The 70,127-nt window shown below is 47.7% G+C and overlaps 4 protein-coding genes and 1 pseudogene across 7 annotated transcripts; 2 read left to right on the forward strand and 3 right to left on the reverse strand.

Moving 5' to 3' along the window:
- Window positions 1-3,979: 3,979 nt before the first annotated feature.
- Window positions 3,980-6,108, reverse strand: LOC100273725 (Protein POLLENLESS 3-LIKE 2). Of its 2 annotated transcripts, NM_001148135.1 has the most exons (4): window positions 5,813-6,086; window positions 5,514-5,726; window positions 5,265-5,420; window positions 3,981-5,170 (listed from the first exon to the last, which is right to left on the reverse strand). In NM_001148135.1, exons 1-4 carry the CDS (start codon window positions 5,987-5,989, stop codon window positions 4,259-4,261), a joined length of 1,458 nt encoding a protein of 485 aa, NP_001141607.1. In that variant the 5' UTR covers window positions 5,990-6,086; the 3' UTR covers window positions 3,981-4,258. The 2 variants fall into 2 exon arrangements, with proteins under 2 accessions (XP_008651103.1, NP_001141607.1); XM_008652881.4 differs by having other exon boundaries at window positions 3,980-5,170; window positions 5,265-5,726; window positions 5,813-6,108.
- Window positions 6,109-6,256: 148 nt separating this feature from the next.
- LOC541744 (myb-related protein Hv1) lies at window positions 6,257-14,091 on the forward strand. Of its 2 annotated transcripts, XM_035961213.1 has the most exons (5): window positions 6,257-6,487; window positions 9,275-9,391; window positions 12,904-12,988; window positions 13,061-13,409; window positions 13,498-14,091. In XM_035961213.1, exons 3-5 carry the CDS (start codon window positions 12,940-12,942, stop codon window positions 13,889-13,891), a joined length of 792 nt encoding a protein of 263 aa, XP_035817106.1. In that variant the 5' UTR covers window positions 6,257-6,487; window positions 9,275-9,391; window positions 12,904-12,939; the 3' UTR covers window positions 13,892-14,091. The 2 variants fall into 2 exon arrangements, with proteins under 2 accessions (XP_035817106.1, XP_008653574.1); XM_008655352.4 differs by having other exon boundaries at window positions 6,261-6,487; window positions 12,904-13,409.
- A 6,735-nt stretch (window positions 14,092-20,826) lies between these two features.
- On the forward strand, window positions 20,827-23,443 carry LOC103651683 (protein FAR1-RELATED SEQUENCE 4-like). The gene is made up of 7 exons (XM_020541774.1): window positions 20,827-20,865; window positions 20,960-21,423; window positions 21,506-21,773; window positions 21,865-22,205; window positions 22,281-22,346; window positions 22,429-22,563; window positions 23,369-23,443. The coding sequence occupies exons 1-7, from the start codon at window positions 20,832-20,834 to the stop codon at window positions 23,441-23,443; spliced, it is 1,383 nt and encodes a 460-aa protein (XP_020397363.1). The 5' UTR covers window positions 20,827-20,831.
- A 115-nt stretch (window positions 23,444-23,558) lies between these two features.
- On the reverse strand, window positions 23,559-29,395 carry LOC109940773 (uncharacterized; annotated as a pseudogene). The gene is made up of 14 exons (NR_163246.2): window positions 28,660-29,395; window positions 27,740-27,996; window positions 26,981-27,604; window positions 26,707-26,862; window positions 26,583-26,642; window positions 26,129-26,486; window positions 25,928-26,013; window positions 25,799-25,822; window positions 25,596-25,709; window positions 25,430-25,510; window positions 24,916-25,040; window positions 24,651-24,831; window positions 23,950-24,562; window positions 23,559-23,859 (listed from the first exon to the last, which is right to left on the reverse strand). The product of NR_163246.2 is annotated as an uncharacterized protein (transcript).
- Window positions 29,396-29,995: 600 nt separating this feature from the next.
- LOC100191224 (proteasome subunit alpha type) lies at window positions 29,996-32,047 on the reverse strand. Its single transcript, NM_001136658.1, has 3 exons — window positions 31,777-32,047; window positions 31,265-31,679; window positions 29,996-30,366 (listed from the first exon to the last, which is right to left on the reverse strand). The coding sequence occupies exons 1-3, from the start codon at window positions 31,947-31,949 to the stop codon at window positions 30,205-30,207; spliced, it is 750 nt and encodes a 249-aa protein (NP_001130130.1). The 5' UTR covers window positions 31,950-32,047; the 3' UTR covers window positions 29,996-30,204.
- Between the last annotated feature and the right edge of the window lie 38,080 nt (window positions 32,048-70,127).

Genomic DNA, 70,127 nt, shown 5'->3' on the forward strand with positions numbered 1-70,127 from the left:
GCACGAAGAAAGACGAGATCGGCAGCGCCAACCCGCAGGGGAGGTTGGAGACGAAGAGCACGAACTCCCCGGCGGCGAGATCGCCGAGGGGAGAGGCACCGACACGGATTCTTCCGGCGAACGCCAGCGCTAGGGCTGGAAACGAGCCGAGCCGAGCCGGGCTCGGCTCGGCTCGGTCTGGCTCGTCGTGACAGCGAGCCGGGCTCGGCTCGGCTCGACCTTTTAGCGAGCTCGGCAACAAGGCTCGGCTCGACTCGTTACAGGCTCGCGAGCCAGCTCGAGCTGGCTCGCGAGCCAACCTATCTGCCCAGTCCTACTGTCTGCTGCTGCTGGTAAGTCCTGCTACCTGAGCGGGCGTAAGGCCTGCTCGGTTGCTCCTAAGCCTTACTTCAAATAAAATTTGAAAGTTCATGACTATAATCTGAAATTTACACAGTTCATGACTATAATCTGAAATTTACACAGCCATAGACCATAATATAATACCAAAAGTGTAGCTCATAATTACAAAAAAAATCCAACTGGTGTATGCTCCTTGCTGGCTTCTATCGACAGCAGTCCAAAACACTCCAGGAATCCAATACACAGCCATTACTGCTTGCTCCTTGCTGGCTTGCTGCAAACTTCTATCAACCCAAAACACTAAGCAGCTTACCGCTTCCCTTATCCTCTGGCTTTGGGCTGAGCTGACGGCTACCCGCCGATGAAGACGTTCCGGCGTTGTAGTGACAGCAGACCGCAGACAGGGGTGAACAGCAGACCGCAGATAGGGGTGACCGGGGTGAGGGGGCTTCGCTTCGCTCCTCGCCTCCTCGGGATGGCGCCTCGGCGGACGGCAGCAACACTGTGTGCGGCGGCGGCTTGCCTGGACACCTGGTGGTGGTGGCTGGTACCCTGACCTAGTGACCTTGAGTCCTCGACGGCACTTCACTGCTGCGGGCCTGCGGCTGCAATTCGTTCTGTTGCTGACTTGCTGTTGACGTTGGGGTTGGGCCATAGCCCACAAGCGCACGCTGGGCCGCTGGCTGCTACTCTGGCTGGGCCGGCTCGCGAGCGGCTCGCGAGCTCGCGCGAGCTGGCTCGGCTCGGCTCGGAGAATTTTCGAGCTCACAAAATCGGCTCGGCTCGGCTCGTTACGAGCTCGCGAGCCTCACCGAGCCGAGCCGAGCTTCACCGAGCCCGAGCCGGCTCGCCGAGCCCGAGCCATTTTTCCAGCCCTAGCCAGCGCACCCCATTCGAGCAGGTTGCGCACCAAGTTGCGTGCCACCTTGGACTGGAAGCACTCGGGAGGGTCTAGCAAGGCCATGGCGGCTACGGCGGCAGAAGAGCGCGGAGAGCTCGAAGGTGAAAGGGCGCAGCGAGTGAAAAGAGTGACTATCGCACTCGGGGGAATCCCTTTTTAAGGAGGACTCTCCCGTTCACGCCCCAAGACACCGTAGAAAATCTCGCCCAACGCGCACCAAGGCGACCCAGCCTCTAACACGGGGGCCCGAGCCCATGAGTCATACTCCTTGGGCGTCGGTCTCCATGTGTGAAGAAGGCGAACCGCCACGCGAGGAGTAAACCGCCGCGCCTCTTCAGCTCTGCCAAAAGCAGCGGACCAGCCTCTGGCACGGGGGCCTGGGCCCACGAGTCATACTCCTTAGGCGTCGGTCTCTGAGTGCGGAGAAGGCGAACCGCCACACGAGGAACGAACCGTCGTGCCTCTTCATCTCCGCCGAAAGCAGCAGACCAGCCTCTAACACGGGGGCTCGGGCCCACGAGTCATACTCCTTGGGCGTCGGTCTCCGAGTGCGAAGAAGGCGAACTACCGCGTGAGGAGCGAGCCGCCGCCCGCGGTAGTACGCCTCTTCACCTACGCCGAAACCAATAGCCCAGAGTCTGACACGGGGGCCCGGGCCCACGAGTCATCCTCCTTGGGCGCTGGTTCCTGGGTGCAGAGAAGTCGAACCGCCGCTCGCGCCAGTACCGCACCTCCTCGGGGCCGCCACAGAAGACAGAGAAGGTGAATTTTCAAAACCAATGCAGCGGTATCGAGGTACCCCGCGCGTGGCCCGGCAAAACCATCAAGTGCGGAGGCCACATGTCAGCCAGCCACGGGGACAGACGTGGCAGTTGGCGTGACCGAAGGCGGACTGGCAGGGATTACGTCAGTGAGCGCACGGAAGCAGCGCGCCAATCGCCAATCAAGCTTTGGCCCCACCTACAGGCTCGTATCCTCCCCTGAGGTGGGCCCGGGGGCCACTGTCGGTACCCAGGAACAGGGGTACCCCTTACTACAGTGTGAAGGCACTGTGCCCATGCGGCTACCTCTAGTCGCGTGGTAAACAGCGCCCGACCCCACCACATGGGCGGCTCCCGGGTCGCCACGTGGCCAGAGAAGATGAAATACTCCAGGATATCAACAGTGGGTCCGGACCCCCATGGGAAAGTGTCGGACCCCTGTACGTACGGACCTGACCTCCGGGTAAGGTCCAGAACCTCCACGAGCGTGCCCGGACCCCTGGGATGGGTCCTGGACCCCCCTGTGTAGGGTCCGGGCCAGTCACAGCAAGGTCCTGGGATTCCGGAACAAAGAATACCCAGGCCTTGATCAAGATCAGGCGGCGGTCCAGAGCCGACACGTGTCCGAACCATACCGCGTACGCTTCCGCTCCCCGCTCAGGCGGAGACCCGATGCTGCCGCGTGGCCGACTGCCCGTGACATAAGCCAACGAGCGGAGCCTGACGTAAGGCTTCTGGTCCGCGCGTCCTCTGCATTTATTGCGGATAGGACCTGCCGCCTGACAGGCGATGTGCCGCCTCGGCATTTAATGAGCCCTGTCCATTCCACTGACATGCGATGTGCCGCCTCAGCATTTAATGTGCCCTGTCCACTCCGCTGACGGGTGGCGACCAGGCCATCCTGCAGGCGGCGTGCCTGTCTATTCCGTTGGCAGATAGTACGCTTGTACTGCGGCGTACACTGTGCTCATCGTGGCTCGCGCGTTACCGAGGAAGCAGCGCAGGATATCAATACAATATGCATTATGGACATTATGGCGCTCGGAGATCTTCTGGGCGACACCAGCATTAGTTGCTCCAAGTATTACATCCGTTATGTTTCTAGGCTCGCATGTCGGGGCTCAGCACCCTTGTACGTGCCCCCTTGAGCTATAAAAGGGGAGGCACGCAGCGTTACAAGGTGGACACACTTAGACGCAACTTAGGCTCAAGCTCACTTAGACTCTCAAGCTCTTAAGCTCCATCACATAGTGGAGTAGGGTATTACGCTCCGGCGGCCCGAACCACTCTAAATCCTTGTGTGTTCTTGTGTTCTTCTCGTTTCCACATAACAGGCAAAACGCTTAAGCCCCTTCTCATCTTAGGGTTTAGGGCGGGTGCATTCCGCCACCCGGCCGGAGAATTCCTCTCCGACAATGTCCAATTAAGATAATGTGATGGATCGTTACACACATCATAAGAACACATCGATATTTTGGAAGTAGTTATACATCAACGTATTAGCACCGATGTGCTTCTCACGTTTGTTGCGATACCAATATGTTAGGACCATAGGTGTAACAAGAGTAAGAGCTCGTTTGTTTTCGACGCTGAAGTTTTTTTAGACCTATTTATTCTATAATACTCGTAATAGACATTCAAATATCCGATATGACACCTCGTAAGAGTGACGGTTGGAGAGGCTAGTTTACAGGATCTGTCCTAGTGAATAATGATTATCCATTAGTTTAAGTGTTAACCTTTTTATATGAATTTGCCCAAATTTAGACTGCACAAAGTAAGAGTGCACAAAGTAATAGACATTCAAACATCCGATATGATACCTCGTAAGAGTGACGGTTGGAGAGGCTAGTTTACAGGATCTGTCCTAGTAAATAATGATTATCTCCTGCGTGCCTTCTAGAAGAACACCTTTTTGGCCACTTTAGATTTTTTTTATCAAACGATTGCACTGAAAGTCAAAATGAGTCGCCGATACACAAATGAACTTTGTTATTTCAAAAGAAATGAAATTAGAACAAGATGCAACTTCTATTACGAGGAGAATCTTGCGGTAAAGGAAGCACGCGCTTCTAAAGTGTCAAGCTGAAGAAGCGAATCAGCTGTTATTTTTGTGTGTTAATAAATTAAATTAAAATCAGCATCAAATTAAAAATCGAATCGAATCCCTGATTAATTTAGGTCCCAGGAGAACAAGTCCTTTCTCCTTCCCTGATTAATTTGTGAGTAGGAAATTGAAGAAAACCAAAACGAATCAGAAACTGTTCACTGTCTGTGTGATGTCCTGGAAGATCCTCAGCCTCTTGCCGATCTTTTCCTTCACCGCTGGGCTCGTGTCGCAGCTCGCCGGCAGCTTGACTTCAGTAGCTGTTGGTTCGTCGTCGAGCACTGGAGCCAGGACGACGGCGACGAGGGCCTCATCGAACGCGCTGTGGTCGGGTAGCTCTGGCCACCTGTCCTCAGCTGACAGCGACTTCCTCCTGCCGCTGTTCTCGTCGATGCTCTGCTCCTTGAACACCACTGCTCCTGCCTTGTCCATGCAATTGCCGGACCGTGTTCTCTTCAGGTTGCCCAGGGGATCATGGACAGGAGCTGGCTTCTGCTGCTGTTGCCGCTGAGGCAGCGTGTTATGTGACTTGGCTGCAAGCGACGGCACCCGCAAAGAGTAGAAGGGCTGCGCGTCCACATTAAGCATGTTCTCCTGGAGCACCGCCAGCTTCTTGCTCACACCGGCGTTTTCATCGGCGAAGTGGCCGCGCGGCGCCGTGGCTGGAGCCGGAACAGGAGGTGGCAGCAAGTGATCGGTGCACGGCTGCGGCTGCCAGATGCTTGAGGACGATCCCAGCAGCAGCGCATCGAAGAGCCAGTTCGTGTCGAGCTGGTCAGCGGGCGGGCGGCCGATGAGCTTGGTCTCGAGGTCCCGCAGCATCTCCTGCGCTCGCTCGTAGGCCTTGAGGTGAGAGTCGGCGCCGCGCAGACCATCAACCGCCGCGGGGCGTACCTGCTTGAGCACATCCTTGGCCTCGAGCACGCGGGCCTGCTTCATAAGGCAGATGCCCAGATTGCACATCTTGTTGTTGTCCGGCCCGATGAGCAGCGCCCGACGGTACGCTCCCTCCGCTTCCGTGTAGTTCTCCTTCTGCATCAGCGCCCACCCCAGGTTACCCTGCACAACAGCAGTGGCAAGATTGAGCACTTGGAGTTGAAGGTATGAATTCGAAGCTGGAGGCCATGTATGACTGAGAAATGCGTGCACTTACAAGGAGCCTGGTGGCTTCTTGCTCCAGGGTGACCTGGAACTTGCGGCCCTGAGAGCGAGCCGTTTTGGTCCGCTTGCCGTTGAAGGCGTGGCCCTGGTTGATCAGCTGCAGCTTGTGCTTGAGCAGCGAGATTTGGTCGTCCAGCCGCCCGCATCTCTGCGCATTTAAATTTAATACCGTCTCAGAGCCAGAGGCATGAATCGAGCGCACGTGCAGAGAAATTAAGGTAGACGAAGTACGAGCACGAACCTTGTAGAGATCGAGGAGGATGTTGTCGAGGGACTCCTGCGCCTGGTCGGAGCATCGGCTGCGCAGCGACTTGATGGCCTCGATGGCCTCCTCGGCGCGGTTCTGCTGCTTCATCACGATGGCCATGTCCTTGAGCGCGCTGTCAACGCGGTCTCCGGCGTTGATCGCACTCCAGAACAGCGCGATCGCCTTCTCCGGATCCTTGTCCACCAGCTGCAGCGGCGCAAAGGAACTCCAAATCAGATTGAGTCGAACCCATCCGCGGGGAGAAACGCACGCACGCACTACACTACACGTACCTGGACGCGCTTGGCTCGCACGTAGGGCGTGTCGCCGACCGGCACCTTGTGCGCGACGTGGAAGTGAGTCCGCAGCATGGTCGCCGGCGGCGGCTTGATGGGCGAGCAGGGCGCCGACTTGGTCGGGCGGAGGAGCCCCATGGCGGCGGCGGCGTTCCAGGGCTCCTGCTGCATCATCTTCCTCCTGACTTCCCTGCCCTGTATGAAACGAGACGATTGCTGTGCAGCAGAGCAACAGGGAGACGACGGGAAAGCGGAGCGGTGGCAGTGGCAGTACGCTGGCTGGTAGCAGGGTTTTGGTCTTGGATATATGAATCTGTTTGGGGCTCCGACCGTTGGAGAGAGCTAGCCGTTTGGGCAAAGTAGCCGTTGGGAGTTCCTGGGCCTCTCCTGCCCGGCCCGGCCGGCACATAATGGGCTGGCTAAGCTTTTATCGACTCTTGGCGCTAGGCCGCATTCCTTGCCGAGCGCCGCCGCGGCTGGAGCTGGGTTCAGTCGGCGCGGCCCCGTTCTGCGGCGAACTTTTTCTTAATGGTAGGGGCGGTGAACGTTGTGGACTTGCATCTGTCTCCTCTCTCCTGTGAGCGAGCGCATCCGTGGCGGTGGCCGGCGTGGTGTTCGACGAAATGCAAATCTCGGCGATGTTTGCATCTCTCGTTACATTAGAGGCAACAGGTAAGTAGTCTTTGGAGGTGCACATTATTTTCGTCATTTTACTCTCCTAATTGATCATATATGTTAGTGTTATAATACTTCGCCACTATAGTATGGTTTCCACATGATGCTCTGATGTAGCTATTTATAAGATGGGTTTGTCACTGTTCTGTACACACGTTTATGATACAGTGGTAGTTCAGAGGCATATATGAGCCAAAATTCTGAGCAAGTTTCATTGTATTGTGGTTGTCTTGCAGTTGTATGCCGACATGACTCATTTAATATAGATGACAACTCCATACAATGCTAAATAACCTAGATACCTTAGAGCAACTCCAATAGTTCTCTAAAAGACTTCCTAAATCAATAATTTAGGTAGTTAATATGAAAACTATTCTACAACAGTTCTCTAAATGAACTTTCTAAATTTAACAACTTGTCATCTAACCTCATTTTCTCTCTACATTTGGCAACCATTTAACAACTCCCTAAACAAAAATGTTGACTGCATTATATAGTTTTTGTGACTTATTTTTTATGTGGATAAATACAAAACAAAATTGCAACCTATATTTAGAGAACTATTGGAGAACTCACATTTTTTTACTCCAAAAGTCATTTAGCAACTTCTTAAATCTGTGATTTAGAGAGCTAAAATTTACATAACTATTGGAGTTGCTCTTATGGCTATGACCTACATTTCTTTTTTGAAATAGGGTCATTAACATTCAGCCCGTAAGTATAGCATGATACACTTTTCTAATACCATTGTACCTTCATTGAACGTTGTGCCAAATAATAGAAACATATCAATGTTTTTTGTGTTTTCTATATTGCCAATCTCCTTGCATTTTTAGAGAACTTGTTTACTTTATTTCTGGATTGTTATCTGACAGAAAAGCTCATGTGAGACTCAATGGTAAACACTTCTGACCCCATAGGACACAATTGCTGCCCCTTAGAGAAATTTGAGATGCCTTAGACCAAAATTTGAAGGATATGCCTGGCGGAGTTGTGAGAAGGTTCAACGTAGCTTCTTTGTAAAATGCAGAGGTAATGCTTGCCTCATTTATTTCTTAGCGAGACCCCACTCATGGGAGCCATCAGCACTGAGATTATATGGGCATGGGCGCCAGATCAAATGGATTAATCACTTGTTCCTGTGTGAATCATAACATGACGTTGTTCAGTTCACACCATTGCTAGTGGTTCAAAGTCTAACCTTAGTGATGCTTGATTCCATTAGAGATATAGATGTAGGTGTACTTTCCTGTATGCGGTGATATTATGGGTTGAATAGTGTTTTGGATCAAGACTCCACATCCATTATTCCCCCTCAAGTACTGCTTATGCAGAGTTGCAGACGTTATGTTCTCATAAATATTTGGGTCAACTCAAGCTGCCACCTTTGACCTCCCATTAACATGGTGGGGATATTAGGGAAGCCCAAGCGTATAGAAAGAATTATACTTGCTTCTGCTTGAATTTAGATATAAAGGTTTCCATTGTTCAACTGCTAATCATATATGCATCTGAAGTAAATAATGTGCGTTTAATTTTATTTGAACACCCATTTGTAAACTAACGAGGAGCTGGTCTAGTGGTAACTAAAAGAAGGCCAATTACATGCAATGAATGGTATATGTGATTGGTATTAGCTTGCCAAGGGATCATCTGACCAAACATCCATACGTAGATAAGTTTGTATGTTGGGTCATTTTTTTTTGGTTGTGATAATCTATCGAGGTACTGGAGTTGTAAAACTATCCTCTTCAACTGACCAAACAACACATCCCATCAATTAGTCAGTAACTCAGTATCAGCCAAGGGTGTTGTATTTACAGAAATTACATCCTCTGGTAAAACTAGATGCGTCTGTTAGGTTATATTTCAGTTTCGGTTGATAATCTATTAAGTTGACGGAATTGAACAACTTGATCCTCTTCAGCAGACCAAATTACACCAGATCCAAATATCCAACGAGTCAGTAAGACAATGACTGCGAAAGGGCCTCTAGCTGAATTGGTTAGGTGGTCTGACTAGCACTCCTCGGGTCCTGGGTTCGACTACCCATGGGAGCTAATTTCAGGCTGTGGTTAAAAAATCTTCTCGTTTGTCCCACGCCAAAGCACAGGTCTAAGGCTCGGCCCCGGTTGCGGTCGTCCTCACATGGGCTACGATGCCGCTGTGTATGGGTGGGGTAGGGGTTCGGGGATTTTCTCGACCTGTGTGAGAAGGTCTTCTTCTTACAATACTCGGGGGCTGTCTTACCCCCCGCAGGTCGAGTAAGACAATAACTCAGTATCAGCCGAAAGTGATGTATTTACAGAAACTGCATCCCTTTGTAAACTAAATGTTAATGTTTTGTTTTATTTCAATTTTGGTGATAACCTATCAAATTGATGGAGTTGTACAGTTTGATCCTCTTCAGCAGACCAAATAACACCACATACAAATATCCAATTAGTCAGTAATACAATAACTTGTTATCAGCCGAAAGGGATGTATTTACAGAAATTGCATCCCTTTGTAAACTAAATGTGTATGTTGTGTTACATTTCAATTTTGGTGATAACCTATCAAGTTTATGGTGTTGTACAACTTGATCCTCTTCTGCAAACCAAATAACACAACAGCCAATTAGCCATTAACTCAGTATTAGCCGAAGGTGCTGTCTTACAGAAATTATATCTCCTGGTAAACAAAATATATCAATTTTTTTTGTTTTAATGTGAAGGTAATTCTTTGAGAAAAAATGATGTATGATACATAGTGGAATCTTGATTTTTTCCCCTTTCTTTGCAGAAAATCACTGGTTCACAGATTCAGACAGAGTCAAAGGAGCATATGGATGGTCATTATAATTTTATGTCATCTTTTGGTGGATGTGGATGCACTAAGAAAAAGGAGCTTATGGGACAGGTAAGCACTATATTGTGTTGAATGTAAGCACTACTTCAAAACTTGAGTGTTGAATCTTTTATGGTAGCTATGTGCCTATGTAGTAGACCCACAAAGTGCTTCTACTACAGCAAACAAGAAACTTGATTGTTGAGTCTTAGAACAGCGTATTTTCTTTAATGGGTCCAAGTTCACGCAGTTCTTTTATCTCTTTATGTCTTCATTCCGAATTTTCAATGATGAAGGATTGTGTGTAGATTGAACGAAACTATATGAATAGGTGTAGGACATAAGTTTCTATTTGACCTCATGTTCAGTTTTTTTTTAAGACAACTCAAAGTCTCTGGTTGTCAGGCAGCGTACTAGTGCTGAAGGTTTTCTAACCATCCTAGAATCCCAATGAAAGACTACAACAGTGAATGTTGAAGATGTCATCACTAATTTGATGATTCTGAGAGCAAGCATTAACTTTGGCGATAAGTTTATAAATTGAAACTCTTAGACTTGGTTCTTGCACTTCGGTATGCTTATTATTTACATTACTTGGGAAGTAACAGTAGGACTTGGCATGAAATTTGGATCCATGGCTAGAAAACGGAAACTGTTAGCTGATGAATTTGGATTGAGGCTAACACCGCACCTAACCCAATAATAAGCAATTGCACTGAACACTGTGAGGACTGGTAGGTAGAGAGAAGATTAAGGGCGAAAAGGATGATGCCTGCAGGGAATTGGGGGCATGTAGGCAGGCAAAACAAAGAGCGAGTTGGGACAAATAGAGTAGTTATGCAGGCCTGTGCCGTGTCGTGGGGTTTGGGGTTTAGACCTACCTCTCTCCTTACCTTGTTTCTCCTCCCTAACCAGAAACAGCCCAGCTTGCACCACAATCAAGTGTAGTGGAAGGTAGAACTAATGCACATAACCGACGCCACCTCTCAACTACAGACTTTCATGCTTTCTAGAACTCGTGCCTACCATTTAACCACCAAAAAGGTTACGATGTGATTGCACCCCTTTTTGCTGGACAGGATGGTGATTAAGGTACAACCAAAGTGGTTTGCGAGCACGTTTGGTTTTCACCTGCAAATTGCCACCATATGTCACACTTAGGGCAGCTTCAATAGCGACGTATGAGCTAGCCCAAACTAGCTCTTGATTAAGATCTAGGCTCATACTCATATTCCAAGATGACGTGAGAGTGTCATACGTAGCGATGGTAATGCTATAAAATTTAAGGATCGAATCAGATTAAGATCCGGCTCTATTTTCTATTCATTCGTGAACTACAATTATTTAAGGGCCCTAACTTATTGTGAAGAAACATTTGAATCGTAATCCATTACCACCCCTATTATTCATATGGGATTATCCATGTTATGAGTTGTGCTAAAAGTTAGCACTGTTGAAGAAGTCGTTTTCGAGCTAGTTGTTAGGAACGATGACGTCTTAAAAAAGGAGTAAATTAGGCAATCTAATTTTCCTTTAGACTAAGACCTCTATTTTTTCTCTAGTCAAAGCATATGGATTATCTTATGTATGACTGCGGTTGTGACTTAATCGTTGTCATATCTACTCCAAAAATTATCCACTAGCCTAACAACTAAAGGTAAAGCACATAACCATGATACATAATACAAGTGCATATGGTTTATCGTGATAGTGATACAAACTCATGTCAACAATTTCGATATATTTACCAAGGTATCAAGAAGCCCATAAGTTTTTCTTTAATCTTTACTGGAGCCTCTACACAGGGAAAGCTCACACGAGAGCCAAGCTTCTGATCGGGTAATTCCATGGAATCCCCAAGCGCAAGTGGGTCTCCATTGTGACCTCTCACGGATGTTCTCCATCGTATTCATAATCGAGTTTCCAACCGAAACATCGTGAATTTCGTTTCCTCCAGTACACGATTGACGGCTACACCACAAATATAGTTCGGTGTGATCTCATATGACTACAAGTCCTTACTATAAAAATATTACAATAGGTGCGCACAAGCATCAAGTGTCTAATCCTTACATCTAACACTAGAGAGAAAAAACTAGCGGAAGCGTTATATAAAGCGACCTAACTAACTTAAGCACTTCATAAAGCACCTATGCTAATCACTAATTGATTTTTGAGCACTTGAGTATCTAGACCTACTAGTAATGAGTCTCAGCTCACTCGCAATACTTCATAGCTCCCATACATCATAAATGGACAATTGAGGTGGTATGTATAGCTCCCAAGCCCAAATCTAGTTGTTGAAAGTGATGCAAACTTTTTGTACACTCACCGAATACTTCGGTGCGAGTATCGGACACGTCGGTGCATATCAATGTGAGCTAGCTTTTGGAACTAGCCATTGCCATTTTTCTGAGTATGGGCATCCGATGTTTTGACCGATGTTACAGCGGACACGTCCGGTGCATTATAGCCCCTCTTGAGTTGATGTGCAATTTATCTAAGTACCATGTACAATAGGGTATCTGGTGGTACATCGTCTAGTGCATTATGGATCTTCTCAAACATGATACATGTCTCTCTGAGTATCGTAGCGGATGCCCCGTCTGTTGTGACGGCCGGTGCACACTTGCGTGTCCGATGTCGTGTAACATGTACACTGTTTTTTTTTTTTTTTGAAATGCACTGTTCATATAATATATCTGTTATGAAATGCTAAAAATTGTCATTGACTTTTACCTGAATAAACACATGTCCTTATGTCTCAAATCAGCTAGAAATCCAGGTACAAAATCAAACTACCCTTCCCATCCACAAGAAAGGAGCAAAACTCGGAGTTGGATCCGGAGCTACGATCAGTCAACGACAACGGGACACACCAGAAACATAGAGATTGGATTACGGAGGAGTGTGGAGTCCCAATCATATATTGTGGCCCCAACCAAAAACTCTTGGTTGAGTATATTTCCTCCCCTTGCGGGCAACCAACTATGGTCCATAATTTGGTAACCATTACCATCCCTAAACGAATATGTTAGGTAGGCAGATAGTATAATGTAACCCCAGCTCACGGACATGCAAGTTTCTCCTAACAAGCAACAGATAATGGCCCATGCTGATTGGCCCTATATAAATACCATATATATCAACTAATTTGCCACAATCGCTGTGAAAAAAGAGAAACGACGATGGAGATGCTGGAGTAATGTGTTTGGTGACAAAACAGATGAACTAAAAAACAAATGGTCCACATGGAGGTAGGTTAGGTTCATCAGAACGTGACAATATACCTATGAAAACAGCATTCATTATTCTATTGTTTGTACTCAGGAATAATAGACAAGCAGAGAAGTCCATGATTTGGTTTCCCTTAGTTTAGGACCCTGTCCTGTTTTTTTTTTTTAGTGCAGCCGTGCAGGTATCAGCATATGGGTTTAATGTAGGTACACCAGAAACATTTGCCCTGTTAAATTAAACAAAGAGGGCGAGGGTGGCAAGATGAGTAGAGCTGGTGGACTTGATCTGAGCAGACTGCAATGAATCATATCCTCAAGAGGATAAAAAAACTATTACCTCCTGTGCAGGGCATCTGTGCATCAGCGACAGGAAAAGAGAGATGAATGAACGAACCTAATCCATCCATCAGCAGCGTAACCAAATCAGGCACAGGTTTGGGTATTAATTTAAAGCAGTGGAAGTGATGAGCTGGGAGCAGGCCTAACCCTTTTCCACCAACTCTAGAAGAGCTCCCGCGATCCAGTCAAGTGCCCTATAAAATCCAGCCCCGCTTGGCTTCACCCACCCTTGGGCTCGCAGTCGCAGCAACGATGGGGAGGTCGCCGTGCTGCGAGAAGGCGCACACGAACAAGGGCGCGTGGACCAAGGAGGAGGACGACCGTCTGGTGGCGTACATCAAGGCGCACGGCGAGGGGTGCTGGCGCTCCCTTCCCAAGGCCGCCGGACTTGTGCGCTGCGGCAAGAGCTGCCGCCTCCGGTGGATCAACTACCTGCGGCCCGACCTCAAGCGCGGCAACTTCACGGAGGAGGAGGACGAGCTCATCATCAAGCTCCACAGCCTACTCGGCAACAAGTAGGCAGCCCGACCGACCTCAAGCACTAAGGCACCCACTAAGGCACTAACTGTGTTGTCTGTGTATGATCTGTTTGTTGGGTCACAGATGGTCCCTGATCGCTGGAAGGCTGCCGGGCAGGACCGACAACGAGATCAAGAACTACTGGAACACGCACATCCGGCGGAAGCTGCTGAGCAGGGGGATCGACCCGGTGACACACCGCCCCATCAACGAGCACACGTCCAACATAACCATATCGTTCGAGGACTGGGGCCAGGGGAAGGCGCTCAAGTGCCCCGACCTGAACCTGGACCTCTGCATCAGCCCGCCGTGCCAGGAGGAGGAGGAGGCCATGCTGCTGAGGCCGGTGAAGCGGGAGGAGGCCGGGCTCTGCTTCAGCTGCAGCCTGGGGCTCCCCAAGAGCGCGGACTGCAAGTGCAGCAACTTCCTCGGGCTCAGGACCGCCATGCTCGACTTCAGAAGACTCGAGATGAAATGAGAGCTTCCATCCATCTCTGTCTGTCTCTCTCTGTAACTTCACCCCTGATAACACGCAGTAGTAGTAGTCACCAACTGATTTGTCGCTCCATTAATTCTGTCTCTCTCTCTCTCTCTCTCGCTATGTAAATTAGCATCACCAACTGATTGATTGATCATGGGCAATTAATAATACTTGTTGCTGCTGCAAATTGACATTAATCACGGTTGCCATGTGCAGCTGAGACAGATCTTACGACGTTTACCAAACCACTAGTAGAGCAGCAGCAGCAAGCATCCAAATGGCTTCCTGCTGTGGGCTGTCCCCCGGCGATGCGGTAGGGGCGCCGCCCCCTGCTGTGGGCTGTGGGCTGTGTGGCCTGCGGAAAAAAGGCAGCTGGTTTTGGAAGGATCTCGCGCAGCAACTTGCCTGATCGATTGGATTAGTTGCGGATGTAGCGTCTGGCGGCAAAAGCTGTGCTAGCGTACTCCTTGTGCGTGTTTTTCCCTATATTTCTCTCCATATCTCTGTACTTTCTATTATATTTTAGGACATCACTTGAAAATAGTTGTTTCGAACCACCGTGGGACGACGGTGATCGCCATATATATGTTGAATTGAATGCACATGCACGGGCGTGATGGTAGGTGGGCCAATCCCCATTATATTTAATAACTGTCCTACTAGTAGCTAGAGCCGGCAGCATCATCCGATCCGCCGCTTTTAAACAAATGAATCATTATTATCCTGATCGAACCTGCTAGGCTGGGGACACTAGTGTTAGATTCAATTCGTCTAATTCCCCAATAAACAATGACTTGTGCGAGTTCATTAGTGCTGATAGATATATACCTCTTCATTCCAACACAAGCACCGCGCGCTATAATTTTCGTACGTATAGTACGCATCAAACTTATAATTTGACTAGATTTATAACAAAAAAAAAATTGTATTAATAATATCTATATATATATATATATATATCGCTAAACAAGTTTGTCATACCAATTATATATTGCTGTGAATGAATATTAATGTATTGTTTAAATATGTGTAGGTCACTAGAGCTAGCAATAATTGTTCCATAGTTTATTTTGGAAGTCTTAAAATTATTTAACGATGATGAGGCCGACGACCAACGATCGTGTGTTAGGGTAATAAAAAAAATCTACAAGATGGCCTAAAAAGTTACAACAAGCCAAAGAATTAAACAACAGAAGCTAGCTATTGGAGAACAATACAAAAATAAAACTACAAGCAACAAGTCGTTTTCCGGCGGCTACCTACCAATACGTCGATCATCCCAGATCGAAGCAATTAAACCCCCGCACATACGTTGTCCTGCCTTTTCAATTCCATCTCTTGGTTGGTTGCTTTTCTTTTATTAATTATTATTATCAGCAGTACTGGCAACTGAGCGAGTATAAAATACGCTACGCGTCATGGTGTCTACGGTAGCTGATCAAGTATTAAATACAGAGAAAGATATAAAGATATATATATATATATATATATATATATATATATATATATATATATATATATATATATATATATATATATGCATAGCCGTCGTCAGAATCGCGCGCTGTCATGACGACATATATATATATAACGGTGCGTCATAGCTAGCTAGTGTGATGCGTACGTGCACTGTATTTTGGTAGTTGCTGAAATTGAATGGGAGCAAATAATAACAATGACCAAGTGCGTGGACGGTGACATTCGATCGGTTTTATTGATGTGCACTGTGCTTGCTGTTTGGTGTCCGTTGCTGGAGTTATCTCCTCCGCCGCCCGGACTTCTCTTACATCAACTGAACATGTTTTGTCGCATGTACAAGAAGCGACGGCCGATATTAGAATCGAGGACTCCGACCGGAGCTGCCGGGCTCTTCATAGAGCGAAGAAGGTTGTCGCGAGCGGGCGAAGGCCGTGCCGCGTCCCGTTGTCGTTTGGGTCCATTTGTAAGCCTCTCTATGGCGTAGGATCAATAGTACGTTTAGTCAAACTTTACTTAACATCGATGTAATATTCTAGAGCTGTAAGGTGGGATATTCTAGGACTGTAGCAGGTAACCGTGGACGTAACAGGGCGTATCTACCTACTCGGTTACTTATAAATAACCCCGCAGTGTACATTGATAGGACACGCTACAGTTAAATGCTTACTATTACGTTGAGCAACTGTGTTCCTTCTTTCTCGAGTGATTAGGCGCACCAGGTGTCCCAACACTCAGCTCGATTGCAAGTGACGAGACAAGCACGGAGGTAGGTGTTGCAATTGCAGGGTGGAACGGATAGGGAGGTCTAGTCGGATGCATGGTGGTGGTGGTGGTGGTGGTGGTCGAGGATCGATGCGGCTGCTGTGTTTTTGTGTTCCTGTCAGTGAGCCAGCCACGACAGTGTCAGTGTGGATCGGAGGAGAAACCAACCAAACGATGGACCTGGATACATGCTCTCCCACCAAGAAGAAGAAGAAGAAAAAGCGCAGCGCGCACTACGCGGCGGCAGCGACGTGTGCTGGGCACCAGTTGCATCGTGCACTCACAAATATCTCGCGCTGGATCTAGCATCTAGCAGCACCATCATCCATCACGGACGACGGACCTTTTGTTTAATTTGCTCGTTTACATGGTACGATCAGATGAACCTACCTTGCTATGCATGTGATGTTTCAGATCAGTTCTGCTGTGCATGTCGACGCGATCTGCTCGGTCAAGCATGTCGATGTCCTCTCCAGGTAGGCGATAGCGAAGCGCCATTATGGTAGTGTTTGGTTACTAGGGACTAATTTTTAGTCCCTCCATTTTATTCTACTTTAGTCTATAAATTACAAAATATGGAAACTATAACTCTATTTTAGTTTCCATATTTGACAATTTAGTGACTAAAGTGGAATAAATTGGAGGGACTAAAAATTAGTCTCTAAAACCAAACACCCCCTATATATATATATAGGGTAGGTATAACGGGAGCCCCGGGCTTCCAATAGTTAAAGGAAGCCCAGACCGACCACCCCTTCAAACTGGTTCAACCAGCGCGCCCAAACAGGCTGTCGGGTGCGCCACCTGTCCCACGTCTGTTAGCGCAAAAAAAGAATGCATGCATGAGTCAAACACGATCCAATGCATGCGCATAAATTTAGGAAAGATATGTGCGGCAGTTTCTGTTTTTAAAATCCTTTATTTCCTCCATAAATTTAGGATCGCTGCAACAGCCATGCAGCTAGACGCGTAAGGACCATTTTATGATATATACTGAGACTAAATATGTTACACTGTGTTAATAATTATGCAATTCGATATACTGCGTAAAAATCTGTTACCAGCTGCATGCACACGAATTTATGATAAAAAATAATGTGCAATGAAAGGAAATGAATTACACGCATAGAAACAAAAAATCGTATTTAATGTTTTATTTCCTTCATAAATATAAGATCCCTCCAACAGCCATGCAGCTAAAACACATTAAATCTAGTTTATGATATATACTGATACAAATTATACTACATGGTGTAGGTATTTATGCAATTCGTTACACTGCGTAAAAAATCTGGCATGTTATTCACTGGTGGACGCACCTTCGGGTTGGAGCGTAATAACCTTAAGTTTTGAGTATAAAATCCCTCAATTATAAGCGTATATACCGAGCCAATGTGAGAGGTTGATAGCTCTAGTAGGTTGTTATTACGATCCTATTTTTATGGCAGATCCGAAAAACATGGCAGTCGCATGCATGCGGTTATACAGATCCTAAAATTATGGCAAAATGCATGCATGAGTCAATCACGTTCCCTTGCATGCGCGTAAATTTAGGAAAGATATGTGTGGCGGTTTCTATTTTAAATGCTTTATTACCTCCATAAATTTAGGATCGCTGAAATAGACATGCAACTAAAACTCGTAATGACCATTTTATGCTATATACTGATACTAAATATGCTACACTGTGTAGATAATTATGCAATTCGGTATACTGCGTAAAAATCTGCTACAGGCTGCATGCACACGAATTTATGATGGAAAGAATATGCAATGAAATGAAATGAATTGCATGCATAGAAACAAAAAGTCACATTTAATGTTTTATTTCCTTCATAAATATAGGATCCCTCCAACAGCCATGCAACTAAACGCATTAGAACTAGTTTATGATGTATACTGAAACAAATTATACTACACGGTGTAGGTATTTATGCAATTCCTTACACTGCGTAAAAATCTGGCATGTTGTTCACTGGTGGACGCATCTCCGGGTGGAGCGTAAAAACCTTAAGTTTTGAGCATAAAATCCCTCAATTATAAGCGTAAATACCGAGTCAATTAGAGGTTGATAGCTTTAGTAGGTTGTTATTACGATCCTATTTTTATGACAGATCCGAAAAACATGGCAGCCGCATGCATGCGGTTTCTATTTTTATACAGATCCAAAAATTATGGCAAAATCGTGGGAGTTTCCATTGCATGCGCGCAAATTAAGAACAGCATAAATCAAGGAATTGTCTTTCAAATGTGCATGCAGAAAACTGATATACGAACTCTGTGTTAAAGCATAAAAACATACAGTTTTTAGCGTAAATAATACATGTGGTAGGCATAAAACACAATAAACGAAAAGAAAAATGCGCCGGATCAGAGGATGTCACGCGCGATCATCGCTGCGCGCATCTCGCCTCTTCCGTGACATCGCTCGCTCGAACATCGCGCCTCATGCGTCGCCGTCGCTACTCGCACGTCGACGGGCGTCGCTTGCTCGCCGGCCTTGGAAGTGCCGCCTCCTCGGGGCTTCGGGGACGCCGCCGCTTGCCTGCACAAGGGCCTCGCTGCGGATCGAGGAACCTCCGCCACCGCGCGTCGAGGTAATGGAGTTGCGGCCACCGGCCTGGGAATCGCCGCCACCGCACAAGAGCGCCGCCGCCGCTCGCCCTCTGGATCGAGGGCCGCCACCGCCGGCCTGGAAACCGCCGCCGCTCGCCCTCTGGATCGGGGGCCGCCACCGTCGGCCTGGCAACCGTCGCTAATGAATCGAGATGGGGCGTAAAAACTGATCCCTAGCACTACGGATTTTCTTTTATAGACGTCTGGACCTGTTCCGGCTCGACCGGATTGCACTGTCTTGCCTGGGCTTCCAATAACTAAAGGAAGCCCAGGGCTGCTAATATACAATCTATATATATATAGGGAAGAGGTAATGGAAGCCCTGGGCTTCCATTAGTGGGCGAAGCCCCAGCCAGGGAGACCGAACGGGTCGCTTTAGGCCCACTGGACGCCAGCCTGCGCCATTTATGCAAAGGATAACCACGTATCCCGCCGTACACGCAACATGCGATTACGCAAGCATAAATTTGTGTACAAATGTGCGTAACTCATGCATAAATGGAATCTTTGCATGCCAGGAATCGCGCGCACGAATATCTGCATGTGATAGACGTTTACGACTGCATAACGTTGTGAGACATAATAGCGTAAACCATGCAAGACGTTCACGGCAGGTTTTGGAATAAGGCAAGACGCGATTTTCGTGCGCGAAAATAAAGGCGCAGTTACGGCAGGAAACTAAAACAACTTTACAGCCGCGTCCACGTTCGCTCGTCCATCTGAATTATTGGCGGCGGTTACCGGCGGCGGAAGTGAGAGGTCTGGCCGGCGAATAATATGTCCACCACCGGCGCTGGCGATGGCATCCTCCCTGTAACATCTGCGCATGAGGCAGTAGGTACGTCTGTTTCAATGGACATGCAACCTGTTTTGTCTGCAATCGCCCCATACACAGAGGGTGTATCTGTGACTCCTCCGGCGGCATTGAGGGCACCTGGACATATCGAAGAGCACACAAAAACAGCAGACGTGGTCGGCGCAGAGAAGCACATCCCCATGAGACATATTGGGCCACATGAACAGGACACACCTCATATTCTTCAAAGCCACGTAAGTACTCCCGTATTACGTTAAATTTATTCGATATTGAATCGTAAATGTTAAATTTCTGTGCGCAGCCGGACAATATTGATATAAGATTGATACCTAAAGTCGGTATGACATTTAGTAACGTGGATGAGGCGTATAATTTTTATAGTCAATATGCATACGAGGTAGGATTTCCATTGAAGAAATATAGGGAGCGGAAGAATTGTAAATGGTTGAACTGTTCAATGGAAGGAAAGAATGCTGAAAGGGTAGCTGGAAATCCAAGGATACGTAACACATGTTCGAAACGAACACAGTGCAAGGCTGGGATGAAACTCAAAAAAATCTACGATGATGCTAAGGAGAATGTTATTTCTGTTCGGATTGATCTGGTAAACTATGAGCATAATCATGAATTTTTGAAGAAGGATACAGAAAAAGGGCAATTGCAATGCAACAAAACACATGATCGTGAATATATGGAGTTCCTTAGTGCGATGCAAGAAAGCAGGATTCCACCACATTGCATTATGGATTTTGTTACTGAAATGCATGGTGGCCCAGAAAACGTTCCAATAACCGTGCAGGACATGAGTAACCTGTAAGTGTATTATGCATTGACAATAATTGTATTTTATATTACATAAACAATCGTAATGTGTTGAGTTAGATATAGTGCATAATCATTACATTTTTTGACAGGAAAAAAGCATGGCAAAGGGAGAGAAATGCAAATGATGTGTCAAAACTGTTATCTTTTTTTTCATTATGCAAGAAAGATAATCCACAGTTTTTTTCAGACTTTCAACTGGACAAAGAAGGGAAAATTTTAAGCATATTTTGGTCCCATGCTAGCCAGCAAGCCGAGTACATTGATTTTGGTGATGCAGTTACTTTTGATACTACACATAAGACTAATATGTATGATAAGCCATTAGGCATGTTTGTTGGTTCGAACCACCACCTACAATGCACAATATTTGGGTTTGCTTTACTAGGAGACGAGACAGTTGATACATTCGAGTGGGTATTCAATACGTTCAAAACATGCATGGGATGTGACGGACCACGAGTGATGCTGACAGGTATGTTGTAATAAAATGGCTCGTAATTATTATGTCATGTACTATATGATATCATATTGTCTTGCATGATGTTATGTAAATTTATAAATTTCAGATCAAGACCCTGCCATGCCAATTGCACTTGGCAGAGTATTCCCAAACACAATACATCGATTGTGTTTGTGGCATGTGCAAAACAGGTATATGCCCCACTTGAATGAATTATATGCAAGATTTGAGGACATGGATTTCAAAACAAGGTTCCAATCTATAATACATCATCCATTGAATGAAATGGAGTTCGAGGCAGCCTGGCAAATGATGCTTGATGATTTCCATCTACACGAGAACAACACCCTTGCCAGATTATATGACATACGCAAAGATTGGGTACCTGCATTTTTCAAAGGAGATTATTGTGGTCTTATGGTCTCTACACAACGAAGCGAGAGCATGAACAAGTTGGTGAAGAGTGCCCACGTGGATGCAAACACACCGCTTCATCAATTTGCAAAGCAAATGATGAAGCTACTGCATAGTAGGAAGATGAAAGAGGCCAAAGAGGCACTAGGATGCATGGTAAGTGAAAAAAATTAATAAAACATATGTTTTATGCTATTAAAACCAAAACAGTATTAATACTATATTGTGTAATTTGCAGGGTCAAAAGGATACAACTACATTGTATATGTTTGAAATAAGAGTAGCAAGGGCATACACTAGAGCTGTGATGACAAGGTTTCAGGAGACAGTAAAATATGCAACTGCATACCGAATAGACCGTGATACAGAGGGTGAGGAACATGATTGGGTGGTGAAACATACTACAAGATCAAATAAAATTGTTTGGGGTCAACACCAATTCAAGATAAGGGCTGATGTGGATGCCGGAAAGTATTCATGTGAGTGCAAGCATTGGGAGCATACAGGTATGTTATACTATAAAAAATTATAAATTATTACGAATGCATAGCTGTTTACGATTAATATATGACATAATGTATGTTTAATCAATTATAGGTCTATTTTGTGTTCATCTTGTACGCGCTTTCATGCATCTACAAATTGAAAGGATCCCAAGTGAGTATATTTTGCAACGATACACATACTCCGCGCATCAAGATGTGGCTTTTTCAAGAGACGATAGGAATTTGAAAGGAAAAGATGGAGAAACTAGATCATATAGACAGAAGATGTTGCTTAAAAAAGCAATGAAAGTAGTACACCATGCGAGTATGTCTAAAGCTGGGAATGATAAAGCCCTAGAGATGATGGACGAATTATTAGGGTTATTGATGCGTGTGGAGCCTGATATAGGTACTGGTGAGAGTTGTGGCACAAGTGTTTGCGATGACATCCAGGTACGCACCTCGTGATGTTATGAATTTTGCATAATTACTTGTCGAATATGATCCATGATTGTAATGATGATATAGGTCGAAGCGTATGAAACAGAAGAAATGGCTATAGACAACTTACGCAAATTAGATGATGGGAACGAGGTATGGAACAGATATTTATAATGTATTACATATACTGCACTATAAAATTTGTGTCCTCACTGGACTTTGTTTTATTTCACAGGAAATTTTAATGGGCTCTAATACAAATGAATGCAATACTAAGGATGATCAATGTAATATGCAGATATTAACATTGGAACATAACACTGACATTCGGTTGGTTGAGAGTAGTTCTATGGATGTGGAAGCTAGAAAGGTGAAAACATTGCTACAATATATGATGACATACGAGAAAGTAAAATCTGACTTGATATCTTTGTTTTGTAGAAACTGGAATTTCATATGGAAGGTGTAAACTTGACGAGACCAGATAAGGCCAAGCCTAAGGGAAGAACAATCAAAAGTAGTGAGCAACAAGTTTTAAAATTGGGTGCGAAAGGAGCTAAGAAGATGAGCAGGAAATGCCAGAAATGTGGCATAGCTGATGGTCACAACAGCCGTACGTGTTTAACTGTCGAGGATAATAGGGTTCGATTGGCTAACCTATCTGGACGTAAGCGAGGACGGCCTCCTGGTTCAAGGAACAAACTCATAGCTGCAGCCCCGCAATGGAATGAGACATCAACGTCGAAAAAACGAACGGTGGATGTCGGAGATGATGATTCATCTGGTAGAGAGTAAAAGACCATAAGATACAAATATTTCCTTGTGTAAATGTGATTCCTGTGTTCGTTTGTCTACTTCCAGAAAGAATCATAAATATACTTGCAAACTGGTATAAATGGATGTGTAGTTTGTCATAAGCTTCAACATAATGCAGTAGTCTGACTGTATATGTACTTAGCATAAATGTATGTGAAAACCTGCGTAACTATGCGTTGTGTAATGCATAAGAGGGTAAGCCTGTGAACCATGACTGTACAAAAATGACTCTGCGTAATTTGTAATACAAACTGGCATAAATGTCTGTGTAATTTGTCATAAGCTTTAACAGTTATGCAGCAAACTGACTGAACATATACTACGGTCAATAATTATATCGTGAACATGCATACGTCCAGATAGGTTATGCAGTTATGCAGCAATCTGACTGTACATTTATGCAGCAATCTGACTGTACATATGCAGCAATCTGACTGTACAAACATGCATAAGCCTTTCAATAATTATATCGTAAAGTCCGGTCAAAAAAGATGCATACTTCGAGGTTATTGACATAACAATATTGTACAGAAACCTGGAAGAATCAAATGCAAGAAACAGACATTACATTTCAAACAGGTTGGAACAACATGCCAGTTTAGAAAAAAGCTGATCCCAAAGTTGTCAATGACATAACTAAGAAACGTCTACGGACTTTGGCCATAATATACACACATGACTGATCTGGAGTTTAGGGAACCATTGTATACAAAATATATTACATGACCAAACTAAACTACATCCTTTAGACCTTGAATCTTTGGATGTCTTGGAGCAGCGATAATGCTTTGTTCTTCGGGTGGAATGTGATGTAATGCAGCGCAAGAGACCGTATCTCACTGGTGTTGCCCTGCAATACAAAAACACTGAGTTAGTTATACCTCTGTTCCATGTGTTGCCATGGGCCAACTGTAGAATTAAATGGTAAATTTGTACATACTGCTTCTATGTCTGACCGCAAAGATCCTTCGTCGCATTGATAAAATAGAATGTAACCCATGACATAAAAACCACAGTCATTTGATCCAGCTACCATGTTAGGACAATTTTGGCACAAGTCAATTGTGAAGTTACCAAACTTGGGAAAACATGAACTGGGCCGCACATGTTGTATTGCTTTGTTTAATCTGCTCATAATAACCTTAGCCCAGGGTAACTTTCTGCCACCTGAGCCCAAATGTGCAAAATGATAGTCCTTCCATGTAGTTCCACCAAGTGTTGGTCCATATGGGTTGGAATCTAAAATATGAATGCACTTCTTGACCTTGTTGACAACATACAATGACCAATGCCCCCTGCTTACCATGGGGACCATGATCTGACCGTGTAAAAAAAGCATAAAATTAACAGGGTAACTTACAAAAGCATAACAATGTGATATGTTACATTTAAAAGGAATTGTGTTTGGATTATGAAATAGGATTGTTGCCGCTTTGTATTGGTCCAACTCATCTGTCTCAGGCAATGAATTGTCTAGAAGTGTGTGGAGTACAGATTCATCAAAAGGTTGAGGATTGCGACTGTCGTTCCTGTTCCTCAAAGTTGAGTATTGACTGCAATAAACAATATAAATGGAGTGAGTGTACTTGGGTTGATCTAATTTGTATATGAAAATGGTGTATGTAAGTTACAATAGTTTACCCCAACATTAACATCAAGAACCAAACTGTTTGAACTCATGGAAGTCTGCTGATTTTTTGCATCATGAATAACACATTGGATGAAACACTGCATGAATCCATTGTCGAGACACTTCCCATCGGCAAAAGATTCATATATGTCAGAACATGTCGCTGAATATTCACCATAATCTATTATGGTCCTGGTGAATTTTTTAAATCAATTAGAAAGGTGGCGTAAATCTACAAGCATATAAACAAATTTAGATTAAGTATGAACTTCGTACCTGCCGGTGTCAGATTGCAGACCACACAAATATTCGCGTAGAGCTAACACAGTTTGCATCTCCGAATCAAGAGAAGCCTGGCCAACCTGTGGAGTGTTTGTAGCTGGATCGGTTTCAACATAAACCTAAAAATATATATGAAAATATACATAAAACTCTGTGAACAATTTTGACAACTATAAAGAAAATGAAAATAACTGAGCTGACATAAAGTGGAATATACGTATGTGGAATGAAGTGTCATAAACTGGCATAAAATTAATGAGCTGCCATTACTGATACATATCAAGAGAAAGAAATATTCTTGCAAACTGCATAAATGAATGTATAATTTATCATAGTCAGCTAGCAGTTATGTAAAAACTGCATGTACATCTACACAGCATATATGTATATGTAAATGGGCATAACACTGATTTGTAAGATGCATAACCAATTTAGACTGTGAAGCATGGCTGTAAAAAATCTGTGATAAGTTGAACACTACAAAGAAAATGTAAATTACTGAGCTGACATGTTCAGATGGAGTCTGATCAAAGCATGGACCACTGTCAGGCAAGTCTGTTTCTGCCACTTGTTGTACGCCGCCAGTAGACTAACAAATGATGGTATAAATGGATTACAAATTTAGTAAACTGCTAATGAGAATATAGAAAAAACACGAGGGGGTTTAGACATACCTTGATTTGCGGTGTCGCATCAAATATCGGCGCGTCAGGATCCATGTGTGGTGTTGCTTTAGGAGTGACGTTTGTATTGGTCGGCATGTTCTTGCCACCGTCACCATGTTTACCCTGAAAGAATTGTAATGGTTATATGCTATTTACATAAAACGATTAATACAACCCTAGAATGAAAAATACAATGATTGTAAAAACATTACCACTGAGGTTGTAGGTGTTTTGTTCTGTTTCGTTATATTTGTATGAACCAGTAGATCAATATCAGCTTCATCGGGACAACTTTCTAATAGTACACGAATATGATGTTGCCTTAACAGTAATTCATGTACCTGTGTGTCTGTAAACTGCGTATCCAGCTGAGAAACTGGAGTAGACATATCGGGTACAGTTGGGGGGGGCGGACACGTACATCCTTCTGTACGTGTCATGTAAACAAATAAAACATTGTTAAAAATAATGGCATCAAAACCATATGGATAAATGATTGCATAACTTTTTTATATTGACGTAAATACATTAAACAGACTAACCAGCTGTCTGGGGAAGAATATCATCTGATTTTGATGTGGTTTTCTGCACATCATAAGCATCTTCGTTGTCACCCGCCTCGGCACGGAGGACCTCATCAATTAACTCGCCAAAAACATCAGATAGATTGAATTGTTTCTCAACAATCTGCTGAAGATTCTGTTTAATAACTGAACACGCCTTACCAACCTCCGCATCAAAATGTGACAGCTTCTCTATGAAACCCATGCGGTGGCGGGATGGAAGCTAATTAAGCTTGCTTGATATCAAATCCCTGATGAGCGGGAGTTCGATGTGAATTGAGTGCTGTCCAGATGGGTCAGGACGAGGAACATCAAAAGCGTTGGTCCTGGTCTTATGCTGTTGTAAATTGAAAATTATTAAGTAAATGTATAGCATATAACTGGATATTGTGTTGAAATTCTATGACAAACAAATATATAAATAGAATCATGCCTTGAATTGTGCATGAACGGGTGGTACATCTGTGTAGCAGGTCTCTGAGGAGCTTCGGAACTAAAAAAAATGTGTGAGATATGGAGTAAAACTAAAAAAATGATTGACACATAAGAAAAAATACCGAGCAATGTCCAAATGCTTCTTCTCCTTTGCGTATCTTGCCCTTGTCAGCTCTTGTCAGGGCTTGAATAATATTCCTATCAAAGTATTTGATTCGTGGTGTTCCACGTTTGTTCAGGGGTGCCGCTGAGTCATGCAAATGATCCAAATAATACAGCTGCAAAAGGCATAACATGAGTCATTATAAGACATAACAAAAGCATAAACTACGTGTATATGGATTTTGCATACAAGATTATGGGTACATGTAACAGACAAAAAAAGGATATGCTTACAAGAATAACGATGGAACATCCATAGATGGTTGTAGAAACGTTCGTAACACTCCTGTTATGCCACTTCTTGGCAGCTTGGCATAAATCATTGAAAATAAGCTGACACCAGTCAATCTGGTGGAAACGATCCATCTGCTCGGTTAAAAGAACCTCATGGTTCGTTATTCCCCAGCTGGCAGTAGGGAACAACAACCTATTGAACAATATCAAGAAAAAGCATCTGATGCTTAAATCATCGTCAGAACCTTTCCTCAAACGATCTTGTTGAGCTGTAACCCCAAAATCTTCTTTCGATAGCCCAAGTTCAGCTCTCAAATTGTTGGCAACAACAGCTTCATCGATGCCCAATGCAGTTCCTCCCCCAGCATTCGGTAAACCCAAAATTAGGTGCACCGTATCCTTTGTTATTTTCAGCTCCTTTCCAGGGCCAGCTCGAATTGTCATGTCATTGGGGTCGAGCTTTTCCATCAGCCAAGCTAAGTGTGATCTGCTGCCGAGTGCATCCAGTCTCATATCAAGAATACTAGAAAATCCCCTACGTGCAATTGCTTGTTGTTGTCTGTCATTTAATATCTGTATGCTTACTAACACATCTTGGGGGTTGCATCTGACGTTCAGCTTCTGCTGGGGAAAATATATAAAATGAATATTGTAAACATTTACATGTGCATAATCGCAACACAATGTTTAACTCAGACATCAAGACAACATGATTTCACGCATAAAAAGGATATATTGCCATAGACATAAATATCTAACCTGTCGGGGTGGGGGCACTGCTTTCCGCCGCTTAGTGACTACCTTCTTCAAAACTTTACCAGGGCTGTCGTCCAAGTTACGCTTCTTGGATGATGGCATAAAGTCATCATCCTCATCAGCAGCACGCCTTGTCTCGGGTCTAACAGTCCCCGCCGGAGCACGGGGTATGTCAACGCTGAAGCACTCCTGAGTAGACTGGATTATGATGCGTTTTGGATTGGAAGGTGGTCGGTCTACGTTCTTCATCACTGATGTTCCTACCAAAATGAAACAACACATATACATAAAATACGTAAAGGATAAAAAAAAGATAAGCACAAAGTCAATTCAGATCAGTTCATGACCATACATTGCATAAATGTATCAACAAAGCAGCATAACACAATATTGTAAAATTGCATAGACTTATGAGACTAACTTGATAAAAAAAATCTGCTCATATGCGACATCAAATTAATGTAAAACCTGGTTATTTCGTTTGAGCTGGCCCAATTTGAACAGCATTAGGTTTTATGGCATAATGTATTGATGTATGAATCATACTTCTGTCAACAAATCAGCATAACACAATATTGTAAATTGCATAAACTTGTGAGACTAACTTGATCAAAAAAATTATGCTCATATGCGACATCTAATTAATGTATAACCTGGTTATTTCGTGTGAGCTAGCCCAAATTGAACAGCAATAGGTTTTATGGCATAATGTATTGATGTATGGATCATACTTCTGTCAACAAATCAGCATAAACAAAATATTGTAAACTGCATAAAGGTGTGATAGATTGCATAGTATACATTTGTGTCTCCAATTAACTATAAATTTATAATGAATTGGTATTTGATAAATCAAGCAATTGGCAAAATAATAATGTGAACTCTATCTACGATTCAGATTGGAAGAGTTGTTGATGGCTTACCGGAATGTGGATGGGCCTGGAGGGCGGCTGAATCCGATACAGCTGTGCAGGGGACAACCCAACGCGACGCGGGGCAGTGCCAAATGCGTCGGGGACTCGACGTTGAGGACGGACCTCGCGACGGGGTAGGGGACTCGCCGTTAGGCCGACGCGGTGGAGAAGATCGAGGTCTCGGTCTCTGACGAGTAGGAGAACGCAGGGGCGGCACAACCGCCTCCTCGAATCCGGGACCCTTGCCGGAGACGAAAAACAAGGCCACGGCCTGTTTGCGGCGGAGAAGGCGAGGGCGTGCGGCGGAGAAGGCGGGTCTCTGCGGGGGTGAAGGAGAATGCGACGGCGGGGGAACTGCGGGGGAGAATCTTAATGCGACGGCGGCGGTTAGTCTAGGGTTCGCCGGGCGCCGAGGAGAAGCAGCATACGGCGGCGGATTTGGCTAGGGTTCGGCGGGAGCGATAGTTACGGGAGAGCTGAGCTGAGAAAACGACGGCTCAGTTCCTTGATTCGTGGGCCCGGATTACGTAAACTGCCTAGAATGCGGGAACACGATCTTTTCGTGGGCCCGGATGCCGCGAGACGTGCGCACACCAAAAGAGTGTAAACGGTAACAAAAAGGAGCATAACTCGTATTTATAATTGACGTAACGGTGTATTACAGTAAACCAGTAAAGCGTGCGCGCCGGTCAGAGCACCTGGTCGGTGTCTGGTCGGGGCTTCCTGTAGTTAGAGAGAGCCCAGGGCTCTAAATACTATATATATATATATATATATATATATATATATATATATATATATATATATATATATATATATATATATATATATATATATATATATATATATATATATATATATATATATATATATATATATATATATATATATATATATATATACTGGGACGGAGCAGCTTTCCCTCGTCCTCGCTCTTATCCGAAACCACTGCTTTTCCTGATTTGGCAAAACTGCCAATCGCCATGGTCAACTCTCTACTAGTCGGTTCGGTTGGAGATCAGTGGGTCTCCTTTCAGACTGCTTTACCGCCTAAGAATGTTGCGTGCGTGATGTCACGCACGGCGGCAAAAAAAAAAAAAAGGTACCTTTGCGCTTCTAGAAAAGCATGTAGTGGTGGGCGCATGGTCATCGCGCAAGAGGAGACGCTCGTGTTGTAATGAAGGGTGGGACGGAGTGCCCAGCGGATGGATAGCTACGGCCCAACAGCCTCCTCCAGTCCCAGATTCCGTAATGAGAGACGCAGGCAGGTGGTGGACTGCATGATGAGGAACGGAGCCCAGGTTCGTTGCTTCCTGCATCAGAACGACTAGAGAAACCATGGTGTGGTGTCATCCCTCTTCTCTCAACCTCAACAATAATTAATAAATAAACACTCGGGGCTGCAGAGCTTTAGAACTACCCCGCAGCCCACAGACCCACACAAGTCACAAGGCAGCCACAGCCATATAAGCATCCTTCTTCTAAAACAATTAAGATGGTGCTATGGAACATAAAAACAAGACACACAAAGGGAGGAATACCACAATACAGGGACTAGGTGTCCCTAGGACCACCCTTCTTTGCAGCCTCAGCTGCAGCCTTCTCTGCCTCTATCTCAGCAACATATTCATCAATCTCAGCCTCCTCAAGTTCCCGGAGACCATCCTTCTTTGTCATCACTGCAACCTCGATGTTCTTCCCACCACTTTCAACAACCTATCAGTAACAGCTTTGTCAATATTCTGGAATAGGGGGCTGAATTGCTCCCAGGGGCCAGGAAGATATCGGGGAGAGGCTAAATCACCTTTTAAGTACACATCCAATGCTATAATAATCGAACATCATGCTATCTAATTTGCAAATGATGGTGAGTAGGACAAACACAAGCTGACACGAAGGTAATCCATAACTCCGCAGTTGCTGTGAACATTTATCAAACATCTTGGACAGATATAAAATATACTATGCACATCAGCAGATATGAGAAATCTGGTGCAAAATTATTCAGTTCCTTCGTATTTTTACCTAGTTTTTCAAAGAAGGTACTAATGGATATGATTGCAGTTTTGCATTAGTTTGCTTTTGTATTATTCAATGAAAACATCATCTGCAGGAAAGACTGCCCCATTTGTTAAAAAAGGAAACCTGGCATCACTAAGGCTAATATCTTATTGGATGTGTATAAAACACATGAAGCGAAGTCAATGACTAGAATGACAAATCTGGGAGATCCCTCAAGCAATTCATGCTTGAAAAAACAACGCAAGTCAGGAACAGATTCGTCAGTATTGCTCCAAGAGCTTCCTATGATTGCCAGCGCCAAATGTAATTAAAGTGGAAACTACATGATCTGATAGGCGGTGAACAAAGATGCATATTCAGATTATAGTTGCCATGGAAACTTGTTTGGTTTGCTCTAGGCTTAGGCAGAAAAGTAACACCTTTGATTTCCCTGATCATGTTAACCGTGCTCTGCAACTGTTATATTGTGTTCTTTAAACTGAAAGAATAGAAACATTTGAAGCGAACCAAAACATCGGCAAAACCTTCATTATGTTTATAGCCTGTTGCTTAAATTGCAGGAAATTTAAAACTGAATTTATTTATGATATACCTCTAGAAGTGCACGAATAGCAAGCTTGATGGTCTCCTTGCCGGAGGTCTCCTTGTAGTTCTTCTCCAGAAACTCACGCATAGAGTTGGAGTTCCTTCCCGTGGCGTTCGCCTTCCAAGCAGAGAAGGTACCAGAAGGATCGGTCTGGTACAGCGCTGGCTTGTCGGTGTAGGGGTCGAAGCCGACAATGAGTGTGGAGAGGCCGAAAGGGCGGACTCCACCACTCTGTGTATACTTCTGCTGCAGCCCAGCGATGTAGCGGGTGATGTACTCGACGGTGACGGGGTCCTCGACGGTGAGTCGGTGGCTCTGGCACTCGACCCGCGCGCGGTTGATGAGCACGCGTGCGTCCGCCTTCAGCCCCGCGCATGCCAGAGCGATGTGGGTGTCCAGGCACGCGATCTTGCGCACGGACCTGGGGAGACATGAATTCGGGGTCAGAGATATTAGTTTGAGTCGGGAATCGCGAGATCTGGTCGGAGGATCGATGGGAGGGACGGAGGGTTTGCTACCTGGAGTCCTGGAGCTTGGGGGTTGACTTCTTCTCCACACCGAGGACGACGGTGTCCGTGCCGCGGACGCCGACGGCGGCGTTGCCCTTGCGGACGGCCTCCAGGGCGTACTCGACCTGGAAGAGGTGGCCGTCGGGGGAGAAGACGGTGATCGCGCGGTCGTAGCGGGCCATCGTGCTGGCGTCGCCGGCGGTTAGGGTTTGAGCTTGCTTCCTGGCCGGTGGTGGTGGCCGTACCTTTGCTTGTTTGCTGAATTTTTTCTGGGCCTTGTCTTGTTCAGGGGCGTTTGGGAAAAAGGGGTGCAGTCTGTTTCTACTTGGGCTTCGTGTTTGTGTCCGTCTTGCCTGCAGTTTGGTGGGCTGGGCTAGTAAAGCAGCAGTGAAAGCCCGAGTGGGTCATTGTGTGTATATGTTAAAAAAAAAACAATTCATCTCCGAGTCAGTCTCCATGCCATGACGGGTGACATCCTCGTTCTGACACGCATGTTCCTGTATTGTCATTCCGGTTCTGCGCCATGTTAGAGTTTAACTTGCATGTCCCACGTTCATAGCAGTTGAGACAGTATGGGCACGAGAATCCTGTTGAGAACTACGTTACCACGGATCACCAGATCCGCACCCTTCTCTCCCGTCAGCAGATTAGGCGCGAGAAGTCGTGGAAGACCCGTATCCCTTCCCAGAAGCACGATAGAGGAAACACACGAGACACGATGTAGGGTTGGGCCTCTGACCTCTTTCTCTTCTCTGTATTATGAGGGGGTTTACATGTTCTTTATATAGAGATTTGAGACCCATCAGGGGCAAAGCAGGTATTTGCCCACATAACCCTAACTAGGGTTACTTAACACTCCCCCTTGGGCGAATACCGCGACCAACACATGCTTCGTTAAAACTCCGAAAAACTCAGTGGAAAAAATGTGGAGAAAGAGTGCATGGTGATACAAATTACATTTGCACTTTGTTGCCTCGTTAAAAACTTCATGTGAGAAACTTCAAGAAAACTCACCAAGGGAAAAAGAGTACAACAGCTGTCATCGGGACATATTTCAATCCTCTCGGATCTAGATTCTATCGAATCTTCTACAAGGGCTAACTTTAGAAATGTGCTCCCCCTGATCCTTGCAAAACCGTATCAATAAGGCAAAACATCTTCTTCTGGAAGTATATGCACATAAAGATTTAGCAAACGGATTGCATATCCTTGCAAGGACTATTTCAGGAACTTTACCTCTACTCACTTCTAGGATATACGAGGTAAGTGCATGTATCAATATAAATAAGCCACTTTGACTAATGGTGTTTGATCGACTAGATCTATATATTTGATAGAAAGTTCCATAAAGGTTCACATATTGATCATCAAACTCACGCCTTCAGGTCATAGGATATGACATTTATTGTCTCGCGGTTGTGATCAATATAAGCATTCGCTCCCCCTGACGATGGCATCTGTCAAAGTCGTTATCCCTCATAACTCAAGCATATTCTTCAAGATATATATCTCATTGTTCATCTGGAATAACGATAATGGATGAGGTTGGGGTGCTATCATTTTCTATCTTACACCACAATTTATACATAATTGTGCAAAGCAAATAACATGTCCTTCAATAGGACTTAGGGGATAATATAGTTGCAATAGTACATATTCTAAATATGACACATCGCTCCAGGCGTTCATCCTTTGCAACATATATGATGGTGTAACAAAAGTCCATCAAAGATCATAATCCATCAGGGATTTTTCATCGATCAGATATATTGTTATAGTCTGTCATTCTGGCACAACGGGGATATTTTACCAGTAACACCTAAACCTTATAGGTTTCTGCCATCGTGGCTTTAGAGGATACCGTAATTCCACATCTAGTGAAAAATACCATGAGTAAAGATCGTGGAATGCACATGTGCTTATTCTGTGAACTTCAAATCCTTTGGTACCTCATCTTATTCCTTTTCGGGTCTGTATGGGTCTTTATCCATTTATAGGGATTATCAAACTTTGGTGTTTAACACAGACTTTATTTCTTCTGGAAAGGTTCCATCAAGGAACTATAATCTCATCTAGGAGATATTCTCTCTATATACGAGAGTGCTCATTCGTCAGGAATGTATTATTCGGTACGAGATTTATATGTTGCATATTTATAATTCAAAGATATGAATCATCCTAGGATATCACGATGGATCTTCAGAATCCTATTAACTACATATTTTAATTCACGTAAAGTCATGCATGTTTGGTACCGGTACTCCATGCATGAATTTTATTAACTGAATTTTATTAACTGCATATCCAAGCATATCCAAGCATATCCTATTAACTGCATATCCAAGCAGCAAGCCTGAACCATGTCGTTGACCAGGGACCAATACCTACAGGTAAAGTCATGCATGTTTGGTACCAGTACTCCATGCATGAATTTTATTTTATCTTCTGATATGCACTTTATGTGTTTACTTTGTAGGTGATTCCACATTGGTGCGCCGCACATCCTCTGTGCTGGGAGCAGATGGTGGATAGGTGGTGTTCGGCTGAGTGGGACGAGGCGCACAACGCTAGCCGGGAACGGCGTATGATGATGCAAGGTCCCTCCCACCACCAAGGCAGCCGGAGCCTAGGCCAATATGTCGAAGCATGGGTACGCCCTCTTTTTTATTTAGGTATATAGCACTGGATTAGATATTATTTCTAACTATCTCGTTGGTTTTCTTGCAGTCGGCGTCACATGGTGGCCGGCCTTGCTCCACCTTCTCGGCTTATGCTATGGCCCATAAGGGCAAGGCGACGTCCGACGTCACCTACAACCCGGATGATGGGCCTGAGGCCTACACCAACTCCACCGTCTACAGCCGCCATCATGACTACACCGCCATGGCGCAGGAGGTCCATGGCCCAGAATATGATCTAAGCACCGAGCCGATCGACCCCGATGTGCTCATGAGGGTCGGAGGAGGCAAGAGACATGGGCGGTACTGGATTGCCGATGGGGCAATCGACTCGTCCTCCACTCCCACTCTGTCTCAGGTGAGAGCAAGGAGCACGGGCTCGAGTCCACCATACGACCTCGGCACGACAGCTCACAACTTCGCATACAACAACTCGAGGTTAGTGCTTCTGTAACTCGTCCTTCCTTGAGTTATATACCTTCTCTTTTAGTTACTATAACGTTGGCTTGTAATATTATAGACCCAACTAGAAGAAGAGAGGAGGGAACGTCACGAGATGGAGGCGAGGATGATGGCGGAGCGGGAGGCGGAGCGGGTGGAGCGGGAGGCTCGCCTGGCAGATCATCAGAGGATGGCGGAGATGTTCCAGTACATGCAGAGCCTTGGCGCCGCACAGGACTTCGCTCCGCCACCTCCATTGTTCCCTGCAGTTGACCCTGCTATCTTCCATACTCCTGTGAGTATCAAAATTGTAGTTAGATGTTGATAATGCATCTGGTATAACACATGCAATCTCTTCTCTGTGCAGGGCAAATCTGGGGCGGCATCCAACAACCCTCATGAAGGGTTCAGCCCAACGCAGCACCGGTCGAACCGTCTACCTCCATGAGAGTTATGTTTTTAGTGTTTAGACTTCAGAACTTGTGTTGAATACTTATGTTTGTGTTGGATACTTATGTCAGAGATTGAGACTTATGAGACTTATGTTCTTGATACTTATGTTTGTGTTGAGAACTTGGATATTTATATTTGTGTTGGATATTTATGTTTGTAATGATATATGTGATGTATATATGTGATACATGTGATGTATATGTGGTATCTTTTGTTTGTTTGGATGGAATATAAAAAACAAATAAAAAGGTGTATACTAGTCACTTTGCGGAGTGTGACACTCGGCAAAGAGGTGCTTTGCCGAGTGTCAGGGTCATAACACTCGGCAAAGAACCAAGACCTGGGCACCGGTATAGGTTCTTTGCCGAGTGTAATGTCTATGGCACTCGGCAAAGAAGCACGCTTTGCCGAGTGCCATACTAAGCACTCGGCAAAGTACCTGACATGGGACCCCCTCTTTGCCACTAGTATAGATAAGCTCTATAGTGGCAGTCGTAAACCTATTTACAGTGGCGTTTTTTGTAACCGCCAGTGCTAGGGGTCAGTAGAAATCACCATTTTTACAGGCGGGTAACTGAGAACCGCCAGTGGAAATCGATTTTCACTGGCGGTCGGCGTAATAAAACCGCTAGTGAAAATCGTTTCCAGGAAACATAAAACAGATTTTAAAATAGTAAAAAATATATTTTTATTAGGGAGACCTCGCGGCCCGCCCACCCACCTGTTCGTCTCCGTCGAAGTCGCAGGTCGCAGAATTTTCCGTGCACTACACAGTTGCTAGGAATCGAACCCCTGACCTCAGCCTCACGCGTACCCTCCTCTATCACTCCGGCTATGGCATGCTTTGTGTTTAGTGTGTAGTTTTGTTGCCCACATATTACAACTAACTGAGTGTAAATTGCTTGTTTGAGACCATAAAAGAATTCAAATAAAACAGTTGTCAACTACAAAGTTGAATAATTTTTGAAGTTCTAAAACTTTCATTTTGACACTTTTTTTCATCCGAGGTCGTTTGAAAAATTTGAATTCTAAATTTGACAAATTTAGATACAATTTTTGAGAGCCGAAATGATTTCAAATAAAAAAGTTATCAACTATAAAGTTTTATAATTTTTAGAGATCTATAACTTTTATTTTGATAGTTTCATTATACGAGGTCGTTTGAAAAACTCGAAAAATTAAGGATAAAAATGATTTCTAGTGGCGGTTCCTTAAGAAATCCGCCACTAGAAATCGATTTCTACATGCGGTTCCTTAAGAAAACCGCCACTAGAAACCATAGATTTCTACATGCGGTTTTCATAAGGAACCGCCTCTAGAAATACGATTTCTAGTGGCGGTTTTCTTAAGAAACCGCCACTAAAAATAGCATAGACGGTTGATAACCGAATCCGCCTATAAAAATATAACGCACCGCAGGCTTTGAGTCTTTTTTCTACTAGTGTGCCGAGTGTCGCCTGGAACACTCGGCAAAGACTCCGTCTCCATCACCCGATACTGTCGGCGTTTCGAGACCGGGGGGTCCCTGGGCCGATGAGTGAATGTCGCCGCGTGCCCCAGCCCAGATGGGTCGAGCGCGAGGGCGAGCGCGAAGGGGGGAGAGCGAGGCGGCCGGAGACCGGCGTGAGAGAGGTGGGAATCCCGCGGCCTTCGTGTTCGTCCCGCGCCCAGGTCGGGTGCGCTTGCAGTAGGGGGTTACAAGCGTCCACGCGGGAGAGGGAGCGAGCGGCCCCAAGCGAGCGCTTGTCTCGTCCTCGTCCCCGCGCGGCCAACCCTCTCTAAGAGGGCCCTGGTCCTTCCTTTTATAGGCGTAAGGAGAGGAGCCAGGTGTACAATGGGGGGTGTAGCAGAGTGCTACGTGTCTAGCGGAGGAGAGCTAGCGCCCTAAGTACATGCCGTTGTGGCAGACGGAGAGATTTTGGCACCCAGCTGGTGTGATGTCGTGGCCGTCGGAGGAGCGATGGAGCCTGGCGGAGGGACAGCTGTCGGAGCGGTTGAGTCCATGCTGACGTCCTCCTGCTTCCGTAAGGGGGCTGAGAGCCACCGTCGTCACAGAGTATGCGGGGCGCCATCATTGCCTATCTGGCGGAGCGAGCCAGATGGGACACCGGTCTTGTTTCCTGCGGCCCGAGTCAGCTCGGGGTAGGGCGATGATGGCGCCTCCAGTTGACGTGGCTGGTCTGCGCCCTAGGTTGGGCGATGTGGAAGCTCCTCCGAAGCTGAGGTCGAGTCTGTCTTCCGTGGACGAGGTCGAGTCCGAGCCCCCGGGTCGGGCGAGGCGGAGGCCGTCGGCTGAGGCCAGGGCGGAGTCCGAGCCCTGGGGTCGGGCGAAACGGAGTTCGTCGTCTTCTGGGGCTGAGCCCGAGTCCGAGCCCTGGGTCGGGCGGAGCGGAGTTCGCCGTCTTCCGGGACTTAGCCCGAGTCCGAGCCCTGGGTCGGGCGGAGCGGAGTTCGCCGTCTTCCGGGACTTAGCCCGAGTCCGAGCCCTGGATCGGGCGGAGCGGAGTTCGCCGTCTTCCGGGACTTAGCCCGAGTCCGAGCCCTGGGTCGGACGGAGCGGAGTTCGCCGTCTTCCGGGACTTAGCCCGAGTCCGAGCCCTAGGTCGGGCGGAGCGGAGTTCGCCGTCTTCCGGGACTTAGCCCGAGTCTGAGCCCTGGGTCGGGCGAAGCGGAGCTTGCTATGGTGCCTTCGGCCGGGCCTGACTGCCTGTCAGTCTCACTCTGTCAAGTGGCACCACAGTCGGAGTGGCGCAGGCGGCGCTGTCCTTCTGTCAGGCCGGTCAGTGGAGCGGTGAAGTGACGACGGTCACTTCGGCTCTGCCGGCTGGGGGGCGCGCGTCAGGATAAAGGTGTCAGGCCACCTTTGCATTAAATGCTCCTGCAATTTGGTCGGTTGGTGCGGCGATTTGGTCAGGGTTGCTTCTTAGCGAAGGCAGGGCCTCGGGCGAGCCAGAAATATGTTCGCCGTTGGAGGGGGCCTCGGGCGAGACAGAAATCCTCCGGGGTCGGCTGCCCTTGTCCGAGGCTAGGCTCGGGCGAGGCGTGATCGAGTCGCTCGAATGGACTGATCCCTGACTTAGTCGCACCCATCAGGCCTTTGCAGCTTTATGCTGATGGGGGTTACCAGCTGAGAATTAGGAGCCTTGAGGGTACCCCTAATTATGGTCCTCGACAGTAGCCCCCGAGCCTCGAAGGGAGTGTTAGCACTCGCTTGGAGGCTTTCGTCGCACTTTTTTGCAAGGGGACCAGCCTTTCTCGGTTGCATTTTGTTCCGGTGGGTGCGCGCGAGCGCACCCGCCGGGTGTAGCCCCCGAGGCCTCGGAGGAGTGGTTTTACTCCTTCGAGGTCTTAATGCCTTGCGTAATGCTTCGGCTGGTCTGGTTGTTCCCTCATGCGAGCTGGCCGTAGCCCGGGTGTACGGTCGGGTCCCAAGTTCTCGGGCTGGTATGTTGACGCTGTCAACGGTTCGGCCGGAGCCGGGTTTGCGAGAGCAGCCCCCGAGCCTCTGCACAGGGCGAGAGGGCGATCAGGGACAGACTCGGCTTTTTTACATACGCCCCTGCGTCGCCTTTCCGCAAGGAGGGGGGGAAGCGCCATGTTGCCCTCGATGGGCGCCGAACATGGTGTCTCCGGTGAGCTGCAAGCGGGTAATCCGAGTGGACGTCCGTGCCCCGTTCGTTAGGGGTCGGCTAGGGGCCCAGAGGCACGCCCAAAAGTACCTGCAGGTGATCTGCCGGACCCGGTCCCCTGGCGACGGGGTCCGAGGGCTCGATGCCTCCCTCTGATGGGATTCCGTTACAAGATCGCTCCCGCTGGTCTCGGAAATGTCCTAGGGTACCTCGGGAGCGCAGCCCGAGCCTTGGTTATGTATCGAACGTACCCATGGTCATCCCTCGCTCGGCGTCTGAGGCGGCTGTGAACCCTTCGGGGGCCAGCCTTCGAACCCCTGATCAGTAATGGGCGCGGAGCCCGAGTAGCCTGAGGCGGCCGTGGAACCCTTCCAAGGGGCCGACCTTCGAACCTCTGACCAGTAGTGGGTGTAGGGCCCACGCGATCTGAGGCGGCTGTCGAACCCTTCCGGGGGGCCAGCCTTCGAACCTCTGATCAGTAGGGTGGCTCGGAGCCTGGTTCCTTCACAGGGAAGGATCCTTTTCGGGGTATCCCCCTTTCCCGGTCCCTGTTGCAAGAGAGAGAAAGAGGAAAAAAGGAAAAGGATACGAAATCGAACGACGCGGCGTACCTTTTTTGGCGCGGTTATTACGGCGAAGGCGAAGCGTCACCTGCTTCTCCTGCCAGAGGCGCCGCCTGTCCCGCCACGGAGTTAATGCGACGGGGCGTATGGTTGGCGGGGCGGCGTTGTGTGTGCGCGAGCCGTTCGAGGAACGACTGTTTCGCTTTGCGTTTTCGAATCCCGCGTCCGGTCCGGGCGGAACGTTTGAACCGGTCTCGCCTTGGTCTTTATATACCCGGGAGAGGGTCTGGTGACGGTTCTTTGCTCCGCCTCCTGCCTCCCTCTTAGGTTTTCGCAACCCGAGAGACTTAGCCAGAGAAGAGGAAACCCCTCCCTGCCCCTTGCGCCGTCACCTCTTCCGCTCGGTGATGGCTGACCGGGTGACCATCATCTCGCCGCGCGACCCATGGCCTTTTTCCACGGTGACGGCGAGTGATCTGGAGGATCTTGTTGGCGAGGGTTTACTTCGCCCTCTCACCGATGAGCAGCGACCGGAATGGATCCCTCCTGTGGGCGGAGTCGCTCCGTCCCCACCACCGGGGTACGTCGTGAGCTTCGCTCCTTCCACGAGTGGGGATTTGGTGTGCCGGCGAGCCGCTTCATGCGAGCGATCCTGTACCACTACGGGGTGGAGTTGCACAACCTCAGCCCCAACTCCATCTCGCAGGCCGCCATCTTCGTAGCGGTGTGCGAGGGGTACTTGGGGATCGCCCCCCATTGGGATTTGTGGACCCATCTCCGCGGAGCTTTTTGCCTTGCCGACGGGGGAGAGGAAGGTCCGCGTAGCGGTGTGGGCCGGCGGCTGCACCCTCCTGCTGAGGCAGTCGCGGGCGTCGCAGTATATTCCCGCCATCCTTGCGTCCTCGAACTAGGGGTGGCAGCGCCGGTGGTTCTACCTCCGGAATGACGGCGAGTTGCTCCCGCCGTTCTCCCAGCGAGTAGTCACCACCGCCACCGATGCTTGGCGCCACGGGACCCCGCACGAAAGACAAAAGAACCTCGAACCCCTTCTCCAGGCCTTGGAGGCGTTGCGGAAGGGGGGACTCACCGCTGCGGGAGTGATTGCCGCCATCCACCGTCGGAGGGTGCTTCCCTTGGCGGAGCGACGGCTGTCGCTTTGGGAGATGACCCCGGAGGCTGACTTGGAGGGCTCGCGGATGTCCTCTGATCCTCTTCCCTTTGATGCCCTCCACGGGCGGGTGTCCGTCGCGTTGGGGAAGCCGGACCCCCACACCTTCTCCCAGCTTTTGATACGCCCCGACCGAGGGTGCGTGACTCTGGTGAGTGTCCGCTCCTTCCTTCTTCTTACATCGGGTTGCTCCTGGTTCTTACGATTGGGGTTTTCTCCCTTCTTCAGGAGGTGGGGTGGCACAAGCCTTCCCTGCCACGGGTCCCGCAGGATGCGGTGGACCGAGCAGCGCGGCGGGTCGCCGCGGAGGAGAAGAAGAAGAAGAAAGACGCGGAGAAGGCCCGGGCCCGCGAGCGGAGGCGGGCTCGAGACGCCTTGGAAAAGCTCCGTCGCCGGCAGGAGAGGGAGGGGCTCCCGAGGGAGCCGTCGCCGGAAACACCTGACGACGACGACGATGATGAAGATGATGACGAGGAGGACGACATGGCCGCCCGCCTTGGCCTCAGCCCCGGCTTGGGGTTTGGCCAGGAGCCGGCAAGCCAGCCCCCGAGCGGGCTGATGCCGTCAGTCCCCGGAGTCGGGACGTCGGGGTCCCGGCCCGAGGGGCAGGGGCAACCCGAGAGGGTACCTGACCCCTCGGCTGGAGGAGCCAAGGCGACCCCGGGGGGCCAGGCCAGGGCGTCTGCTCCTCGAGAGCCGCCGCTCGCGCCGGCAGCGCAGGGGGGCGACCCTCAGGTCGCCGTGACAGTGCCTGGGCAATCCGCCCCCCGGGCGTCCAGGGCGTTCAAAGCAAGGGTGGTGTCGAAGTTGCCGGTGAAGCGGACCTCGGCGGCGGTTCCGGGGGTCGAGATCCAAGAGACTTCCCCCCAGGCACGGTGGATCATGGCCCGGAGTGGGTAAGTATCTCGGAATGTCTTCGTCCTGGCTTTTCATTCATATGTCCCGGCCGTGATTTTTCTTTTTCCCTCAGCAAGCGAAGCCATGGCCTGACCGACCTGGCACCCCGGAAGGCCCTTAAGACGACGCCGGCCTGTGCGGCCAGCGCCGCTCCGGGCCTTGCCGTTCAGCCGACCTTCTCGCAAGGTGCTCCGCAGCAGGGGGGCCAGGCGGCACCAGTCACCGTGGTGCGGGTTCCCGAGGCTGGCTCTTCTGCTGAGGCGGCCATTGTGATTGGGGAGGCGGCTGACGCGGACGTGGCCCCGTGCCCACCGGACGTGCCGGCCATGCCGGCGCCTGCCGCTACTGAAGTCGTCGCCGTCCCAGTTGGGGGGCGACCGGTCGCCGCCGACGTTGAGACGGCTGAGGCGTCGGCGCTCAGTGCCTCGGAAGAGGGGGGCGTGGAGTCGCGATCCGTCCCACCGGGCGGCAGCCTCGTCGCTGTGCGGCGGAGCTCCGAGGGCCGGCGCCAGCTGCTCCGGTTCCGGACCCGTGAGGCTTCGAATCCTGTCTTCGTTCTCGACGATGAACGGGAGGACCAGTCCTAGGATGAGCTCTGCGAGTGTGCCGAAGCAACGGTGGGGTCGCTCCGGTCGTCGCTGGAGGTTTTCTGCAGGGACGTCCCCAAAATCCTCCAGGTAACGGTTTCAAGCATACCTTTTTTCTTTTGTGACCAAGGCGTCTTTCGTGACGGCCCGCCTCCTTCCCTCAGGATCTAACGGATCGGAGCGCCGCCAAGTCGTCGTTCATCCGCCGCGAGGTCGACGTCTGGGGCTCGCTGCGATCCCTGAGGACCTCGCTCGCCGGGGCTACTGCGCGCCTCTCTCAGCAGGGTGCCGAGGTAGCGGACCTTCAGTTGCTCTGCACCGATCTGAGAGCCGAGGCGGCAGCTGTGGCGGAACTGCCCGAATTATTCCAACTTAAGTGCCCAAATCCCGCCTCAAAGGCTAGACCACACTTACATGGGAATAACTCGTCAATCCCTCAGATCTAGTCCGACACGGCCACTGACAGGATCAAGTACCACAATCTCACTCGAAGGTGAGTCACAGAGCAAATACAATAAAGCATAAAACCATACATGTCACAATGTTAAATTATTACATCACCATCATCATCATCGGAGTTTTTGCAAAAGTAACCATCATTGTTCGAAGTGCAGCGGAATAAAACTATCGATAATTAAACAGAGAGATGGGGAAGCCTGTCCCATCACTCCTCATGCTCCTCCTCAGCCGAGGCAGGGTCCCACTCAACAGTCCAACCCGGTGGCAAGGTGGACGGCCAAGTTATCCCAGCAACCATCTCCTCCAGAGAACCTGTAAAAAAATTATGCCACAAGCAAGGCTGAGTATACTAATACTCAGCTAGACTTACCCGGTGTGAGGAGTCTACTCCTCTACCTCTAGACATGCAGCTGTTTGGCTGTGGGGTTTGGTTGCCAAAAGCACTAGCTGAGTTTCTAAATCAAGATTTTAACTTAGTCAAGATTAAGTGTGACTCTCTTAAGGCTAAAGTGGACTATCTATTCATTCATGGTAGCAAGCATTATTAGCAATCAACATCTTATCTCAACTCATCAGACTTCCACTTATTACTCAATGCAGTACAATGGATCAAGCAGTCTCATTAGCTGCGAGAAGCAGACGATTCGAATCGAGTTTTTATCCTTGCAAGGTAAACCTAAACACACGACATGCAGGGGCACTCCGTCCCCACACACATCAACCGTCCCCATCGATTCCCCGTCAGCAGATCAGGGCTCACCGCCTTGGCGTACAATGCCCCACTGACCCCGACTGGCCGTCGTGCAGTGACCGCACTTGTACCCACCATAACCGGAATGGGAGACCTCGTCTCAGGACGCGTGAGGGGATATGTCCACTGCCGGGTTCACTCAGGTACTAGGCTTACCGATTTACCATATTTCTCGGCATGTGTTTAGTACGTTCAAACGCTTGACACAGGTATCCGCACGTTAATCCTTATTCCATTTTCCATCTCGTAAACAACCAATCCCCATGGATTGTTGTCCACCAACTAGTATCATGACAGTATAAAAGTGGGTACAATCAATTTCCTGATCTCGCGCGAGTGCTAGAAAAATCACTCGTCTTCTACCGAGATCCTAATTAAGTAAAGCAACTACTCGACCTGTCATACTAGTATTCATCTCAAAAGGATTCCTGAGATCATGCAACTAGGGTTTCAAACAATTCCTACACCTAAGTGCACAAGCAATCCTACAATCATTAAGTGAAGTAAAATAGTATAAATAACAGGTTATGCATAAAACCGGGGCTTGCCTTCCAAGGCAGTGGCAGGCAGGTCCTCTGGTGCTGGCCCGGGTGCTGGATCTGGGGCTACCTCCTGAGCAGCTCCTTGCTCCGGCACAAGGATGTACTCTCCGTCAGCAAGATTACAGTCTATCGAATGCAATGAACATGTATGTCATGATTATGCAAAATTTAAGAACATTAAGCTAAAGAAACTGGCCAAGAAGTAATTTAGGGTTTCTTAGTCATGCGGGGCTTCTAGTGGTATATAGATAGACTTATTACCCTTTAGACTTAGGTTTTACTTTAGGATAACATAGTGGAATTTGCATTGTCTTTATAGAATTTAGTAGATCGTTTTACAAAGGTTTTAGTATGACCTTAAATTCCCTTATCCATTTTCCTTTCTTTAATTTCCATTTAGGGTTTCTAGTGTAGGTTGAACTACAACAGGGTTTTAATAATTTCCAAAAATTCTGTAAAAATTACAGTGGGTTGTCACTGGCTATTCTAGCTTGTTTTAAAAACTTGAGGCTTAAAGTATAAAAGTTAGGCTTTAAACAAAAATAACAAAGTTAGGCAAAAAGGGCCACTTTACACTACAAGTCTTTTATTAAAGTGGGTCCTGACCTAAGGGTTATTTTTGTTGGCCTCTAGTAGTGATAAAAAGCTCTTGTACCAAAAAGGACAGAGAGCAACATGATGGTTGATTAATGATGGATTTTTGAAGTTTGGTGCAAAAAGGGTGATTAGAACTAACTTGTTGTTTGAAAAATATTAAACAACAGATTTCAGATTTTTCTTAAGTTCTTATTATCAACACATTAGTTATCCTAAGGTTTGGGGAGGTTTTACCTTAGGGTTATTTTTGTAGGGTTTTTCTAAGTTATCCTTGTTTTATTAATTTAAAAGGTAGCTTTCTTATTCTACACTACAACAGGGTATGATACATTTTTCCAGTGAACTACATTGACTAAGTATCTCAACAAAAATAGGGGTGCCCTCTGGTTCATTATTTATGTCACTTTTTCTATTTTTCTTAAACTTAAGCATATTATGGAATAAGGGGTTAAAACTAACTTAATGAAATGGACAGAGGGGTTTAACATTTTTAACTAGGTCAGTAGGTAGATATAAACTTCTCCAAATTTTTCTAACCTTAGTTAAATAGTACAACCATTTTTCTTGCTATTATTAAGCTTTTGGTCCAAACTGTAATTAAATCATAACCTTATATTTTTCTCTAGTGCTTATGGGGTTTTATATTTTTCGTAGATAGGTTACATCATTTAGAGTCTGGCAAAATTAGTTTGACCAAATTTGGATAAACCAAACAGAAGTTATGGGTTTTTAAAGTTTCTGTTTGAATTTAAATCAGGTTTTAATTAAGTTTTTCTGGAAAAACAGTTTGCGCCGAGGTCCCTGGGTTTAAACCGAATCAAACCTCGCAGATCTACCCTTACGCCACTATTCACTTGAGTCTCTGACTTTTCACTTAACCCCCTGGATTTCTCTCCCTCTCACCCGCAGTCCTTCCCTTAACTGAAACAGTAGCCGCGGGAAAGAAAAGGGTGGCGCGGCTTACCGGCGGCGAGGGAGGTCCGGCGAGGTGGTCAGCGATGTTCAGGAGGTCGCGACGGTCACGTCGATGTGCGGGTCGGCGTCAGAGGTGGTCGGAGCTCCCCTGGCCACGAACACAGGCGGCGGGGATCGACGGCGGCGCCTGCTCCGGCCAAACCACGGCGGGAGAGTTCAATTAATGGGCACGAGGAGCTTCACGGGATGACACAGAGGCCATGCGCGCAACGAATCGGGAAATGGTGAAGGGGTTTACCCGGTCCACGTGCGCCGGCGAGTTCTTGAACTCCGGTGAGCGCGATTTGGCTTCTCCGGTGACGCGGGCCCTCGGTTCAAGCTTGAGCAAGGCTCACGGTCTCACCAGGAAGCTATCTGGGGGCTTGAATCGAACGGAGGGGGACTGGAGAGGGGTTGGCCACGGCGGTGGCTCTTGGTCGGCACTGGCGGGCTGCGGGGAGGTCGCCGGAGGCAACGGCTGGCTCGGGCGAGTCCGGCGAGGTACGGAGGAAGCAATGGGGAAGGCAACCGAGCGCTGGGGCGGGTTTTATAGGCGCGGACGCGGCCGGGGCGCCGGCTCAACCGTTTGGCGCGACGCGGGCACGCGGGGCGCGCGCGCGGGCGTGCTCTGGCGAGCTCAGAGCGCGTCGAACACGTGGCGCGTTGCTTCTGCCCGTGTTCTTCGCTCTGCTGAGCGGCCAGGCGTACGAATCTTGCCCTACCGCCTGTGGGAGATCTCTTCCCTGCACCTAGAGCTACCTAGTTCATGTGAGTTCCAAGAGTAGATGTGGTCTGGTTGAGGAGATATGGTAGCGCCAAGTCTTGTCTGTCTGCCCTGTGCAAACCGAGACAAAACCAGTGCCAACTCGTGTCAAATGGTTTTGGCTTGGGTTCAAACTTTTCCAGGGCATTCTAGGGTTCATTTGGCGCCATTTTGTCCATTAGGTCGACAGGTTTTGAAGAGGGGATCAAGGTGAACAGGTGGGATCTTTGCTCAAGGGTTGATTTTTGACTTAGGCAAAATCTGAATTTCTCCCTTGTGTTCAACCTTTGGTGATCTTTTTAGGACCTTTCTGAAAACTTTTTGGGGGTACTTCCTTACTATTAAGGGTAGGTTATTGAGTATATTACAACCTTTGTATTTGGCCCAAACCATGATCATGATGTTTACATGATCTTTTGATCATGGCTTCAATTAGGGTTCCCATTGCCTATGGGGGTTTTGCTTTAGGGTTTTGGGAGATCCCCACTTAGATGTGCATGATAAGCTAGGGCATGACATCCAAGGTGGATTACACTTGCTTAGGACCTAGAATTCCAAGTTTGGTATACTTTGCCCAATTCAGTCTTCATGTGATAATGGGTAAAAGGGGTAACCCTGGGATGGACACCCTGAGTAACACCTGGGGTGTTACAGCCCTCCCCCTTAAAGGAATCTCGCCCCGAGATTTAGGTAGAGTCCCTTGGAGGGTGCTTGAAGGTGTGCTGGTGTTGTTTTTCCTTTATACTTAAGTTTCTCTTGTTAACTGCTCTTCGAATGTCATCCTCTTTGCAACTTCAGAAGGAAGCCCTTCTTAAGTTAAATCCACAACTTAGACTATCCTTGTTATCTAAGTTTTTCTCATAAGTGGATTCAAAGGGCAGGTGGGGGGGTTCTGGGGTTACGCACCGACTCCTTTGGGCAGAAAGTCGGGGAAGCGAGAGCGCAGAAAATCCTCAGTCTCCCATGTAGCTTCTTCTGCTGAATGGTGACTCCACTGAACCTTGTACATTCTGACCGACCTTGCCCGAGTTGATCTTTCCTTTTGATCTAATACCTTGATGGGGTACTCTTGGTAAGACAAGTCTGGTTCTATCTCAAAGTCTGGCTCCGGTAGTACTTCAGTGGGTAGACGAACGCATTTCCGCAGCTGAGACACATGGAACACATTATGAACTGCTGACATGTGAGGTGGCAATTCTACTTGATAGGCCACGGGCCCACAACTTGCCTTGATCTCATAGGGTCCAATGTAGCGAGGAGCTAACTTGCCCTTGATCCCGAATCTCTGGACACCCTTGGTGGGTGATACCTTAAGGTAGACATGATCTCCCACCACAAACTGTAGAGGCTTCCGCCTCCTATCATGATAGCTCCTTTGCCTGGCCTGAGCAGCTTCTAAGTTCTTGGTAATAACCCTGACCTTTGCCTCTGCCTCGAGTACCAAGTCTGGCCCAAAAATTTCCCTTTCTCCTGCTTGAGACCAGTTTAGTGGTGTCCTGCACCTTCTCCCATACAAAGCCTCAAAAGGTGCCATCTTCAGACTGGACTGGTAGCTGTTATTGTACGAAAACTCTGCCAAAGACAGACACTTGTCCCAATCCTTCCCGTAGTGTAGTGCACATGCTCGCAACATGTCTTCCAAAATCTGATTCACCCTTTCGGTCTGGCCATCTGTTTGTGGGTGATATGCTGAGCTTCGGATTACTTGGGTTCCAAGTGATTCTTGCAGTTTTTCCCAAAAGCGTGCCACAAACAGTGCTCCTCTGTCAGATATAATGGTCTTGGGAATACCATGCAATCTCACTATCTGATCAACATAAATTTCAGCATACTTCTCTGTCTTGTGGGTGGTGTGCACTGGCAAGAAATGAGCAGTCTTGGTCAACCTGTCCACGATAACCCAAATAGAATCATGGTGCCTGGAGGTATTGGGTAATCCCACTATGAAGTCCATGCAAATGTCCTCCCATTTCCAAGATGGTATGGGAAGGGGTTGCAAAGGGCCTGCTGCCTTCAAGTGACTAGCCTTTATCCTCTGGCAAGTATCACACTCGGATATGTACTTGGCAATTTCCCTTTTCATTCTAGTCCACCAATACAGAGATCTGAGATCATGGTACATCTTGTTGCTACCAGGGTGCATGGAGAATTTGGAAAGGTGAGCTTCGTCCAGTATCTTCTTTCTGAGCTCAGGGTCCTTAGGAACAACCAATCGATCTCCAAACCATAGAATTCCCTTGTTGTCCTGTCGGAAACACTTGTATTTCTCTGCCTTTTGCTTGATCATATCCTTGATAACCTGAACACCCTTATCCTCAACCTGTGCCATGACTATCAGCTCTTGCAATGTGGGCTCCACCGAGATATAGCTTAGGTTACCCGAATAAACAACTTCCAGGCTCAGCTTGCACAACTCATCACACAGGGTGGTAACTCCTACATCCATGCTCACACAATTGCACTGGGCCTTTCTGCTCAAGGCATCTGCCACAACATTTGCCTTCCCTGGGTGGTAATGCACTTCTAAATCATAATCCTTGATCAACTCTAACCATCTCCTTTGCCTCATGTTCAGATCTGCCTGAGTGAAAATGTACTTGAGACTCTTGTGATCAGTGTAGATGTTACAGTGAGCTCCCATCAAGTAGTGTCTCCATATCTTAAGAGCATGAACTACAGCTGCCAATTCTAGATCATGTGTAGGGTAGTTCTGCTCATGGGGCCTGAGTGCCCGGGAAGCATAAGCAATCACTCTGTTCTCTTGCATCAAGACACATCCCAAACCAGTACCAGAAGCATCACAATAGACTTCAAATGGCTTGGTGTTGTCAGGTTGAGCTAGCACTGGGGCTGTTGTCAAATGCTGCCTCAAGGTATGAAAGGCACCTTCACACTTTTGGCTCCACTCGAATTTGACTCCCTTCTTCAACAGTTCAGTCATTGGCTTGGCAATTCTGGAGAAATCCGGAATAAATCGTCGATAATACCCTGCCAATCCCAGAAAACTCCGAATCTGCTTCACTGTAGTCGGGGGTTTCCAATCCATCACTTCCTGCACCTTCTCAGGATCAACTGATATCCCATCCTGAGAAATTGTATGACCCAAGAATTTAATCTCCCTCAGCCAGAACTCACACTTAGACAACTTAGCATAAAGATGATGATCACGCAGTCGCTGAAGCACAATGTGCAGGTGCTCAGTATGTTCGTCCTCATTCTTGGAATAGACCAGAATATCATCAATGAAAACGACCACGAACTTGTCCAATTCTGGCATAAACACTGAGTTCATCAGGTACATGAAATAAGTCGGGGCATTGGTCAGCCCAAAAGACATCACCAGAAACTCATATAGTCCATATCTGGTAGAGAAAGCCGTCTTGGGAATATCGCTGGCACGGATCTTGATCTGATGGTATCCTGAGCGAAGGTCTATCTTGGAGAATACCTTGGCTCCCACCAACTGATCGAACAGAACATCGATGCGGGGCAGTGGGTATTTGTTCTTGATAGTCACCGCATTGAGAGGGCGGTAGTCAACACACATCCTCAAACTCTCATCCTTTTTCTTCACAAATAAAGCTGGACATCCCCATGGTGAAGTGCTTGGACGAATAAACCCCTTGTCCAACAATTCTTGCAATTGTTTCTTCAATTCTGCCAATTCCGCGGAAGGCATCCTATAGGGTCTCTTGGAGATAGGAGCAGTCCCGGGTTGCAATTCGATTGCGAACTCAATGTCTCGGTCAGGTGGCATCCCTGGCAATTCGTCTGGGAAAACATCTGGGTAGTCATAGACCACTAGGATCTTTTCCACTGGGGAATCTATCATAAGGAAGGCACAAGAACGGGTGCAACCCTGGTCAGGCAAGTATAGTGTGGTTCCACCACAAGTTGGTGAGTGCACCTCAATGGCTCTAGCTGCAATATCTATCACAGCCTGATTTCTGGTCAACCAATCAGTTCCCAATATAATATCCACACTCTCCAAACCCAAAATGAGAAGGTTGGTTTTAATTATCAGACTACCAAACTTTATAGGCACATTCTTGTTAATTTGATAAGTGGCAACCCTGCCTCCTGGGGTTGAAATTGTGATACCTCCATTGGTGTGGTGAAAAGGCAATTGGCACTTGGCACTAAATTTTGCGCTAATAAAACTATGCGAGGCACCAGAATCAAATAGAATAATAGCAGGATAATTCAAAACGGTAAAGATACCAGTCATGACGGGTGCTCCCTCTGGAATATCAGCCATGGTGGTGAAGTTCAGCCTGCCCTGCCTCACTTGCACCTTCTGCCTCTTGCCTTGGTTCTGATTAGCATTCTGCCCCTGCCTCTGCTGGTTCCTGGGGCAATTCTTGGCATAATGCCCAGTGTTGCCACAAGTGAAGCATCGGTTGTCATTTGCCTGGCGGTACTGCTGCTGCTGCTGATTGCTCCTCTGAGCCGGAAATTGGGTGCGGTTGGGTGCCTGCTGCTGCTGCTGCGGTCGGATCACCCATCGCCCTTGCTGCTGCTGGGGTCCCCTGCCCTGGGTGTCAGACACAATCCTGAAGCGCTGTGGCTGAGCTGAGGGTCCTGCCACAGGGGTCTTCCTCTTCTTCTCTGCCTGTCTAGCTGTAATACAGTCCTCTTGGGAGATAGCCATGTTGACCAACTCATTGTAGCTGTTGGCCCTGACGGCGTTGAGACGATCCCGGAGCTTAGTGCTGAGCCCCCTCCTGAACCTATCCCTCTTCTTCTCATCTGTATCTGCATGGTATCCCGCATACTGGCACAAGTCATTAAAGGCCTGGGCATACTGCAACACTGTCTTGTTGCCCTGAGTGAGTGCTAAAAACTCATTGAGCTTCCTGTCCATGATCCCGGCTGGTATATGGTGTCCTCTGAAAGCTGCCTTAAACTCCCTCCACTCCACCTCTCGGTCCTCTGGCTGCATAGCAAGAAAATGATCCCACCAAGTCCTTGCGGGTCCGCGAAGCTGCTGGGTGGCGAACCTGACTTTGGTGACCTCTGAGCAAGCCCCATGTAGCAGTGGGAATTTAGATTCCACCACTCGCAGCCACACATCTGCGTCAAGTGGGTCCTCCGCCCTGGTGAACAATGGAGGCTGGGTGCTAAGGAATTCCTGGTATGTAGCCGCCGCGGGGTGACGCTGGTGGTCTCCACCACCAAAATGCTGAGGTGGTGGCTGACGTTGAGCCAGCTGCCTCAGGATCTCATTCTGCTGAGCCATGAGCTCCTGCAGAGTGGGAGGTGGTGGCGGCGGTGGAGGAACGCGCTCGTTCTGGCCACGACGCTGCCTCCCGGCCATCTGAAAAACCACATACTTACTTAACACCACAGTTCCAAATCTTAAGATTTTATCACGGGGAAAAAGTTAAAACAGCATGATAGACTCCGACTTCAACAAAAGGGATTTTAAGAGGCATAAATTCTTCCTTCCAAAATTAAACTGATAACAGCATTCATCAACAAGCCCCCAAGAGAGTTTAACACGATTACATCAAATTGTTCCAAAATGACTCAACTCTATCTAGCCTAGTACCCCAAGGGTGCAAAAGCTAAGCTAGTTGCGAGGAGTCCGACCATCCAACTTCTAAGCCTACCCTGGACACCTAGTGAGCGAACGAAGCAACACTCGACTCGGGGGAAGGTGGTCTTCCCGAGCCAGCAGTGTCCACACTGGAGGCAGGCTCATCTCCTCCCTCAATGTCGACATCCTCGTTGGCCTCCTGGTCCTGGATCTCCTGGTGATGCATGTCCAGGTGCTCGTTAGCCTCAGCAAGCTGCTGCTGAGTGTTAATGAGCTGATCCTCTAGGACCTCAATGGTGTTCTCCCTAGTGCCCACCAGCTCCTCCAACTCCTGAATATCGGTGGATAACTGCTCCACCTGCAAGTCCTTCTCCACCATTTCTTGAGATAAATCAACCACGAGTTCCTCTCTGTCATCCAACGTGATCTTTGTTGCCTCCAGCAGTGCCATCAGATGGGACATTGCCTCACCGCGCATCACCTGCAGACGGTACAGAGCATTCATGCACCGTACTGTCAAGTGCGCAGTCTGACCTGGGTAGATGGCCCAGATGTCCTTGGCATGCTCCACCCGATCCTTCCACATTGGGTCGTCCTCCTTCTCAGCGGGGAACAAGCCAATGGGGTGGGTAGCCAGCTCCAAGGGATGGAATCCGCAGAAGGTAGTCAATCCATGCAGAGCGATCGCCTCGATTGTGTCCTCTGCCCGGTACCCGAAAGACTCTGAGTCCAAGGAGCGCCAGCCTGGCTGCAGGGGATGAGGTTCCAAGGTCATCCTCACCCTACAGCGAGGCACCCGGTGCTTCTCGAACTGCTGCACCGCGTACTGAGGGGGTGTCAAATATCCGGCCCCCTGAAGTACCTCCCACAAGATGCGGGGAAATCCCTCTCGTGCAAGTCCGTCAGTGTGGGTCAGTGCATTTCCGTCATCGGAGGATCCGTGGGAAGTCATCTGTGTACGGTTAAGCGTAAGTAAAAGAAAAAGAATTATAAAAAGAACAAGGAGAAATAAAACTCAACCTTTCTCTAGTTAAGTAGAAAGGCACTAGGGTTGTTATCTTGTTTTTAAGTTCTTACCCAGTTATCCATTTGCTTAATCATGAATGCATGCATGCGCGTCCTGAACGACCTCACAACAAGATAAAAGGAGTAGGGAAGAACTCACATCCTGTAAGAGTGGCCTGTAGGGCCTAGTTACTTAGCCACCTAGCTACCCTTCTATTACCTAAGGCTTCACGTCCTAGGTCTATCCTGCTCGTCCTACGATCTATCCAACATTGTTTCTATCAAATTTTACTTTGGAAAAAGGATGGTATTCATGTTTTATTGATTCCTCTGTGGTGGTACAAGCTCCGATACCAGCTGTGGCGGAACTGCCCGAATTATTCCAACTTAAGTGCCCAAATCCCGCCTCAAAGGCTAGACCACACTTACATGGGAATAACTCGTCAATCCCTCGGATCTAGTCCGACACGGCCACTGACAGGATCAAGTACCACAATCTCACTCGAAGGTGAGTCACAGAGCAAATACAATAAAGCATAAAACCATACATGTCACAATGTTAAATTATTACATCACCATCATCATCATCGGAGTTTTTGCAAAAGTAACCATCATTGTTCGAAGTGCAGCGGAATAAAACTATCGATAATTAAACAGAGAGATGGGGAAGCCTGTCCCATCACTCCTCATGCTCCTCCTCAGCCGAGGCAGGGTCCCACTCAACAGTCCAACCCGGTGGCAAGGTGGACGGCCAAGTTATCCCAGCAACCATCTCCTCCAGAGAACCTGTAAAAAAATTATGCCACAAGCAAGGCTGAGTATACTAATACTCAGCTAGACTTACCCGGTGTGAGGAGTCTACTCCTCTACCTCTAGACATGCAGCTGTTTGGCTGTGGGGTTTGGTTGCCAAAAGCACTAGCTGAGTTTCTAAATCAAGATTTTAACTTAGTCAAGATTAAGTGTGACTCTCTTAAGGCTAAAGTGGACTATCTATTCATTCATGGTAGCAAGCATTATTAGCAATCAACATCTTATCTCAACTCATCAGACTTCCACTTATTACTCAATGCAGTACAATGGATCAAGCAGTCTCATTAGCTGCGAGAAGCAGACGATTCGAATCGAGTTTTTATCCTTGCAAGGTAAACCTAAACACACGACATGCAGGGGCACTCCGTCCCCACACACATCAACCGTCCCCATCGATTCCCCGTCAGCAGATCAGGGCTCACCGCCTTGGCGTACAATGCCCCACTGACCCCGACTGGCCGTCGTGCAGTGACCGCACTTGTACCCACCATAACCGGAATGGGAGACCTCGTCTCAGGACGCGTGAGGGGATATGTCCACTGCCGGGTTCACTCAGGTACTAGGCTTACCGATTTACCATATTTCTCGGCATGTGTTTAGTACGTTCAAACGCTTGACACAGGTATCCGCACGTTAATCCTTATTCCATTTTCCATCTCGTAAACAACCAATCCCCATGGATTGTTGTCCACCAACTAGTATCATGACAGTATAAAAGTGGGTACAATCAATTTCCTGATCTCGCGCGAGTGCTAGAAAAATCACTCGTCTTCTACCGAGATCCTAATTAAGTAAAGCAACTACTCGACCTGTCATACTAGTATTCATCTCAAAAGGATTCCTGAGATCATGCAACTAGGGTTTCAAACAATTCCTACACCTAAGTGCACAAGCAATCCTACAATCATTAAGTGAAGTAAAATAGTATAAATAACAGGTTATGCATAAAACCGGGGCTTGCCTTCCAAGGCAGTGGCAGGCAGGTCCTCTGGTGCTGGCCCGGGTGCTGGATCTGGGGCTACCTCCTGAGCAGCTCCTTGCTCCGGCACAAGGATGTACTCTCCGTCAGCAAGATTACAGTCTATCGAATGCAATGAACATGTATGTCATGATTATGCAAAATTTAAGAACATTAAGCTAAAGAAACTGGCCAAGAAGTAATTTAGGGTTTCTTAGTCATGCGGGGCTTCTAGTGGTATATAGATAGACTTATTACCCTTTAGACTTAGGTTTTACTTTAGGATAACATAGTGGAATTTGCATTGTCTTTATAGAATTTAGTAGATCGTTTTACAAAGGTTTTAGTATGACCTTAAATTCCCTTATCCATTTTCCTTTCTTTAATTTCCATTTAGGGTTTCTAGTGTAGGTTGAACTACAACAGGGTTTTAATAATTTCCAAAAATTCTGTAAAAATTACAGTGGGTTGTCACTGGCTATTCTAGCTTGTTTTAAAAACTTGAGGCTTAAAGTATAAAAGTTAGGCTTTAAACAAAAATAACAAAGTTAGGCAAAAAGGGCCACTTTACACTACAAGTCTTTTATTAAAGTGGGTCCTGACCTAAGGGTTATTTTTGTTGGCCTCTAGTAGTGATAAAAAGCTCTTGTACCAAAAAGGACAGAGAGCAACATGATGGTTGATTAATGATGGATTTTTGAAGTTTGGTGCAAAAAGGGTGATTAGAACTAACTTGTTGTTTGAAAAATATTAAACAACAGATTTCAGATTTTTCTTAAGTTCTTATTATCAACACATTAGTTATCCTAAGGTTTGGGGAGGTTTTACCTTAGGGTTATTTTTGTAGGGTTTTTCTAAGTTATCCTTGTTTTATTAATTTAAAAGGTAGCTTTCTTATTCTACACTACAACAGGGTATGATACATTTTTCCAGTGAACTACATTGACTAAGTATCTCAACAAAAATAGGGGTGCCCTCTGGTTCATTATTTATGTCACTTTTTCTATTTTTCTTAAACTTAAGCATATTATGGAATAAGGGGTTAAAACTAACTTAATGAAATGGACAGAGGGGTTTAACATTTTTAACTAGGTCAGTAGGTAGATATAAACTTCTCCAAATTTTTCTAACCTTAGTTAAATAGTACAACCATTTTTCTTGCTATTATTAAGCTTTTGGTCCAAACTGTAATTAAATCATAACCTTATATTTTTCTCTAGTGCTTATGGGGTTTTATATTTTTCGTAGATAGGTTACATCATTTAGAGTCTGGCAAAATTAGTTTGACCAAATTTGGATAAACCAAACAGAAGTTATGGGTTTTTAAAGTTTCTGTTTGAATTTAAATCAGGTTTTAATTAAGTTTTTCTGGAAAAACAGTTTGCGCCGAGGTCCCTGGGTTTAAACCGAATCAAACCTCGCAGATCTACCCTTACGCCACTATTCACTTGAGTCTCTGACTTTTCACTTAACCCCCTGGATTTCTCTCCCTCTCACCCGCAGTCCTTCCCTTAACTGAAACAGTAGCCGCGGGAAAGAAAAGGGTGGCGCGGCTTACCGGCGGCGAGGGAGGTCCGGCGAGGTGGTCAGCGATGTTCAGGAGGTCGCGACGGTCACGTCGATGTGCGGGTCGGCGTCAGAGGTGGTCGGAGCTCCCCTGGCCACGAACACAGGCGGCGGGGATCGACGGCGGCGCCTGCTCCGGCCAAACCACGACGGGAGAGTTCAATTAATGGGCACGAGGAGCTTCACGGGATGACACAGAGGCCATGCGCACAACGAATCGGGAAATGGTGAAGGGGTTTACCCGGTCCACGTGCGCCGGCGAGTTCTTGAACTCCGGTGAGCGCGATTTGGCTTCTCCGGTGACGCGGGCCCTCGGTTCAAGCTTGAGCAAGGCTCACGGTCTCACCAGGAAGCTATCTGGGGGCTTGAATCGAACGGAGGGGGACTGGAGAGGGGTTGGCCACGGCGGTGGCTCTTGGTCGGCACTGGCGGGCTGCGGGGAGGTCGCCGGAGGCAACGGCTGGCTCGGGCGAGTCCGGCGAGGTACGGAGGAAGCAATGGGGAAGGCAACCGAGCGCTGGGGCGGGTTTTATAGGCGCGGACGCGGCCGGGGCACCGGCTCAACCGTTTGGCGCGACGCGGGCACGCGGGGCGCGCGCGCGGGCGTGCTCTGGCGAGCTCAGAGCGCGTCGAACACGTGGCGCGTTGCTTCTGCCCGTGTTCTTCGCTCTGCTGAGCGGCCAGGCGTACGAATCTTGCCCTACCGCCTGTGGGAGATCTCTTCCCTGCACCTAGAGCTACCTAGTTCATGTGAGTTCCAAGAGTAGATGTGGTCTGGTTGAGGAGATATGGTAGCGCCAAGTCTTGTCTGTCTGCCCTGTGCAAACCGAGACAAAACCAGTGCCAACTCGTGTCAAATGGTTTTGGCTTGGGTTCAAACTTTTCCAGGGCATTCTAGGGTTCATTTGGCGCCATTTTGTCCATTAGGTCGACAGGTTTTGAAGAGGGGATCAAGGTGAACAGGTGGGATCTTTGCTCAAGGGTTGATTTTTGACTTAGGCAAAATCTGAATTTCTCCCTTGTGTTCAACCTTTGGTGATCTTTTTAGGACCTTTCTGAAAACTTTTTGGGGGTACTTCCTTACTATTAAGGGTAGGTTATTGAGTATATTACAACCTTTGTATTTGGCCCAAACCATGATCATGATGTTTACATGATCTTTTGATCATGGCTTCAATTAGGGTTCCCATTGCCTATGGGGGTTTTGCTTTAGGGTTTTGGGAGATCCCCACTTAGATGTGCATGATAAGCTAGGGCATGACATCCAAGGTGGATTACACTTGCTTAGGACCTAGAATTCCAAGTTTGGTATACTTTGCCCAATTCAGTCTTCATGTGATAATGGGTAAAAGGGGTAACCCTGGGATGGACACCCTGAGTAACACCTGGGGTGTTACAGCCCTCCCCCCTTAAAGGAATCTCGCCCCGAGATTTAGGTAGAGTCCCTTGGAGGGTGCTTGAAGGTGTGCTGGTGTTGTTTTTCCTTTATACTTAAGTTTCTCTTGTTAACTGCTCTTCGAATGTCATCCTCTTTGCAACTTCAGAAGGAAGCCCTTCTTAAGTTAAATCCACAACTTAGACTATCCTTGTTATCTAAGTTTTTCTCATAAGTGGATTCAAAGGGCAGGTGGGGGGGGGTTCTGGGGTTACGCACCGACTCCTTTGGGCAGAAAGTCGGGGAAGCGAGAGCGCAGAAAATCCTCAGTCTCCCATGTAGCTTCTTCTGCTGAATGGTGACTCCACTGAACCTTGTACATTCTGACCGACCTTGCCCGAGTTGATCTTTCCTTTTGATCTAATACCTTGATGGGGTACTCTTGGTAAGACAAGTCTGGTTCTATCTCAAAGTCTGGCTCCGGTAGTACTTCAGTGGGTAGACGAACGCATTTCCGCAGCTGAGACACATGGAACACATTATGAACTGCTGACATGTGAGGTGGCAATTCTACTTGATAGGCCACGGGCCCACAACTTGCCTTGATCTCATAGGGTCCAATGTAGCGAGGAGCTAACTTGCCCTTGATCCCGAATCTCTGGACACCCTTGGTGGGTGATACCTTAAGGTAGACATGATCTCCCACCACAAACTGTAGAGGCTTCCGCCTCCTATCATGATAGCTCCTTTGCCTGGCCTGAGCAGCTTCTAAGTTCTTGGTAATAACCCTGACCTTTGCCTCTGCCTCGAGTACCAAGTCTGGCCCAAAAATTTCCCTTTCTCCTGCTTGAGACCAGTTTAGTGGTGTCCTGCACCTTCTCCCATACAAAGCCTCAAAAGGTGCCATCTTCAGACTAGACTGGTAGCTGTTATTGTACGAAAACTCTGCCAAAGACAGACACTTGTCCCAATCCTTCCCGTAGTGTAGTGCACATGCTCGCAACATGTCTTCCAAAATCTGATTCACCCTTTCGGTCTGGCCATCTGTTTGTGGGTGATATGCTGAGCTTCGGATTACTTGGGTTCCAAGTGATTCTTGCAGTTTTTCCCAAAAGCGTGCCACAAACAGTGCTCCTCTGTCAGATATAATGGTCTTGGGAATACCATGCAATCTCACTATCTGATCAACATAAATTTCAGCATACTTCTCTGTCTTGTGGGTGGTGTGCACTGGCAAGAAATGAGCAGTCTTGGTCAACCTGTCCACGATAACCCAAATAGAATCATGGTGCCTGGAGGTATTGGGTAATCCCACTATGAAGTCCATGCAAATGTCCTCCCATTTCCAAGATGGTATGGGAAGGGGTTGCAAAGGGCCTGCTGCCTTCAAGTGACTAGCCTTTATCCTCTGGCAAGTATCACACTCAGATATGTACTTGGCAATTTCCCTTTTCATTCTAGTCCACCAATACAGAGATCTGAGATCATGGTACATCTTGTTGCTACCAGGGTGCATGGAGAATTTGGAAAGGTGAGCTTCGTCCAGTATCTTCTTTCTGAGCTCAGGGTCCTTAGGAACAACCAATCGATCTCCAAACCATAGAATTCCCTTGTTGTCCTGTCGGAAACACTTGTATTTCTCTGCCTTTTGCTTGATCATATCCTTGATAACCTGAACACCCTTATCCTCAACCTGTGCCATGACTATCAGCTCTTGCAATGTGGGCTCCACCGAGATATAGCTTAGGTTACCCGAATAAACAACTTCCAGGCTCAGCTTGCACAACTCATCACACAGGGTGGTAACTCCTACATCCATGCTCACACAATTGCACTGGGCCTTTCTGCTCAAGGCATCTGCCACAACATTTGCCTTCCCTGGGTGGTAATGCACTTCTAAATCATAATCCTTGATCAACTCTAACCATCTCCTTTGCCTCATGTTCAGATCTGCCTGAGTGAAAATGTACTTGAGACTCTTGTGATCAGTGTAGATGTTACAGTGAGCTCCCATCAAGTAGTGTCTCCATATCTTAAGAGCATGAACTACAGCTGCCAATTCTAGATCATGTGTAGGGTAGTTCTGCTCATGGGGCCTGAGTGCCCGGGAAGCATAAGCAATCACTCTGTTCTCTTGCATCAAGACACATCCCAAACCAGTACTAGAAGCATCACAATAGACTTCAAATGGCTTGGTGTTGTCAGGTTGAGCTAGCACTGGGGCTGTTGTCAAATGCTGCCTCAAGGTATGAAAGGCACCTTCACACTTTTGGCTCCACTCGAATTTGACTCCCTTCTTCAATAGTTCAGTCATTGGCTTGGCAATTCTGGAGAAATCCGGAATAAATCGTCGATAATACCCTGCCAATCCCAGAAAACTCCGAATCTGCTTCACTGTAGTCGGGGGTTTCCAATCCATCACTTCCTGCACCTTCTCAGGATCAACTGATATCCCATCCTGAGAAATTGTATGACCCAAGAATTTAATCTCCCTCAGCCAGAACTCACACTTAGACAACTTAGCATAAAGATGATGATCACGCAGTCGCTGAAGCACAATGTGCAGGTGCTCAGTATGTTCGTCCTCATTCTTGGAATAGACCAGAATATCATCAATGAAAACGACCACGAACTTGTCCAATTCTGGCATAAACACTGAGTTCATCAGGTACATGAAATAAGTCGGGGCATTGGTCAGCCCAAAAGACATCACCAGAAACTCATATAGTCCATATCTGGTAGAGAAAGCCGTCTTGGGAATATCGCTGGCACGGATCTTGATCTGATGGTATCCTGAGCGAAGGTCTATCTTGGAGAATACCTTGGCTCCCACCAACTGATCGAACAGAACATCGATGCGGGGCAGTGGGTATTTGTTCTTGATAGTCACCGCATTGAGAGGGCGGTAGTCAACACACATCCTCAAACTCTCATCCTTTTTCTTCACAAATAAAGCTGGACATCCCCATGGTGAAGTGCTTGGACGAATAAACCCCTTGTCCAACAATTCTTGCAATTGTTTCTTCAATTCTGCCAATTCCGCGGAAGGCATCCTATAGGGTCTCTTGGAGATAGGAGCAGTCCCGGGTTGCAATTCGATTGCGAACTCAATGTCTCGGTCAGGTGGCATCCCTGGCAATTCGTCTGGGAAAACATCTGGGTAGTCACAGACCACTGGGATCTTTTCCACTGGGGAATCTATCATAAGGAAGGCACAAGAACGGGTGCAACCCTGGTCAGGCAAGTATAGTGTGGTTCCACCACAAGTTGGTGAGTGCACCTCAATGGCTCTAGCTGCAATATCTATCACAGCCTGATTTCTGGTCAACCAATCAGTTCCCAATATAATATCCACACTCTCCAAACCCAAAATGAGAAGGTTGGTTTTAATTATCAGACTACCAAACTTTATAGGCACATTCTTGTTAATTTGATAAGTGGCAACCCTGCCTCCTGGGGTTGAAATTGTGATACCTCCATTGGTGTGGTGAAAAGGCAATTGGCACTTGGCACTAAATTTTGCGCTAATAAAACTATGCGAGGCACCAGAATCAAATAGAATAATAGCAGGATAATTCAAAACGGTAAAGATACCAGTCATGACGGGTGCTCCCTCTGGAATATCAGCCATGGTGGTGAAGTTCAGCCTGCCCTGCCTCACTTGCACCTTCTGCCTCTTGCCTTGGTTCTGATTAGCATTCTGCCCCTGCCTCTGCTGGTTCCTGGGGCAATTCTTGGCATAATGCCCAGTGTTGCCACAAGTGAAACATCGGTTGTCATTTGCCTGGCGGTACTGCTGCTGCTGCTGATTGCTCCTCTGAGCCAGAAATTGGGTGCGGTTGGGTGCCTGCTGCTGCTGCTGCGGTCGGATCACCCATCGCCCTTGCTGCTGCTGGGGTCCCCTGCCCTGGGTGTCAGACACAATCCTGAAGCGCTGTGGCTGAGCTGAGGGTCCTGCCACAGGGGTCTTCCTCTTCTTCTCTGCCTGTCTAGCTGTAATACAGTCCTCTTGGGAGATAGCCATGTTGACCAACTCATTGTAGCTGTTGGCCCTGACGGCGTTGAGACGATCCCGGAGCTTAGTGCTGAGCCCCCTCCTGAACCTATCCCTCTTCTTCTCATCTGTATCTGCATGGTATCCCGCATACTGGCACAAGTCATTAAAGGCCTGGGCATACTGCAACACTGTCCTGTTGCCCTGAGTGAGTGCTAAAAACTCATTGAGCTTCCTGTCCATGATCCCGGCTGGTATATGGTGTCCTCTGAAAGCTGCCTTAAACTCCCTCCACTCCACCTCTCGGTCCTCTGGCTGCATAGCAAGAAAATGATCCCACCAAGTCCTTGCGGGTCCGCGAAGCTGCTGGGTGGCGAACCTGACTTTGGTGACCTCTGAGCAAGCCCCATGTAGCAGTGGGAATTTAGATTCCACCACTCGCAGCCACACATCTGCGTCAAGTGGGTCCTCCGCCCTGGTGAACAATGGAGGCTGGGTGCTAAGGAATTCCTGGTATGTAGCCGCCGCGGGGTGACGCTGGTGGTCTCCACCACCAAAATGCTGAGGTGGTGGCTGACGTTGAGCCAGCTGCCTCAGGATCTCATTCTGCTGAGCCATGAGCTCCTGCAGAGTGGGAGGTGGTGGCGGCGGTGGAGGAACGCGCTCGTTCTGGCCACGACGCTGCCTCCCGGCCATCTGAAAAACCACATACTTACTTAACACCACAGTTCCAAATCTTAAGATTTTATCATGGGGAAAAAGTTAAAACAGCATGATAGACTCCGACTTCAACAAAAGGGATTTTAAGAGGCATAAATTCTTCCTTCCAAAATTAAACTGATAACAGCATTCATCAACAAGCCCCCAAGAGAGTTTAACATGATTACATCAAATTGTTCCAAAATGACTCAACTCTATCTAGCCTAGTACCCCAAGGGTGCAAAAGCTAAGCTAGTTGCGAGGAGTCCGACCATCCAACTTCTAAGCCTACCCTGGACACCTAGTGAGCGAACGAAGCAACACTCGACTCGGGGGAAGGTGGTCTTCCCGAGCCAGCAGTGTCCACACTGGAGGCAGGCTCATCTCCTCCCTCAATGTCGACATCCTCGTTGGCCTCCTGGTCCTAGATCTCCTGGTGATGCATGTCCAGGTGCTCGTTAGCCTCAGCAAGCTGCTGCTGAGTGTTAATGAGCTGATCCTCTAGGACCTCAATGGTGTTCTCCCTAGTGCCCACCAGCTCCTCCAACTCCTGAATATCGGTGGATAACTGCTCCACCTGCAACTCCTTCTCCACCATTTCTTGAGATAAATCAACCACGAGTTCCTCTCTGTCATCCAACGTGATCTTTGTTGCCTCCAGCAGTGCCATCAGATGGGACATTGCCTCACCGCGCATCACATGCAGACGGTACAGAGCATTCATGCACCGTACTGTCAAGTGCGCAGTCTGACCTGGGTAGATGGCCCAGATGTCCTTGGCATGCTCCACCCGATCCTTCCACATTGGGTCGTCCTCCTTCTCAGCGGGGAACAAGCCAATGGGGTGGGTAGCCAGCTCCAAGGGATGGAATCCGCAGAAGGTAGTCAATCCATGCAGAGCGATCGCCTCGATTGTGTCCTCTGCCCGGTACCCGAAAGACTCTGAGTCCAAGGAGCGCCAGCCTGGCTGCAGGGGATGAGGTTCCAAGGTCATCCTCACCCTACAGCGAGGCACCCGGTGCTTCTCGAACTGCTGCACCGCGTACTGAGGGGGTGTCAAATATCCGCCCCCCTGAAGTACCTCCCACAAGATGCGGGGAAATCCCTCTCGTGCAAGTCCGTCAGTGTGGGTCAGTGCATTTCCGTCATCGGAGGATCCGTGGGAAGTCATCTGTGTACGGTTAAGCGTAAGTAAAAGAAAAAGAATTATAAAAAGAACAAGGAGAAATAAAACTCAACCTTTATCTAGTTAAGTAGAAAGGCACTAGGGTTGTTATCTTGTTTTTAAGTTCTTACCCAGTTATCCATTTGCTTAATCATGAATGCATGCATGCGCGTCCTGAACGACCTCACAACAAGATAAAAGGAGTAGGGAAGAACTCACATCCTGTAAGAGTGGCCTGTAGGGCCTAGTTACTTAGCCACCTAGCTACCCTTCTATTACCTAAGGCTTCACGTCCTAGGTCTATCCTGCTCGTCCTACGATCTATCCAACATTGTTTCTATCAAATTTTACTTTGGAAAAAGGATGGTATTCATGTTTTATTGATTCCTCTGTGGTGGTACAAGCTCCGATACCAGCTGTGGCGGAACTGCCCGAATTATTCCAACTTAAGTGCCCAAATCCCGCCTCAAAGGCTAGACCACACTTACATGGGAATAACTCGTCAATCCCTCGGATCTAGTCCGACACGGCCACTGACAGGATCAAGTACCACAATCTCACTCGAAGGTGAGTCACAGAGCAAATACAATAAAGCATAAAACCATACATGTCACAATGTTAAATTATTACATCACCATCATCATCATCGGAGTTTTTGCAAAAGTAACCATCATTGTTCGAAGTGCAGCGGAATAAAACTATCGATAATTAAACAGAGAGATGGGGAAGCCTGTCCCATCACTCCTCATGCTCCTCCTCAGCCGAGGCAGGGTCCCACTCAACAGTCCAACCCGGTGGCAAGGTGGACGGCCAAGTTATCCCAGCAACCATCTCCTCCAGAGAACCTGTAAAAAAATTATGCCACAAGCAAGGCTGAGTATACTAATACTCAGCTAGACTTACCCGGTGTGAGGAGTCTACTCCTCTACCTCTAGACATGCAGCTGTTTGGCTGTGGGGTTTGGTTGCCAAAAGCACTAGCTGAGTTTCTAAATCAAGATTTTAACTTAGTCAAGATTAAGTGTGACTCTCTTAAGGCTAAAGTGGACTATCTATTCATTCATGGTAGCAAGCATTATTAGCAATCAACATCTTATCTCAACTCATCAGACTTCCACTTATTACTCAATGCAGTACAATGGATCAAGCAGTCTCATTAGCTGCGAGAAGCAGACGATTCGAATCGAGTTTTTATCCTTGCAAGGTAAACCTAAACACACGACATGCAGGGGCACTCCGTCCCCACACACATCAACCGTCCCCATCGATTCCCCGTCAGCAGATCAGGGCTCACCGCCTTGGCGTACAATGCCCCACTGACCCCGACTGGCCGTCGTGCAGTGACCGCACTTGTACCCACCATAACCGGAATGGGAGACCTCGTCTCAGGACGCGTGAGGGGATATGTCCACTGCCGGGTTCACTCAGGTACTAGGCTTACCGATTTACCATATTTCTCGGCATGTGCTTAGTACGTTCAAACGCTTGACACAGGTATCCGCACGTTAATCCTTATTCCATTTTCCATCTCGTAAACAACCAATCCCCATGGATTGTTGTCCACCAACTAGTATCATGACAGTATAAAAGTGGGTACAATCAATTTCCTGATCTCGCGCGAGTGCTAGAAAAATCACTCGTCTTCTACCGAGATCCTAATTAAGTAAAGCAACTACTCGACCTGTCATACTAGTATTCATCTCAAAAGGATTCCTGAGATCATGCAACTAGGGTTTCAAACAATTCCTACACCTAAGTGCACAAGCAATCCTACAATCATTAAGTGAAGTAAAATAGTATAAATAACAGGTTATGCATAAAACCGGGGCTTGCCTTCCAAGGCAGTGGCAGGCAGGTCCTCTGGTGCTGGCCCGGGTGCTGGATCTGGGGCTACCTCCTGAGCAGCTCCTTGCTCCGGCACAAGGATGTACTCTCCGTCAGCAAGATTACAGTCTATCGAATGCAATGAACATGTATGTCATGATTATGCAAAATTTAAGAACATTAAGCTAAAGAAACTGGCCAAGAAGTAATTTAGGGTTTCTTAGTCATGCGGGGCTTCTAGTGGTATATAGATAGACTTATTACCCTTTAGACTTAGGTTTTACTTTAGGATAACATAGTGGAATTTGCATTGTCTTTATAGAATTTAGTAGATCGTTTTACAAAGGTTTTAGTATGACCTTAAATTCCCTTATCCATTTTCCTTTCTTTAATTTCCATTTAGGGTTTCTAGTGTAGGTTGAACTACAACAGGGTTTTAATAATTTCCAAAAATTCTGTAAAAATTACAGTGGGTTGTCACTGGCTATTCTAGCTTGTTTTAAAAACTTGAGGCTTAAAGTATAAAAGTTAGGCTTTAAACAAAAATAACAAAGTTAGGCAAAAAGGGCCACTTTACACTACAAGTCTTTTATTAAAGTGGGTCCTGACCTAAGGGTTATTTTTGTTGGCCTCTAGTAGTGATAAAAAGCTCTTGTACCAAAAAGGACAGAGAGCAACATGATGGTTGATTAATGATGGATTTTTGAAGTTTGGTGCAAAAAGGGTGATTAGAACTAACTTGTTGTTTGAAAAATATTAAACAACAGATTTCAGATTTTTCTTAAGTTCTTATTATCAACACATTAGTTATCCTAAGGTTTGGGGAGGTTTTACCTTAGGGTTATTTTTGTAGGGTTTTTCTAAGTTATCCTTGTTTTATTAATTTAAAAGGTAGCTTTCTTATTCTACACTACAACAGGGTATGATACATTTTTCCAGTGAACTACATTGACTAAGTATCTCAACAAAAATAGGGGTGCCCTCTGGTTCATTATTTATGTCACTTTTTCTATTTTTCTTAAACTTAAGCATATTATGGAATAAGGGGTTAAAACTAACTTAATGAAATGGACAGAGGGGTTTAACATTTTTAACTAGGTCAGTAGGTAGATATAAACTTCTCCAAATTTTTCTAACCTTAGTTAAATAGTACAACCATTTTTCTTGCTATTATTAAGCTTTTGGTCCAAACTGTAATTAAATCATAACCTTATATTTTTCTCTAGTGCTTATGGGGTTTTATATTTTTCTTAGATAGGTTACATCATTTAGAGTCTGGCAAAATTAGTTTGACCAAATTTGGATAAACCAAACAGAAGTTATGGGTTTTTAAAGTTTCTGTTTGAATTTAAATCAGGTTTTAATTAAGTTTTTCTGGAAAAACAGTTTGCGCCGAGGTCCCTGGGTTTAAACCGAATCAAACCTCGTAGATCTACCCTTACGCCACTATTCACTTGAGTCTCTGACTTTTCACTTAACCCCCTGGATTTCTCTCCCTCTCACCCGCAGTCCTTCCCTTAACTGAAACAGTAGCCGCGGGAAAGAAAAGGGTGGCGCGACTTACCGGCGGCGAGGGAGGTCCGGCGAGGTGGTCAGCGATGTTCAGGAGGTCGCGACGGTCACGTCGATGTGCGGGTCGGCGTCAGAGGTGGTCGGAGCTCCCCTGGCCACGAACACAGGCGGCGGGGATCGACGGCGGCGCCTGCTCCGGCCAAACCACGGCGGGAGAGTTCAATTAATGGGCACGAGGAGCTTCACGGGATGACACAGAGGCCATGCGCGCAACGAATCGGGAAATGGTGAAGGGGTTTACCCGGTTCACGTGCGCCGGCGAGTTCTTGAACTCCGGTGAGCGCGATTTGGCTTCTCCGGTGACGCGGGCCCTCGGTTCAAGCTTGAGCAAGGCTCACGGTCTCACCAGGAAGCTATCTGGGGGCTTGAATCGAACGGAGGGGGACTGGAGAGGGGTTGGCCACGGCGGTGGCTCTTGGTCGGCACTGGCGGGCTGCGGGGAGGTCGCCGGAGGCAACGGCTGGCTCGGGCGAGTCCGGCGAGGTACGGAGGAAGCAATGGGGAAGGCAACCGAGCGCTGGGGCGGGTTTTATAGGCGCGGACGCGGCCGGGGCGCCGGCTCAACCGTTTGGCGCGACGCGGGCACGCGGGGCGCGCGCGCGGGCGTGCTCTGGCGAGCTCAGAGCGCGTCGAACACGTGGCGCGTTGCTTCTGCCCGTGTTCTTCGCTCTGCTGAGCGGCCAGGCGTACGAATCTTGCCCTACCGCCTGTGGGAGATCTCTTCCCTGCACCTAGAGCTACCTAGTTCATGTGAGTTCCAAGAGTAGATGTGGTCTGGTTGAGGAGATATGGTAGCGCCAAGTCTTGTCTGTCTGCCCTGTGCAAACCGAGACAAAACCAGTGCCAACTCGTGTCAAATGGTTTTGGCTTGGGTTCAAACTTTTCCAGGGCATTCTAGGGTTCATTTGGCGCCATTTTGTCCATTAGGTCGACAGGTTTTGAAGAGGGGATCAAGGTGAACAGGTGGGATCTTTGCTCAAGGGTTGATTTTTGACTTAGGCAAAATCTGAATTTCTCCCTTGTGTTCAACCTTTGGTGATCTTTTTAGGACCTTTCTGAAAACTTTTTGGGGGTACTTCCTTACTATTAAGGGTAGGTTATTGAGTATATTACAACCTTTGTATTTGGCCCAAACCATGATCATGATGTTTACATGATCTTTTGATCATGGCTTCAATTAGGGTTCCCATTGCCTATGGGGGTTTTGCTTTAGGGTTTTGGGAGATCCCCACTTAGATGTGCATGATAAGCTAGGGCATGACATCCAAGGTGGATTACACTTGCTTAGGACCTAGAATTCCAAGTTTGGTATACTTTGCCCAATTCAGTCTTCATGTGATAATGGGTAAAAGGGGTAACCCTGGGATGGACACCCTGAGTAACACCTGGGGTGTTACAGCAGCGGCGCGCGCGGAGGTGGCCACGGCGCGCGCTGAAGCGCAACGACAGCAGTCGGAGTTCGACCAGGTCGTCAAGGAGCGGGACCAATCTCGGGGCCAGGCTGCCGAGGCCGAAGGCCGGGCCGAAACCCTTGCGGCCGACTTAGTCGCAGCCCAGGTCGCAGCCTCGGAGCAGCGTGCCCGAGCCGGAGGTGCGCCTTGGCCATCCTTGGTTTTTGTTTCTGCTTGTTTCCTCTGCTTGTGTTTGAGATCTTTCTTCTGGCTATTCGCAGAGCTCGAGTCCGCCCTTGATGAGTCCGCCAAGGCGCTTGCCGAGGCACTTGCCGGGGCAGCCGAGCAGAGGGAGGCCGACCACGCGGCCATGTCCGAGGCTGTCTCGGACGTTTACCGGGTCCTTGGCTCCGTCGACGTCCCCTCAGGAAGCTCCCTTCAAAGTCGCCTTCAAGCCTTGGGCGATCATGTGCGCGGCAGACTCCGCGAGGCGCTACACCACGGCGTCAGGCGGGCCTTCGTTGTGCTCGCTTCCCACTACGTTGTGGACCTGGAGCGGGTTAGTGAGGGGTATTGTCTTCCCGACGAAGATGAAGCTACCCTGGCAGAAGTCCAGCGGCTCGATGCGGTCGCCGCGGGTCCGAGCGCAGTGCTGGCGACCACCTTTGAGGCGGAGATCCTCCCACCTGCGCTGTCGCCGGAAGCCGAGATGGACTTTGCCGAAGGCGGGGATGGAGCTGAAGGCGTGGCTCCTTCCCAAGGCGACGCCTAACTCTGTTGGAACAGTTTCTGTTGGATGCGCGTGTGTCTTTCTGCGGCCGCTGAGGCCTGAACACTTTGTTACCGTTGCATGAAGTCGTACTCCTCTTCCTTTTATTTTGCGTGTCCGGCTTTGCCTGTTAGTAACAGGGTGGCTTCCCCGAGTAGGGGTCACTTTTCGTGGCGGGTGATGAGTGAGGTGTCCCTAACCCGGAGGCATAGGAGTCCCTCAGCTCAGTCGGCCTTGCCACTTACATGCACCCACGTTCGCTCCTTGGGGCCCTGCTTCTGACATAGCCGGGGGAACGCAAAAGCCTTTTTGATCGAAAATTTTGGATGCGGAGAGGTTCCCCAATCTTGACGCAGAGGGGTTCCCCCCTTTTTAGCCCCCGAGGGAGGGTCGGGCTCTGCCGAGGCGAGGCTGACCCTTCCTTGACGACTAAGACTTGTGTGGGAGCGAGGTATACGAACAACTTGAAAACATCTTAAGGGTAGAAGCGACGTAGCTGTCGGATGTTCCAAGCGTTGTCGTAGACCTCGCCTTGACTGCTGGCCAGCTTGTACGTTCCGGGCTTCAGAACTTTGGCGATGACAAGCGGCCTTTCCCGGGGGTGCGTGTAGCCCCCGGGTGCCCCCAACAAGGGCTCGGGGTGCAGTGCGATGGTCGCGATCTTCTTCGGGTTGGCTTCGATGCCCCACTTGGAGACGATGAACCCCAAGACCATGCCCTGGGGCACCCCGAAGACCCACCTTTCGGGGTTGAGCCTGACGCTTTTTGCCTCTTTGATGGACTTCGCCGCCATTAGCTTGTGGATCTCCTCGCCTATCGCTCTGCGCTTCTCCTCGTCGAATCGGCGCAGAGGCTACTTGATGGGTCGGGCTCCGGCCCGAATATCTAGCGAGTGCTCGGCGACATCCCTCGGTATGCCGGGCATGTCCGAGGGACTCCACGCGAAGACGTCGACGTTCGCGCGGAGGAAGTCGACGAGCACTGCTTCCTATTTGGGATCGAGCCCAGAGCCGATCCGGATCTGCTTGGAGGCGTCGCCGCTGGGGTCGAGGGAGACGGCCTTAACCGTCTCCACTGGCTCGAAGTTGCCGGCATGACGTTTCACGTCTGGCACCTCCTTAGAGAGGCTTTCCAGGTCGGCGATGAGGGCCTCGGACTCGGCGAGGGCCTCGGCGTACTCCATGCACTCCACATCGCATTCGAACGCGTG

Source organism: Zea mays, chromosome 7, assembly GCF_902167145.1.
Source record: "Zea mays cultivar B73 chromosome 7, Zm-B73-REFERENCE-NAM-5.0, whole genome shotgun sequence".
Classification (NCBI taxonomy): Eukaryota; Viridiplantae; Streptophyta; class Magnoliopsida; order Poales; family Poaceae; genus Zea; species Zea mays.

Bases quoted from the DNA above. Each gene is read 5' to 3' on its own strand.
- LOC100273725 (XM_008652881.4), bottom strand. From the start codon at position 5,989: ATGATGCAGCAGGAGCCCTGGAACGCCGCCGCCGCCATGGGGCTCCTC. The intron at 5,727-5,812 runs GTACGTGTAGTG...GCGCCGCTGCAG, and splicing joins TGCGAGCCAAGCGCGTCCAG to CTGGTGGACAAGGATCCGGA. The intron at 5,171-5,264 runs GTAAGTGCACGC...GCTGTTGTGCAG, and splicing joins AAGAAGCCACCAGGCTCCTT to GGTAACCTGGGGTGGGCGCT.
- LOC541744 (XM_035961213.1), top strand. From the start codon at position 12,940: ATGAACGAACCTAATCCATCCATCAGCAGCGTAACCAAATCAGGCACA. The intron at 12,989-13,060 runs GTTTGGGTATTA...CACCAACTCTAG, and splicing joins CGTAACCAAATCAGGCACAG to AAGAGCTCCCGCGATCCAGT. The intron at 13,410-13,497 runs GTAGGCAGCCCG...GTTGGGTCACAG, and splicing joins CACAGCCTACTCGGCAACAA to ATGGTCCCTGATCGCTGGAA.
- LOC103651683 (XM_020541774.1), top strand. From the start codon at position 20,832: ATGGGATGTGACGGACCACGAGTGATGCTGACAG. The intron at 22,206-22,280 runs GTACGCACCTCG...ATGATGATATAG, and splicing joins GTGTTTGCGATGACATCCAG to GTCGAAGCGTATGAAACAGA. The intron at 22,564-23,368 runs GTGAAAACATTG...GCATACGTCCAG, and splicing joins TGGATGTGGAAGCTAGAAAG to ATAGGTTATGCAGTTATGCA.
- LOC100191224 (NM_001136658.1), bottom strand. From the start codon at position 31,949: ATGGCCCGCTACGACCGCGCGATCACCGTCTTCTCCCCCGACGGCCAC. The intron at 31,680-31,776 runs GTAGCAAACCCT...ATGTCTCCCCAG, and splicing joins CCCAAGCTCCAGGACTCCAG to GTCCGTGCGCAAGATCGCGT. The intron at 30,367-31,264 runs GTATATCATAAA...TGTTACTGATAG, and splicing joins CTATTCGTGCACTTCTAGAG to GTTGTTGAAAGTGGTGGGAA.